The 72089-nt window shown below is 39.3% G+C and overlaps 1 protein-coding gene across 1 annotated transcript; it reads left to right on the forward strand.

Annotated features, from left to right (window-relative positions):
* The first annotated feature begins 4079 nt into the window (after positions 1 to 4079).
* slitrk6 (SLIT and NTRK-like family, member 6) lies at positions 4080 to 35187 on the forward strand. Its single transcript, XM_020519061.2, has 2 exons — positions 4080 to 4319; positions 31438 to 35187. Exon 2 carries the CDS (start codon positions 31454 to 31456, stop codon positions 34019 to 34021), a length of 2568 nt encoding a protein of 855 aa, XP_020374650.2. The 5' UTR covers positions 4080 to 4319; positions 31438 to 31453; the 3' UTR covers positions 34022 to 35187.
* Positions 35188 to 72089: the final 36902 nt, after the last annotated feature.

Raw genomic sequence — 72089 nt, forward strand, 5'->3', positions numbered from 1 at the left:
GGACTGACCTATCCCCTCCCTAACTCCCCACTTACACTCACCTTTACTGGCTCCATCCCCGCCTCTTCGACCTGTTTGTTTCCTCTCCACCTATCCTCTCCTCTATCCATCTTCTATCCGCCTCCCACTCTCTCCCTATTTATTTCAGAACCCCCATCCCCTCCCCCTTTTCTGATGAAGGGTCTAGGCCCGAAACGTCAGCCTTTGTGCTCCTATGATGTTGCTTGGCCTGCTGTGTTCATCCAGCCCTGCACCTTGTTGTCTCAGAAACTGTACTACAATGTTTACAGTTATAATTGATGTTGTACAACTGCAATACATCAGGGTCTGTGGTTTAGAAAGAATTTTTCTAACAGCCAACATATTTCACAAATGTTGGCATCTTTGCAGTTTATTTCCAACTCTGGGTTCAGACATACATTTTTCATGTCAAACTATTTTCCCATTAGCTATGGATATAATTGCTGCCTCACCATCTCTTAATCATTTAAAAAAATACCGTAGGATAAAGTGAGCAAAGCTACATTAGTCGGAGCACCTGGAACATATATTTGCATCAGAATATAACATGATGCATGGGGCTCTTGTGGTGCAGTGGAAGTGTCCCTCCCTCCTGGAACAGGAAATCTAGGTTCAAGTCCCACTTGCTCCAGAGGTATATAATGCCACCTCTTACCAGGTTTATTAGAAAAATAGGGTTTTGTTTTAAAAAGCAGAACTAGATTCTACTGTGTTGCACAGTGATAGTATCCCTACCTCTGGATCGGGAGGCCCAGGTTCAAGTCCCACCTGCTCCAGAGGCATGTAATAAAAACAAGTGTAAAAAATGTGCTTCAGAACCCTCTTGTGCTGCAGTGGTGGTGTTCCTCCCTCTGAGCCCACAGGCCTGGGTTCAAGTTCCACCTGCCCCAGATGTCTATTATAGCATCTCTGAACAAGTTGATAAGAAAAAGAATGTAACGTGTCTAGGACTCTTGTTTGCAGTGGTAGTGTCCCTCCTTCTGAACCAGGAGACCCAGGTTCAAATCTAACCTCCTCCAGTGGTGTATCATAATATCTCCTAAGCAGGATGCTTTAAAAACTATAATGTGTGTTATTCGGGCTTTTGTGGTGCGCTGTTAGTGTCCCAACTCTGAGCTAGGAGGTGCCTGTGCAATAACATATGTGAGTTAGTTGATTAGAAAATATTATGATGTGCATTATTAGGATTTTAGGTAGTCTCCCTATATCTAGGTGAGGCAGCCCAACTTCAAATCACATCTGCTTCAGAGGTGTGTTAAATCATGGCCAAACAGGTTGAAAATGTATTTCATGATCAGACCACAGTCTGAGAGAGAATAACACTCCCTCAAATCAATACACTGAAAGGTTGAATGTCCATGGTATGTTTAGATAATGTGTTAATAAAATGTTTGCCAAAAATAAAACTTTTTAAATAAATGCTAGGATCTGGGCATGACATAGTTTCAGGCTTGAAGAGAAGTGGCTATTTAATTATTAACGAAATGTTCAGCTACAGTAAACCATATGGGCAGCGAAACAGTTTGGGAGCTATGTTATAAGATTTTGTGCTCAAGAAAAATACTGGTGTCCTGCAACACAGAATGGGAAAGTACAAAATAATTAGAAAGGGTTCAGAAATGATTTATGAGGATGTTGCCAGGGCTGGACGGTAAAGCCATAGGGAGAAGCTGAATAGGCTGGGCCTCTTTTCCCCCCGACTGTCTGAGGCTGAGGAGTGACCTTACAGAGGTTTATAAAATCATGAGGGGCATGGATAGGGTGAGTAGCCAAGGTCTTTTCCTCAAGGTGGGTGAGTCCTAAACTAGAGGGCATGGGTTTAAGGTGAGAGGGAAAAGATTTAAAAGGGACCTATCAGGCAACTTTTTCACCTAGAGGGTAGTGCGTGTATGGAATAGGTTTCCAGGGGAAGTGGTGGAGGGTAATACCATTACAACATTTAAGAGGCATCTGGACGAGTAAATGAACAGAAACGGCATGGAGAGATTTGGGCCAAATGCCGGCAAATGTAACAAGATTTATCTGGGATATCTGGTAGGCATGGACGAATTGGACGGAAGGGTCGGTTTCCGCGTTGTACGTCTCCATGACTCTTTAATTGCGAATTCCTCCTGCATGGTTTACCGTCAGGAGAGGGCGGTGTTGAACTGCAGTTCAAAATCTTGTTTCCGGCTTGCTTTCGCGGCAAAGAAGTCATTAGAGTAATCAGGCCACACTGAAGTGGTCAAATCCATAAACTCACGAAAATCCTCCCAAGAAGGATTCCATTCCTGTGTCAAATAATGAGACAGTTAGCTGCCTGCTGTAATACCATTCATTTCACAATGCGGTTGGGTCTGCCGGGGAAAAATAAAGTGTGAGATAGTAGGAACTGCAGATGCTGGAGAATCCGAGACAACAAGGTGCAAGGCTGGATGAACACAGCAGGCCAAGCAGCATCATAGGAGCAGAGCGGCAAATTCATCTGGCAAAGCAAATAAGAGAGATTTGATCCCGGAAAAGTCCGTGTTACATTTATCTGGGAGAGGGGGAAAGGGATATTGTATATGTGTAGTATGTTTATTTGAATTAGGCATTTATCCGACACATTGTGTTTATAGAAGTCTGTGATCAGCATGAATAACTGGATCTGGTTTACCTGGAGAACGGGGAGTTGTCCGTACAACTGGCCTGGAGCGCAACTGCAAAGGAGCCCTTAGCTACTTTCTCTTTTAGTTTTGGCACGTATGTCGGCGAACGGTTAAAATCAAAAATATAGTAAGAAAGAATTACTTTTTACTGCTATTAAGTCTGCTATTTTTCTTTTAAAAGTGCTTTTTTTAATCAGAATAAACTTTTTTTTAAAGTGTATGACTGGATTAGAAGGAAGCATATATGGACCTATGAAACTACATTATGTGGAATGTAAACCGAGTCAGTCTCAGTGTGCCTGTCTTTTTTTAATGGAAGGGTCGTACTTCTAGTTCCCATGCTCAAGATCAGGGTGGGTTTTACTTTAGCTAAGACGAGATCGCCGTTCTCCCTACAGAACCCAGCGAGAATGCAACGTTTGCAGGCGTGCTGGGTGGGCGCTGAAGCAGATCAAATCCCAGTCCAGGACACGTTAGTGGTAAAATGCACATCATTTATCTCATGCTTTTAACATATTCCCATAATGAGCTTGAATAGCTTGGACAGTTCCATTCAGGAACTGTCCCAGAGTGTGTCCTCGATTCCATTCATCTTTCCTCATCACTCCTTTTGCCAGCCGTTTATTGTCACCGGTTCAAAACGAAACAAAATGAATGCTGGAGAAACTCAGCAAAGTCCGTGGAGAGACTTCTCTGCTTCTCCCACACATGCTGCCAGAACGGCTCAGTTTCTCCAGGTGTTTATGTTTTTTTTTATTTATTTCAGATTCCGGCATCCACAGTACCTTGTCTTTTTTTGTTTCAATAAAAGAGATTCGGTCCGCTGGCAAAGCAAAATGTTCCTGAGTAGTTGTTTGCTGCACATGAAACGATGTAGGGCCGCGTTCGAAAAAATAGCACAAATCGTTGCAGCGTTAAAATGAAATGTTGTAGTGACGTGCTCAGTCTTGGCGCCCCGCTGAGAGCAGTTCTCACCTCTGAGAAGTTACGGGGGGTCTAAATGGTACTGAGGACAGGGGTGGGTGGGGGGCGGGGGGGTGGTGAAGCGTAGGTTTTATGCAAATCGCTAGGGTGGAGCTCCTGAGTTTTCCAACGAGAGCAGATTAAAGCGAGTTAGAAGGGGGCAGGGCTTCTGAGCTGATTCAGAAGTCAAAAGACGTTTGCTTTAAAAAAAAACCTCTGGCAATCTGAGATTACTGAGAGAACACCAGGAAAAGAGTAGTTTTGCAGCTCCAGTGTGTATTCCGGTCTGTATTTCTCTCTCTGTCTCTGCTGTCGTCTTTATTTTATAGGAACCATAAAAAGGAGAAAGGAAACGCATTGAATATAAACTGTGACAGCATCTGAGGAAACTGTCGCCGGAGCAGTTTGAGTCTGTTGGATTGTGAACACAGTTTTGAGAAGGAGAGAAAGCCTTGTATCAGCTCTTTCCAAACGTTTTGTTTTTAATTTTAAAGCAAGTACCTGCAATTGTGTGTTTGACTTCCACACACCGCCAGCGTCAGTACAATTCCGGACCTGTTGGGAAACTGATAGCCTGGGTCAAAATGAGACCATTCTGTTGTCTGAGGGGAAATGCCAAGTGAGAGGAAACTTCGTTTGCCTGTTTGCCCATCCACATCGCCGAGAACCTGCGCAGCTCTGCTCATTGGCAGGCTGCACTTGCGGGTAAGTGAATTTTAAACGTTACACCTACATTCTCTCTCAAATAACGTAGTTTGTTTGATTCGCCGCTTGCAGCGTTCAAAACAAAAATGCAGTTGCACCTCGCGTTGGTCCCCAGATAACTGGCTAGCGGATCCAACCCGATTTGAACCTGTTTCTGGGACAGTCCGGCCGCTTTCCAGGTAAGAGTGCCCACAGCCCACAGCTCACAGCTGCTTCTTGCCAGTGTCATTCAACAAGGCATCGCATTAAAATGGAGAGGGAGACAGAGAGAAATCACATTGCCTGCTTTCCTGATTTAAAATGTTCAGTGAATACAAACGCGGAGTAAACAGTTATTGACTCCTGTTTGCTTGATGTTGGGGGAGGTGACTTTTTTTCTGGAGTTGCAGAGTTTTAGCACAATGTGAAAGGGATATATAATAAAGGGCTCAGAGAGCTCGCACGGCACAGATTTTGTTCCTTTGGAAGTATCACCTTAGATATGGTCAGACACAATTGTTACTATAAAGTTCCGTTCCTGTGACTTTAATTAAGTCTATAGTGACCCTTGTAAAGTAATGAACGATGACAGTCAAATGATGTCAAACATTTAATGTGCAATTGTGTTTGCTGGCCGTTTAATTGCCTTTGTGGTACAGTGTTTTTTTGGAGATGTCACTTGTATAAAGCTAAATTCAGTGCAGATATTAGTAAACCACCACCCTCATTCGGGCTTCAGTTAAAGGCTTTTGAGAAATTTTTCTGTGCGGACGTTCTTTTCCGAAACAGTTTGGGATATCTCGGTCCTATCAGAGGCTTGCTTAGAAGTGGCGAAATGTTTCGGTAATTTGCATTTGGACTCAGAAAGTAGAGGTTCAGATTTTAAAAAAAACACACGCGGGCGCGCACGCATACACAGATCCTGGCCGGGGATTTCCGCCAGAAATTCATACTATCGGATCAAAAATGTGCACCAGGAATTTTCTAAAAGTGAATTAGTGGCAAAATTACTTCAGTTGGAATGACAGATCAGCAAATGATTCTGGTGCGTGTCTGTGTTCCCGATTTGTAATCACTTTGACCTACATTTACAGTGGATCTTAATCTGAGCAGCAGGCAATCATGTTGGCAGTTAACCAGACAATTGTACTAACAGCTTGTCATAGCCATCCGGGCTAAAGAGCACAGGTCATTGTTGGTGACAGCTTGTCCTCTTATTGCTGCGCTGCTCAGGGCTTGCAAAGTCTGTCTAGAATCCCGCCAGCGTTTGAGGCGGCCAAGCAAATACTGCCCAAAGCAGTTTGTAATCCCAGTTTTCAAAAATGGACTCGTAGCCCAGCAAGAGAAATAATTCAGACGTAGTTTCGCTCAAGAGAAGAACTCAGATCAAACAAATAATAACCTATGAAAAGAAAATAAAGATCAAGGTAAATGACTGACAGTAGCAACACCATGTGTTCTATAACTGTTGCTGGAAATTTCGATTTAAAGTTTCAACTGCCACACGCAGAATGTTGCCAAAATAAAATGTTCTGGGTGTTCACAGTTACATAAAAGGACCCTCCAGCTGTGCCAAAATGCTTTATAATCTATGAACTAAATGCAATTAAATTGCAGTGACTGGTGCAATATAAGAGAAGCATCAACCATGTGCTATAGTTACAACCAGAATGTTAGGCAATGTGTTCCAGGATTTTGACCCGGCGACACTGAAGGAACTGCAACATACTTATTTCCAAGTCAGGATGGTGAGTGGCTTGGAGGTGTCCCCATGCATCTGGTACCCTTGCCCTTCTAGATTGTGATCGAGGTTGTGGGTTTGGAAAGTTCTGTTCAAAGGGCCTCGGTGAGTTGCTGCAGTACATCTAGGAGATGGTACACACTTCTGTCACTGTGTGTTGGTAGTGAAGGCAGTGTATGTTGAAGGTGGTGAATGCTGTGCCAATCAAGCAGCCTACTTTGTTCTAATTGGTGTTAAATATCTGGGTGTTATTGGACTTACACTCATCCTGGTAAATGGAGAGTATTCCAACACCCTCCTAACATGTGCCTTGTTGATGGTGGACAGGCTTTGAGAAGTCAGGAGCATAATTATTTGATATGGAATTTTCAGACACTGACTTGCCACTGTAGCCATAGTATTTATAATACTGATACAGTTAATTTTCTGGTCAATGGTAAATTCCAGGGTGTTAATAATTGGGAATTTAGTGATGTAATACCATTGAATTTTGAGAGGAGATTATTAGATTCTCTACTGTTGAACTTGGCCATTGTTTGGCACTTGTAAGGCACAATTGTTACCAGCTCAAGCTTGAATTATGCTAAGGTCTTGTTGCATATGAGCAGAATTTGTTTTTGTATCGGAGAAGTCACAAGTGGACACAGATGATTGACCTCCAACAATCACATGTGCTTTCCTGTGTGCTAGTTATCACTCCAACCAGTGGAGAGACTGCCCTCAATAGCCTCCAGTTATGTCACAGCTTTTCGATGCCGTACTCAGTTAACCACAACCTTGATGTGAAGGACAGATGGTCTTGCTTTTCCTGTTGAATTCAGCTCATTTGACCATGTTTGGACCAATGCTCAAATGAGGTCAGGAGATGAGTGGTTCTAAAGGATGTACACTGAATGGGAGTCAGCAGGTTAGGGCTGAGTATGTACTGCTTGATAACATTTTGAACAATACCTTGCATCACTTTACTGATGTTTGAAAGCAGATTGTTGGTGCTGTAAATGGATCAGGTTAGATTTGAGAACAGGATAGACCTGGGCAATGTTCCATATTACAGGGTGGATGATGAAGTTGTAACTAGAGTAGAACAGCTTGCCTAAGGACATGGTTAGTTCTGGGGCATAAGTCTCAAGTGCTAATGTCAGAATGTTGTCAGGACCCATAGCCTATGCTGCATCAAATGCTTTCAGCCATTCTTTGACATTGAGTAGAATGAATCAAATTGGCTGGAGAATGGCATCTGTAATGCTGGGGACTTCAGATGGAGACTGGAAAGGATTGTGCATTTGGCACTTTTGATGATGATGGTCACAAATGCTTCAGCCTTGTCTTATGCACGGATGTTGATTTAACAATAATTATTGACCAGCAAGTGGGGATAATATCCTTAAATGCTGTTTTTTGAAATTATACCATGAGATCTTCTGCATCCATTTAGTTTAGGTGTGAGGAGGAGTTGTATGGGACCACCTCTGGAATCGTCTGTTTCTAAAAGCAATACAGTACCCACTTAATGTCAACCAGAACCCTTGTGCTCAAGATCTAGAGTGGAACTGAACTCACACTCCCCAGCTTTGAGCTGAAAATGTGAGCAACCAAAGTGCAGTGGCATAAGACTTGTGTATCAGTCTCCCATCTGATATTCTGGACACTAATTCAGAAACCATTTCTAAAGGCTATGAATATAGGTTTCAGGTTAACTTAAGGATTGGTTAGGCAGTTTAGAAATTAATTCACTCAATTAGGTTCATTTTTCCATGTGATATTAGCTTCTAAATATGTTAGCAATTTGAATGAGATTCAGTTTTGCTGAAAGGCATTTATTTAAATGAATATTTTTATGATGCCTTAATTATACATATTGAAAACATAAATATGTATCAACCCATCAACACAATTATATGCTAATAGCATATAGTTCAGTTTCGAAAAAAATCACTGAAGTGTTGAAGTGAACACTCCTGTCCACACTTAAAATTTAAAAAAAGCTTCCAGAAACTGAAGTCCTTTAGATATTCAGTTCTCCATTGTTACTTACAGCCGTGTAATACACAATTGGCAGATAACCTTTGCCTACTAACTTTTCATCATGTTCCAGAGATAGTGGTATGAAACATGTCAATCCAAATTAAGTTTAGGCTTATTTTCACATTCCAGAATAGATGCATCCGCATATAAGTCGTACACCAAATTCACAGCCATTATATTTCAAAATTACACAAATGCCCCATTTCTGAACTTTGGCATTCATTTATCATGAGTATGAAAATGCATATTGTTGGAAATGTATATTTTATTTCTCATAGATATTATTGCCAGGTTAAGCGGTTAATTCACCAAGCAAGATTTTCTTGTTGTAGTGAAAATTCCCCTCATATTGAATCTGTGGTCTGCTTTGGGATTTTCAGAATACCTAACGTTCATGAACTGATACATGAGTGTGCCACCTATAATGTTAAGCTGTAATTTTCCCTTGTGTTGTATTGCCCGCCTACACAGTTACATGATTCATCAATAAAATTGTTAAAATAGTCATTTCAGAGGCTGGCATGAAAAAGACACAATGCATGCCTTACTGCACAGGTAGTAGATATAATGGCAGCTACTGGAGTTTAGCATCATTAGAAATTATCTTGTGGTTGTGGCTAACAAGCACCAGAGTGCTACTCCTGTTGTTATTCTCCGATATGGCACATGTAATTTTGTGTAAAGATAGCATGGAATTGTGACATGTACCAGCCTATTTGTCCTACTTCTGCTCTTAGTGAGCTGAATCCTTATCATAATTTCTTTGGCTTGTGCTCCCTATGGATATCAGGCATTGTTCACTGCAAAGCCATATATTTAAAGCAGTCCTACATCAATCATTACTCACTATTGCGACATGCGCCACACCTGACCAAATTCATTTCACAGCATAGTGACTTTGCCCATCTATTGCTGTATATGTCAATTAACCTCAAAATATCCCTAATTATATATCATCCATGCCAACAGTTTCCTTCTGATTGAACCAAAAATAGATCAAATTATCTCATGTCATTCATTATTTTGATGAAATATTCAACATCTACAAGCAGTGCTAAGAATGGAAAGAGGTACAAGCATGAGGGAGGAGAAATAACAGTCAGATTTAAAAAAACCTGCATTATTTTGAATAATCAGAGGAAGAAAACAATCCTAGTGTCAAGGACACAGAAAGACAAAGAGTTAGAAGTGAAGGGTCTAGGCCCGAAACATCAGCCTTTCTGCTCCTATGATGCTGCTTAGCCTGCTGTGTTCATCCAGCTCTGCACCTTGTTGTCAGTGGATGCACTGACAGGCAGAATCACACATTCAATTTATAGAACTAATGTAAAGTAGAGATCAAAGATTAGAAAAATAAATATGGAATTAAATACCAAGCTTTGTTTTAAAAATTTGGCACTGTTAATCAGGAGAGAGAGAGGAATGTCTCACTGATAGGTTGAAGTGTTGAATGATCTCCTATGGTGGTCATGTTCAGACTTGAGCCGCTTCATATTAATAAAACTGACTTAGATATTGATGCCAACTTTAGTATTAAGAGTTTCTGGCTGACAGTAATAGAAACTAGAACAAAAACATACAAAGATTTGGATATTGGCGTTTGAAATGTTATGTCGCTAAATGAAAATATTGCTCATATTCACGGAACAATATATGATGCATGAATTCATTAGAATTAATCCAGGACAATTGAGAAAGATAACTTGAAATTTTAGCGTATCATTAAGATCAATGTTTGAGAAGGCAATTTAAAAAAAAAATCAACAAAGCATTAGGAAGTATATTACCCTAGCTGTGGAATACAAGATTACTTCCTACACAATGCACTGTTCAGAAGATATTTAATGTTTCAGAGTCCTGGTTTCTGGTACAATTATACTAGCTGAATGGATGTGTGAATCTTTTTGAGATGAATAGAAATCAAAATTGGTTTCTTTAAGTAAAGGAACAAAATCTTCAATTTAATGTCCTGCTGCAAGTTGAAAACCTATCTTCAATTTGGATTTAGTCCGCACAACTCACAGTTTCTCATCCATTAAGATGAATGACAAGTACATCCAATTCTCTGACTCATGCTCCTGTCAAGTGAAACTACACAACCAGGTATTACTGTTTTATCTCATTATGTGCTGTACTAACTGCAACTGTGCATGGGTGTGTTCAATTTCTGAAAGAAGTGCAGTCTAGTTTGTGCTCGGTTGCTGTGTGTCATCCAACCTGACAGTTGGATGTCATCCAGGCTCGGGTTGACAAGTGCCAGTTAATGATTATCCCTAACAAAAAAAAACCTGACCACCTATCACTCTCCAGTATTCAATGGAATTACCATTGATCAATATTCACTATTAAGATTCTGGGTGTTACCATTGACCAGAAACTGAATTGGACTAGACATATAAATTTGGTGGCTACAATAGCACTTCAGAGGCTAGGAATTCTGCAGTTAATAACTCAGCTGCTGATTCCCCACAGATTGCCCACCATCTACAGGCACAAGTCAGCAGTATGATGGAATATTCTACAGTAATCTGGATGTGTAATTACAACAAAACTCAAGATGCCAATATCATCTAAGACAAAGCTGTCTGCTTGGTCAGCATACTTTCCATCAACAAACATTCACTCCCTCCTATGGTGGCCCATGGTAGCAGCAGTGCATAATATATTTGCAGGGCATGTTGTAACATCTCATCCATGCTCCGTTGACAGAACCTTCCAAACCTACTACTTCTAGCAGCTTGATGGACTAGAGCAGTAGATGCACAAGAACACCATTACCTCCACGTTCCCCTCTGAGTCACACACCATCCCAAGCTGGAACTATATCACGAATCCTTCATTAATGCTGGATCAAAATCCTGGGAGTCCCTGAACAGTGATGTCAGTTTACTTGCATAAACGGATTCAAGTGATGGCTCACTGTCACCTTTTCAGACAGAGTTGGGGATGGGCAACAAATTTTGGCTTTGCCACTGATGCCTACATCCCATGAAAGAATAGGCTGAATAAAATCCAACTGCATTAATCAAAGAGGTATTCGTCCTTTCAAAAGGAAGGCCCATTTAACCTGGCTGGTGCAAAATTAAATTTTAAAAATTGCTCAAATATTTCAATGAGCTTCATGTGAACTTTCTGAACACTGAATGAATTTTTTTTTAACTTGGACATCCTTTAATTCTGCTAACATCAAACATTATTGTTGCCAGAAAATCTCCTTGGGCTCTGTTCAGAATCAACATGTGGTTAAACAAAGATTATCAAATTTTGCATAACAGCTGGTAGATTCTGCACTCAAGATGCTAGCTACAGAGAGTGGAAACATGTCTGAGGCCAATTCTGCCCTCACTCAGTATCAGTTATGGACATTTTGCAGCAAGGAGCCCTCAGGTAAGGGATCAAGAACAAAAATCAAAGCCTCTTTTATGATCTGTTGAAGAGGGTACATTAAGTCCGTTCCTTTATTAGCTAATGTACAGAATACAAGAGCAGGAAAATGCTGATGGAACTGGATAAATCAGTAATTAGGCCACAACTTGATAACTTTATGCAAATCTGATCACTTCATCACAGAAAGGATGCACTAATTGGGGTACAAAGGAGATTTGTGAGATGCTGCCAGGACTTGAAAACTAGAGCAAAGAAGAAAGTTTGAATAAGAACATCAGAATAGGGGTAGGCGATTCAGCCCCTTGAGCATGTTCTGCCATTTAATACAATTACAGCTGATCTCATACCAGCCTCAACTCCACTTGATCAGCACCTTAAACACATTACTAACTAAAAATTGGTCCATCTCCTCCTCCAATTTATTCAGTGTCCAAGTATCTACTGTTGAATACACTTGAGTCATTTTCCTCAGGAGATAGGAGACAGGTGAAATTTGATTGAAAGGTACCAATTTATGAGAGGCCTGTATTGAGTAGGTGGAAAGGGCCTATTTATCTTAGCAGAGAGGTCAGTGATTAAGGGGCAGAAGGTTAAAGTGATTGGTGGAAAGATTAGGGAGGAAATGAAGGAACATTTTTCACCTGGAAGGCATGAGAGGTCTGGAACTTACTGCCTGAAAGACTAGTAGAGGGAGAAACCTGCAACTCACAAAAAATGTATCTGGTTTCCTTAAGCTGCAGTTTGATGGGTCAATTTCTGTTTATTTATTCACACTCACTTTAACTCAGTGGCTAAATATATTTGGATCATTCATGTGAACATTGCTGGTTAGGCCATCAATTTATTGCCCATCCCTAATTGTCCAGATGACTGTTTAGAGTCAACAAAATTGTGTGGATCTAGAGTCACTTATAGGCCAAACCAGGGAAGGATGGCAGTTATGTTCCCTAAAGGCTGTCAGTGAACAAAATGTTTTTTTCTCGACAATTGATAATGAATTCACGGTCATCATTGGACTCCATTCCAGATTTAATTCAAATTCCCATCATGGGAAGATTCAAACCCAGATCGCCAGGGTATCACCTGGGTCTCTGGATTAATAGTCTAACGATAATACCACTAGGCAAGTACCTCCCTGTGCTGGAATGTAACATTACATTGACCGTTTCGTTTCTTGGCCAATGTAGACATGGTGGAGCAAGAGGCCTTTATCAGTGCTGTAAAAATTCTATGTTTCAATGACCCTAATTAAGATTTGTTAGCAAAACAGCTGATAAGTGTGATCCACAACTTCTTGCTTTATATCTTTATATGTTTCCATATTTCATGGTGCAAGTATACCTCACCACTGAGGTCAATTGAAAGTACTTCTTTAAAACTTGTGTTGTTTGGTGAATAATTATGTGGAGAACTGTGTCTGCCAACATAACAAATTCAAAGCGTAAAATATTTTGGAGTATTTTGATTATTAAGGTGCTATATAATGCAGTGTAAGGGGCAGTGGTCTGCTCTAATCCATGCATAAAAAATGCATAATTTAGCTCTACATAAGACCAGCTGAGGTTTGAAATGCTTTAAAGAGTCTATTTTTCTAATGACTCATTCAAATTAATTATTTCAAATTTTAGCATGCAAGTGCTTCACACATTTGTTTTCAAAACACAAACAGCCCTGTTAAAACAATGAATAAAAGAACGGCATGCCAAAGTATTCATCATATAATAATTTAAGTAAGTAAAAGAATTTCAAAATTGGAACCTATTCCAACATCTAATAGGCATAATTATCACACGAAAATGTGTTCAGTCTGTTAATGACTGGCTTAATAGTGGAGTGATAGCCAATTGCTGCATTGAGATAAATAGCTTAGAATAGATATGTTTCGTTTTAATAAATATAAGTGCACACCCTGAGTACAGTTATAAAGATTATCGCTAAACTAAGGAATTTAAACTGAGCATAAAGTAGCAGAACACAACTTAAATGGTTAACAAGAATAATTTATTATATAGAATTATGTCACATGTTTTTCTCCAATCTGCTTTTTCTTACACTTCATGAATGTGCTTGTATCTATATATATTTTAATTATTCAAAGTAAGATATACTATTGATTGACTGGAGAAAGTATGCTACACTGCTGAATGATAAGGGTATTATCACATTGTTGATGTAAGGGTTACACTATTTTGACAAGTAGAAGTAGAATTACTACTGAGGGATATGTCATCCCACATGATTGAGTGGCAAATTTGTGTTTCTTAAGTGAATAAACAAAATAATTCTTTGTGCCCTCCAAAAGATATTGCTTCCTTTTGAAACCTTGAGGGGTTTTTTTTGTTCCCTTCAGTTTTTTTCTCCAAATAAAGTGACTTGTTTTATAAATCTGACAAATATTCTTGTACTTGAAAAAATTCTGTTGGCAGCCTTTATGTATGCAAATTAAGTTGTCCAAAAATATCACCTTTCTTTGTTGGTGCTGTTTGCGTCATGTAATACCCTACAGAGCAGGTATGTTACATATCAGTTTAAGTTCCAGCTGGTCTTTGATGGATGAGAAAAGCATAAATCTGGAATGATGTAAGTTAACATCTGCATTTTACATATCATTGAAAGAATGTCTGGGATTCCTGCGAAGTGAATGACACAGCTGAATCTGAATGGTATTTTATGTAATGTTACACCGACTGTTAACGGATGTGTGTAATACTCTTCCATTCTTTATCGGTGTAAAAGCCACTGTACAACAAACAATAGACTATGCTGATAGGATTAAACATGTAGCCACGTCATAGAAATTCAAGAGAAGTTTGATTGGAATTATTGAGATCTTTTATACAGTTGTGCAGTTTAATTACAGTATTGTCAATAAAAGGGTAGAAATTCAAGTATTTAACATACTGCTGACAATATCCAATAAGAACTATTTGAAATAATTCAAATTTATCTTATCAACCCATAACAAAAGGATATTTGATATGCAGTAATCAACATTATGTACACCAGTAACAATAAGTGGCAAATCCAAGTGCAAAGTCAATGATCAAATATAAAAAATTTTGCAACAGATAAACATTTTATTCCAATCAGAGTATTTCTTAAAAAGTGAAGCTTTTTAGTAGTAGATGATAGAAGGTCTCAGGAAGGGCTGAACAGGTTTGTACATGAAATGAACAGAGTTTAAAATTCCGAAAATGCAAAGGATTGAGTATCATTCACCTGAATTGAGAAGATAAAAAAATTAAAATTTTATAAGCAAGTTATTTATAGCTTATGGGGGTTGAGTACCATGACATTCTTGTGTCCACAGACAATCTGCAATGATCCCACCCAAATCCAGCCCTACGGTGACAGTTATCATGGATATCAGTAACAAGGCATTAGTGATGTCAAATAATCAGACCAAGACGACGCAGTGAGCAAAAACCAAAGTGCGCAGTAGGGCAGTAGAGTAGAGGTCTTCATATTTAATTTGCTTATCCAAATAACTTAGCCAGTAGAGTATACAATAGAAATTAAAGAGCCTGCAACAGTGGACCTGGGATCATGCCAACCAGGCAAAGCAGATGCTGGCTGTTCGTCACCCTGACTACTACCACAGAACTGGCATCAGGCCACTAACAGTGTTCATGCTAATTTGTAGATGTGCAGTAACAATCACCCTACTTGACATGAGGGAATTCATTTCAACATTGCATGATTCCATGTGTTGTAATATCCCTGTTCTTACTGGGTGTCAGAGACGGTGTTCAAGTTAGGACTTGCAGGAACCTCAGAAGTTCCGTGAATGTCCGTAGTTTCGTCAAGTGTAGCTTCTCTCAGCAAAAACGTTCCCATTTTGGACTCTGTAATTCCTAAGAAAATCCTATTCCTGTTGAGATCATACTTCAGTTGCCAAAAATCTTAAGATTTAGCTAGATGTCACAGTGCAGCCATTGATCAAAATTCTCAGAGATAGTAGGAACTGCAGATGCTGGAGAATCCGAGACAACAAGGTGCAGGGCTGGATGAACACAGCAGGCCAAGCAGCATCATAGGAGCAGAGAGGCTGACGTTTCGGGCCTAGACCCTTCATCAGAAAATCAAAATTCTCCTTCTCCTTGTGCTCTGGTTTTAAAAATGTATCATTCATAAATAACATTAGTAGAAGGCTCAAAGTGGATCTTCACACACTTCAAATTTTATCCAGTGTGGCTTTTCTGCACCTCTGTGAGATCTCAGTTGTAATTGAGCTTGTAATAATGGTTTCCCAGCCCTGATAGCAGGGTTGCAACTCTTAGGTGTTTACATTTTCTGTTTAGGTCTGTGGCTCTTTTATAATTTAGCTATTAAAAATGGAAAAAAACCCAACTCTGTCTCAAATCATGTTTCATCTTCATAGGAGCAGAGATTGAAAAGTTCACAGCGATGCAGAATCACCCAGTAATATCAAGTTGGTGATAAGAGTTCTAGCTATTACTTTCTTCTACTTACAGTAGTTGGTTTTCTTATAGCTATCAAAATTTACAACATTTCAGTGACACACTTCTGACACCATGCTCCATGCTTTAGTGGCATGTGCCTCATATTTTGATGCAGGTAATAACTACATCAAAGATCACTTAAAGATTATCATTGAACAGAGGAATTTAAACTGAGCCTAAAATAACAGAACACAACTTAAGTGGTTAACAAAAATAATTTATTATATAAAATTATGTCATAGGTTTTTCTCCAATCTGCTTTTTCTTACTCTTCGTGAATGTGCTTGTATCTATGTATATTTTAATTATTCAAAGTATGATATACTATTGATTGACTGGAGAAGGTATGCTACACTGCTGAATGATAAGGGTATTATCACATCGTTGATGTAAGGGTTACACTATTTTGACAAGTAGCAGTAGAATTACTACTGAGGAATATATCATCCCACATGATTGAGTGGCAAATTTATATTTCTTAAGTGAATAAACAAAATAATAAATGTTTGTACCCTCCGAAAGATATTGCTTCCTTTTGAAACTGAGGGTTTTTTTGTTCCCTTCAGTTTTCTTTTCTAAATAAAGTTATTTGTTTTATAAATCTGACAAATATTCTTGTACTTGCCACAAAATTCAGTTAGCAGCCTTTATATGTACAAATTAAGTTGTCCAAAAATATCACCTTTCTTTGTTAGTGCTGTTTGTGTCATCTAATACGCTACAGAGCAGGTATATTACATATTAGTTTAAATTTCTTTGGTCTTTGATGGATGAGAAAAGCATAAATCTGGAATGATGTAAGTTACCATCTGTATTTTACATATCATTGAAAGAATGTCTGGGATTCCTGTGATGTGAATGATACAACTGAATGTAACAAGTTATGAGGTGTGTACAAATGAATTTCTTCAAACAGGTTAAGGACCTTATGTGGCCATCCACTTAGGGTCCTTGATCGGCTGAACAGTGACGGGCTATTCAACAACTCCCCCAGCTGCACCTTTGTTAAAATTTCAGACAGGTCAGGAGCGGGCAGGTTCTGACAGGAGAACCGTCATTGGATTTTATGTGCCTCCCTTACCTTTAAAGCCACTGGCAAGGGAGTGAAAAATTCAGCCCAAGATTTTTATCAGACACACAAAAAAAAATCCAACAAGTCCAAGCTGCTTCTTTAAAGAACAACCTGATCACCTTTCCACAAAGATGCTCAACCTTTTCTACCGTAAAAGTCCTGTGCATTTCAAGGGTCCTCTCTGTTACTTTGACTAAGGTCAGTTAAATCTTTGAACTTGAGGAAAACCATGATTCTTTATTTATCTTTTCCACATATTTGTTCAAAAGCTACTTGGGCATAATTGTAAAAACATTTGCTTTCAAAACTAAAAAGAAAAATGACATTTCTTTCTGTCATTTTAAAAATACTTTTATGGATATTAACCAGCTAAATATGGGGAGGCGATGGCTTAGTGGCATTATCGATGAACTGTTAATCCAGAGACCCAGATACATTCTGGGGACCTGGGTTCAAATCCCACCACAGCAAATGGTGGAATTTGAATTCAATAAATTTCTGGAATTAAAAATCTAATGATGACCATGAATTGATTGTTGGGATTCACTCATATCCTTTAGGGAAGGAAACTGCCATCCTTACCTGGTCTGGCTTACATGATACTCCAGACCCACAGCAATGTGGTTGACTCTTAACTGCCCTCTGGGGCAGTAAATGCCCTTATCCTGTGAATGAATAAAGGAAAAAAAAATGAAAAGGAGATATTGCTGTGACAGGTTATCAGATAGCATTTTCCAGATTCTGTTAAAAGATGCCCGTATCACAGTACTGTTCCATATTACAACAACACATCTCCTCTGATTTATATTCAATTAAAGCAGACACATTGTGGAAACAATGCAAGGAGGAATAAAATCTTGCTGAACAATACCTACGAGGGATCATAGCTATGGGGTGGATCTTCAAATCTTCTAATTTGGTCATTCACGATTTAACTTCTGGTGCAATGTAAAAGTAAAATATAAAGTCACCGTAGTCCTATCAGACTGAGGGCTACTCTTTTATTCGAGAGAGAGATGACTGGATTAACCAAAGGGTCAATTGTCAATTATATAAATGACTTAGATGTGAATATAAGATGTGTGGTTAGTAAGTTTACAGATGACACTAAAATTGGTGGTGCAGTAGACAGCTAAGAAAGTCACGTCAGACTACAACAGGACTTTTATCAGATGGGCCGATGGGCCAAGGAGTGGCAGATGGAGTTTAATCTAGATAAATGTGAGGTGCTACATTTTGGTAGATCAGATCAGGGCAGGACTTATACACTTAATGGTAAAGTCCTGAGAATGTTGCCAAACAAAGAGAACTTGGAGTGCAGGTTCATAGTTCCGTGAAAGTGCAGTCACAGGTAGACAGGGTAGTGAAGAAGGTGTTTGGTGCACTCACCTTCTTGGTCAGTGCATCGAGTATAGGAGTTGGGACGTCATCTTGCGGCTGTAGAGGGCATTGGTTAGGACACTTTTAGAATACTGTGTTCAATTCCAGTCTCCTTGCTTGAAACTTGAAAGGGTTCAGAAAAGATTTACAAGGATGTTGCCAAGATTGGAGAGTTTCAGCTATAAGGAGAGGCTGAATGGACTGGGACTATTTTCCCTGGAGAGTTGGAGGTTATAGGGCGACATTATAGAAGTTTATAAAATCATGAGGGGCAAGGATATGGTGAATATTCAAGGTCTTTTCCCCAGGTTAGGGGAGTCCAAAACTTGAAGGCACAGGTTTAAGGTGAGAGGGGAAAGATTTAAAAAGGACCTAAGGGACAACTTTTTCACGCAGAGGGTGGTGCATGTATGGAATTAATTGCCAGAGGAAGTGATGGAGGTTGATACAATTACAACATTCAAAAGGCATCTTGATGGGTATATGAATAGAAAGGGTTTAGAGGGGTATGGGCTAAATACTTTGCTTTTATGTTAACCTCACTAAAGGATCTGCTTAACCTTTAAGTGGTACACTGTACAATAGCCTGTTAAAAAAAAGAGGATCTCTTGTACCGTTGCTTCAGATATTTTCATCTAACAACAGCAATGCAGTGAGGGTGACAAGGAAAAAGAGCTGTGATCAATTGCTTTCCTCACATATGTCTGCATAATGATGATGTGTAACACCCTAGAGAGCAACCAATACAGTGTATCCTGTATATCATTACTACTGCATAGGACATCTGTTCATATTTTTATCCTATTAAAGCTGACAAACACCTGAAACAGTGCAGGAAAAATAAAAAAGCTGCTGAAGTAGCATCTGTTACAGATCATAAGTATGTGATAAAACTTTGTAGCTTCCAATATGGAATAAAGTAATCATTCATAAATCAAATGTTTAGTTGTGGAACAAAATAACTTCACATTTCTCTTGTGCTCCACACTTATCTCATAACTTTTTCAATGAAGTAACAGAGAAGACTAATGAAGGGAATGCACTGGATATTTTCTCTATGGTCTTTCAGAAAGTGTATGGCAAAGTCAATAAAAGATTTGTTCACAAATTGAAGCCCATGCAACAAGAAGTTCAGTGTCAGTTTGGATAAAGTATTGGTTTAAAAGGAGATAACAGTGAATTGTGGTTGTTGTGCACATCTGTGCTAACTCATGCAGAGGACTGGTGACTCAAACAATGTGCATCCATTTATTTGAAGAAACAAAGATATAGCAAAAAATCTAAGAGTTCACACATTTGATTTCAGCTGGCATCATCTATCATTTACATGAGTATATCCATCTCATCCTGTTAAATCCTAACAGCGGATCCTTTTGATCAGGGATTAGACAGGAATTTATACACCCTGACTCCAGGACAATACATTACCTCCTTGGTGCTTGGGTCAAGGATGTCAAAGAGCAGCTGTAGGACATTCTTTTGGGGGAGGCTCCATGTTGGTACCAATGATCTAGGTAGAAATGAGGATGACGTCCTGAAAGCAGATTTTATGAAGCTCGGAACAAGATTGAAAAGCAAAACATCCAAAGTAGTAATCCCATGTTCCACATGCTAGTGAGAATACGGAAAGGAGAACTGAGCAATTGAACAAATGGCTGGAAACCAATGTGATAAGGCATCAGAGTACTGGGCAAAGGGACCAGTTTTGGGCAGATGGGACCTACTCAAGAAGGATAATTTGCAATTTAGTAAGATCAGAACAAACATTCTCATATGTAGGTTTGCTGTTGCTGTTTCTGTTGGCCAGGGATTAAACTAGACTGTCAGGGAGTGAAATCTAAGCTGCTATTCAATGGAAGTAAAGGGAATAATAGAGTAGTGAGCCAAAGTGGAAGTGAGGCAAAACAATGGCAAACATCAGTGATTATTTGAATGCACAAATTGATATAAATTCATGTTTTAATTAGCATTAAAGAAATGTAGCTAAGGACAATCAAATTTGAGAAATGAATGTCCAGTGATGTTCTATATTTTAGGGGAGGTAGGAATCAAGGATAAAGATGTGGGATAGCACACCTAGTAAGAGATGAGATCAGAACATTTGTAAAATAATATCTTAGATTGAAGGATCAAGATGTAGAATCAGTTTGGGTAGAGCTGAGAAACAGCAAAGTGGAGGAAATATTGGCGGGAGTTGTTTCCAAGCCACAGACAGTAGAGCTAATTTTGGGTTTGGCATAAATCAGTCACATGAGTAATACAATTATAAAGGATGACTTCAATTCACATATAGTCTAGATTAACAAAGTCAGTACTAATGCTGTAGAGGATGAATTCCTCCATTTTGAATAACATGGTTTTTGAAATGATATGTTAAGAAGCCAAGTAGCGATTGGGCTATTTTGGATTGGATGTTGTGTAATGAGGAGGTGATTAAAACACCACTACCATGGAGATTTTGGAAATAGAAGACATAATATGATTGAATTTTGCATGAAGTTTGAATGTAAGATCATAAGATGTTGGAGAAAAGCAGGCCATTCAGCCTACCAAGACTGCTCTGCCATTCAGTTAGACTATGGTTGATCTTATGAGTCTCTTCTTCCACTTTCCTGCCTTAACCCTGTAATCCTTGATTTGTTCACTGATTAAAAATGTGTCTGCCTTAGCCTTAAATGTACTTAATGACCCAACTTCTACAGCCCTCTGTGATAAAGAGTTCCATAGATTCACTACCATCAGAGAGAAGAATGTGACATTCATTCTGAAACTAGGGGGTCCTAAATCTACATAAAGGAAACTGAGGGCATGGGGTAATTTGTTTGGGGTGGATTAGGAAATGCAGTTAAAGATTTGACATTAAATAGGCAGCCACTACTAATTAAGAAAATGCTACCAGGTCAACAACTGATATAAATTCTGATAAGGCACAAACTTCCAAAGGGAAAGGCGAGTCAACTGAGGTTAATGAAAGAAGTTAAAGACTTCAGTAGATCAGAGGAAGTGGTTTAAAAGAAAGCCAGAAGTAGGGTTAAACCTGGGAATTAGTAGAAATTTAGAATCAGCAAAGAATCAAGAAACCGATAAGAAAGGGGAATAGGAATACAAGGTAGTAAGGAATGTAAAGGCAGCCTGCAAGAGTTTCTATTAATGTGCAAAAGGAAAAAGGTTATAAAGATTGCAGGGAGGGACAGGAGAATTTATAATAGAAAACAGGAAAATGACAAGGAAATCAAACGGTTATTTTGCGTGTATATTCACGGTAGAAAATACAAAAGAAAATTCAAATACTAAACAACCAAGGGACTTGTGTAGCTGAAAAACTAAATGAAGTTAGTGTTTGTAAAGAGATAATACATGATAAGTTAACAGTATTGAGGGTTGAGAAATCTTCTGGTCCAGATGGGTTTCATCTCAAAGCGTTTGAAAAAGGTAGCTATAGAAGTAGTGAATACTTTACTAGTAGTCTTTTGTACTTCTTTTGATTATGGAAAGGTTCCTGCTGCCTGGATGGTAGGAAATGGAATGCCACCACTTTAGAAGGGAGGAAGAGAGAGAATGGAGAACTATGGACCCCTGAGCTTCATGTCCATGATAAGGAAAATGTTAGGATCTATACTAAAGGCTCTGAAAACTGAATATTTAGAAACTAATCGTAAAATTGGCCAGTGTCAGCATGGATGTATGAAAGGAAAATCATGTTTAACAAAGTTGTTTAAGATTTTGGAAGATATTACTTGTAACATTAACGCCACCATAGTGGGATGGATATCCAACAACCACAAGTCAAAATACAGAAGGGAGATAGAGGGGTTGATAAAGTGGTGCAATGAAAACAACCTCTCCCTCAACATCGGCAAACTAAAGAACCGATCATTGACTTCAGAAAGAAAGGATAAGAACACGCCCCCATCTACAATCAATGGAACCTGAGGTTGAGAGGGTGGAGAGCATCACGTTCCTCAGAGTGACGATAACCGACAACCTGTCCTGGACATCGAACGTAAATACGACAATCAAGAAGGCACAACAATGCCGCTTCTTCCTCAGGCTGTTCAGGAAATTTGGCATCGCATAAGATCTCTCACCAACTTTTACAGGTGCACCATTGAAAGCATACTGTCTGGGTGCATACCGGCCTGGTATGGCAACTGCTCTGCCCAGGACTGTAAGAAACTACAGAAGTTGGTCTGCACAGCTCAGACCATCACAGAAGCCAACCTTCCATCCATGGACTCCATTTACATGGCACGATGCTGTGGAAAGGCAGCCAAAATCATCAAAGATCCATTGCACCTTGGTAATGATCTCTGACAACCTCTTCCATCAGGCAGAAGTTACAGAAGCCTGAACACATGCACGAGCAGGTTCAGGAACAGCTTCTTCCTGCACATTATCATACTGATGAATGGATTTTCTAGCCTCAAATAATGCTGATCTTGCTAATTTAGATCTCGCCTAGAGCGTGCCCTGTGCATTGTAACCTGTATGCCTCTGTCTAAGTCTTTTTTATTTGCACGTCCTTTCTCACTATGAATCAGCCTGTACTGCTCGTCAACAAAACTTTTCACTGTACTCCGGTACACATGACAATAAAACAATCAATCAATCAACAAAAAGGAAAGTCAGTGGATATAGTATATTTGGATTTTAAGAAAGAGGCTTTTGACAAGGTCCTCCACAAGAGAAAAGTTAGAGCACATGGTATTAAGGGGAATATACTACTGTGAATTGAGAATTTGTTAATAGAAAGACGTGTTTATGATCAAATGGATTATTTTCAGCTTGGAAAGCTATAATTAGTGGAGTACTACAGATGGAATTTAACATAAATAAGTGTGAAGTTTTCTCATTAGGACGAATAAAACAGAAAGACTTAATATTTTTTAAATGTTGAGAGGTTGGGAAGAGCATGTGATGAAAAGGATCTGGATGTTCTTGTCCATGAGTCACTAAAAGCTAGTATGTAGGTGCAAGAAGTAATTAGAAAGGCAAATTTTATGTTGGCATTTGCTTGAAAGGGATTTTATGCAAAAGTTAAGATGTCTTGCTGTATTTATATAGAGCCTTGGTGAAACTGCACCTGGAATATTGTGTATAGTTTTGGTCTCCTTATCTAAAGAAGGATGTACTTGTGATAAGGTAAATGCAATGTCTGTATTCTCTAGAGTTTTATAGAATGATCTCATTTGAACTTGTAAAATTCTTATAGGCCATGACAAGCTGGATGTAGATAGTTTGTTTACCCTGGCTTATGTCTCTATAACCAGGAGATGTAATCTCAGTATAAGGGGTCTGTTATTTAAGATGGAAGTGAGGAATTTCTTCTTTTAGAGAGTGGGGAATCCTTGGAGTTTTTTATCCTGCAGAACTGTGGAACTCCAATCATTGAGTATGTTCAAGACAGAAATCAACAAGTTTCTTGAGACCAGTAGCTTTCAGGAATATGATGATAGGAATTTGGGTTGATATAGAAAACCAAACATCTCACTGAATGTTGGGCTGAACAGTTGACTTCTGTTCCTTATAGTCCTTTGCTCGTAGATATAAATTGTGGCAGCCAGTAAGGATGATATTGATCAACTGCAACAGAGCATAGAAAGGCTGGCAGAATGAATAGACAAAAGACAGATGAAATTTATATCGAGAAGAGTGAGATGATTTTGGCAGAAAGGATAAGGAAGCAATGGTAAAATTCAGCATGTTCAGGAAGAGAGGGACCGTGGGGGTTTATGTGCATTGATTTTTGAAGGTGACAGCACATGCCAAAAGAGTAGTTAGCAAAGCAGATGGGACCCTAGAATTCCTAAGTAAAGATATTGAGCACAAAAATCGTGAACATATGCTGAGCATTTATAAACCTCCAGTTTGTCCCCAGTAAGAGTGTTGCAACCAGTTCTGGAATAATGTGAATAAGCTTGACAGGGTGTGGAGGAGATTTACCAGAGATGAGGGACTCTGGTGACGTTGTTAGGTTGGAGAAGCTGGGTTGTTCTTCTCAAAGCAAAGTTATGGGGAGATTTGATTGAGATGTACAAGATTAGCAGAGTTTTGCAGAAGTTACTCGAGAAAAGTTGATCCCATTAATTATATAAGGAGTAGGGGACAAAAGTTTATGGTTTTGAGAAAACAATATAGGGTCATGTGAGGAAATTATTTTGCACAAAACATGGTGATGACCTGCTACCTGCTGCCTATGAGGCTGGTCGAAGTCGAGATGATTAATAATTCAAAAGGAAATAGGATAGGCCTGGAACAAAATCATCTTCCAGCTCTCTGGGGGAATAGAGTGGATGATTGGAATATTAATATTCTCGACACAAATAATCTGAGCATATGAATTAGAAGCAAGGAGAGGGCACTAAGCCCATTGAGTCTTCGCCACCATACAAGAAGATCATAGTTTACTTGATTACATTTCCACCTAACTTTGATAATCTTTCATCGCTTTTCTTATCAAGAATCTATTTACATCTGTCTTAAAAGTATTTAAAGACTCTATTTCCACTGCATTTTGAGGAACAGAGCTCCAAAGATTCACAAACCTCAGTGAGAACAAATCTCCTCAACTCTGTCTTCAATGGGCCACACTTTTTTTAAACAGCAACTTCTCATTTCTAGATTATTCCTTGAGAGGAAAATTTCATTCTACATCCGTCCTATCAAGACACCTCAGGAGCTTAAATGCTTCAATCAAACCACCTCTTCATGTTCCAAGTTCAAGTGGGTACAAGCTTAGCTTGTCCAGCCATTCTGCTTAAGACAACCTGCACATTTCAGGTATTAGTCTGGTAAACCTTCTTTGAACTGCTACCAACACATTTATATTCTTCTTCAAGTAATGAGACTAATACAGTGCCCAGCACTCCAAATGTGGCCTCATAAATGTCCTATCTAACTGAAGCATACTCTCCCCACTTTTATATTCAGTTGTCCTCACAGTGAACAGTGACATTCTGTTACTAAGATTTTTTCTAAACATTTTCTGTACATCATACTAATCTTTTATGATTCACGCACAAGGACACATCTCTGCATCTCGGAACTTTGCAGTCCTCCAACATTTAGGTAAGATGCTCCTTTTATTTTATTGCTTCCAATATGGATAAATTCACATTTTCACAAAACATACTGTATTTGCTTGATCTTTGTCCAGCCACATTATAGCCTCCTTACATCTTCTTTACAATTTACTTTTCTAACGACTATTGTGTCATCAGAGACTTTGGCAGCAACAAATTCAGTGCCTTCCTCCAAGTCATTTTATAAACTGCACGAAGTTGTTTCTCAGCATTGACCCCTGTGACATTACCACTCATTACATTTTACAAACTTGAAAAATATCTATTTAATGCCGAATCTTTGTTTCCTATGAGCTAGCAAACATCTAGCCATGCCAGTATTATACCATTCAAATGATGAGCTTTTACTTTTCACAGTAATATTTGTTGTGGCATCATATTAAATACCTTCTGGAACTGTAAAAACAATATTTCCTGATTTTAATATAACATGATTTTACTTTGACAAAGCTATGTTGATTTTGCCCAAGTATGAGCATCTATAAGAGTCCTGCTATAGTATTTGTAATAATAGTTTTGAACATCTTCCCTGTGACAGAAATTAAGCTAACCAGTTTAGAGATTCCTGATTTTCTCTCATTGCCTTTTTGCATAAGGTGTAATGTTCACTATTTTCTAATCTAATGTTAGTATCCCAGTAGATAATGTTGGAAAAATAAACCTGACACAACAACCATCTCACTTCTTTTAAGGCCCTAGAATGAAGGAACTTGTCAGCCTGCAATTTCCACGATTTACTCCGTACTATTTTGTGGTGATTGTAGTTGTATTGAAATGTTCTCTCCGCTACATTTCCTGATTTACAGCTATCTCTGCAATGTTACGACTGTCTTCTACTGTGAAAACTGAAACAAAATTCCCCATGTCCTTAATCCAAGCAGAACTTGCCGTGACAACCCAGTCATGTTTTTATGAGAATTAACTTTAAAAAACCTGGAACTGACATGCTCATAAACTATGTCAATTATCAATGCTACCCATGATCATTTTGTCAAAAAATATAATGAGTCTCTCCTCACAACCACTCCCCAGCGCACATAGACGAATACAAATGGTTTACAAATATCACACACACACACACACACACCAATCAAAAACAGATGAATGTTTGACATTTTCTTTTTGCAACTTACTTTTTGAATCAAATTGTGTATAACATTGGAATATAAATGTAAGTTATTTGTGCTCAACAAGTGAGGTGTAAATTTCACATAGAGCATGGTGACCTCATTCTCCCCTCCCCCAATTAAAGCGCTCATTGATGCATTCCAGCATTGCTGCTAAGACTTTCTGGCAATGCAAAACCTGGCATAAACACAAACTGGACTTGAAAAGGCATTGAGAAATCACAGTGTTCAAAAAGAAAAGCTCTGTTGCCAAAGATAAAATCTACCATTCTTCATTTCTTTCATTAAGTAAAATCTCTTTATTTTATTTTTATTTTCAACTTGCATAGAGAATGTTGAAAAGACTCCTATTACTACATCTCCACAGAAAATTTGGAACTCAGGATCACAATTCAGATTTTATAAGCCAAATATTAATATGAAGCCAGAGAGAGTGAGGACGAAAGAGATCGACAAATCTGAGATGATTGAGGCTGTACCAATCTGAAGAGCACAGCCTCATTAAGCTCTTGTTGAGCTGCCTCCCAACAGGCAGCTGGCCAAAACAGCAGCCCAATCAGAGATGTGGAGGAAACATCAGTCACAGGAGGTTATAGACAGCATCCTTGGGGATGGTTCCAAGTCAGCATTTGTCCTAAGCTGTGTTGAGGAAGCTGAGGAAACAGCAGTGATCAGCATGGCTGCTGAGAGGTTTGAGGTTGGTAGGACTGAAAGAGTGAGGAAGCTAAAGATTGAGAGCTGTGGAAACCAAAGACTTCCTTGATGGGGTTGTGATGAGCTCGAACACCATTCGTGGCCTTCAAGGAGCACTTAAAAGAAATGTTTTCTTGGGAAGCGTGCAATTCCTATCTTAAAGCAGTTGCCAAGGATCTCAGAAATCAGGTTGTTTCCTAAATTGGTTAATCTTAGTCATGTAACAAAAAAAAACAAACAGTCCAATGAATTAACATCCAGTCAGTCCACTCTCAAACAGTGGCAGTTTTGGAAGGTGCCACCAACAGTGCTTTAAAGCAGCTCTTGCTCAGTTGAGTTTTGCAAGGGCCAGTAACCTCCTAATCTTATGATTGCCCTTGACGTCAAGGTAACATTTGACTGAGTACAGCATTAATCAGCCTGAGTAAAATTGGAGTCAGTGGGGATTTGGGGAAAACACCTTGCTTTTAGGAGTAATACCTACCACACAGAATTATATATTGGCTTTTGGAGGTTACTCATCTCATTCTCAGAATGCGACAACATGAGTTCCTCAGGTAATGTCCAAGGCTCAACCGCCTTCAGCTACTTGTTTAAAGACCTTCTTTTCAACATGAGATCAGAAGTGGGGAAGTTCATTGATGATTGCATAATGTTTAGCATTATACATAATGCCTTAGATACTGAAGCAATCCATGTCCATATGCAGCAAGACCTGATATTCTTCAGAATATCCATACTTGGACCAATAAAGTGGAAAGTAGCATTTGTGTCACGCAAGTGCCAGACACCGACTATTCTCGAGAAGAGGAAATCTCACCATCTTCCTTTCTAATTCAGTGATATTACCTTCATTAATACCCCACTATCAACATCCTGGGGGTTGTTATTGACTAGAAACTGAACTAGCTCAGCTATATAAATGCTACAGCTACGAGAGCAGGTCAGAGGCTGGGAATTCTGCAGTCAGTAACTTACCCCGGCACTCTAAGCCAGGAGTATGATGCAATATTCTCCACTTACAGCTCCAACAACACTCAAGAAGTTCAACACCAACCAGAGCAAAGTAGCCCGCTTAATTAGGATCTACCACCTTCAATATTGACTCCTTTCACCACTGATGTATAATGGGAGCAGTGTACCATGTACAAAATGTACTTTACCATCTTACCAAGGGTACTTCAATATCAACTTCTAAAGCTACAACTCCTACCGCCCGTAAGGACGAGGACAGCAGGTGCTTGGGAATGCAACCACATAGAAGCACTTCTTGAAATGATGTACTCTCCTGATTTGGAGATATATCAACATTCGTTTATTGTCACTGGGTCAAAATCCTGGAATTTACTTCCTCACAGCTCTACAAACTGCAGTGTTTCAAGCAGGGAGCTCATTGTTGCTTCCTCAAGGCCATTTAGTGTCGAGCAATAAATGTTGGTCTAGCCAGTAATGGCCAAATCCTTTGAATGAATTGTTATAATCTAGTAGACCCAGTTGTCATCACAGTTGATGTTCACACCAGACTAGTCAGTTCCCTGACAGGAACCTGACTGGATAGATCATAAATTTTCTGTTTATTCTTTTCTCACTGAAGAGATCTTTTACTAAAACATACGAGCACAATGTCTTTGTTTTAAGAGTGAAATAAAAAAGAAAGTTTGACAACTAAAATAAGGACAGACAAGAAAAAAGAACCCTTATTGCCTTATAACTCAAGATTCAAGGAATTTTAAACACACAGTGGAAATCACCCAAGCACTGTTTGTAGATTGAACAGAAACAACAGCTCTGTATCTGAATCAATACACCATGGTACGGTTCACAAACATTATTAGAATGCTAATAACATCTAGTGATATATTTCTAGCAAGACATAGTTCTGCTCATTTCCAAGATTCTTCTCTCTTTGTTTTAATACTTTGATGGGCTTAAAGTAATTAAGATTTCAACTCATCTGCTCAAACTGTAGATAACTCATAATAAGTATTCTTTTTCTTATTGTATTAATTGGTTCGCTTCCTTCCAGTGTTTTCTTCTAACAAAAAAAATTCAGAAAAACTTATCTTCACTCCTTTTAGACTGACTGTCTCCTAATCCTGCAGTCTGGGGTTCATAATGATTTATTAATCTAAAATTGTTTCATTGCTTTACATTTTTTCTTAGGAGTGCTGCTTGGCACATGTTACTCCATCAAAAGATTTCTCAGTACTTTGGAGGTCGATATTTGCTTCTCTCTCAAATGATTTCCCAACACAGACTAAAAAATAAAATTCAAAATCTGGAACAGAATTCACCAGAGAAACTCAGCAGGTCCTGCAGCATCTGTAAAGAGAAAGAACAGTTAACGTTTCGGGTCCGGTCACCCTTATTCAGAACTGATTGTACCAAAAAAAAACAGTTGGTATATATGCTGAAGGCAAGGATGGGGGTGAGGGGTGTTGGGGGGAGTTGAGGGAGGAACAAATGATAGGTAGGGATGGAGCTCAGAGAGAAAACAGCAGTTGGCTATTACCCATTCCTTTGTCTGCTCAACCGTTGTTCTGTCTGTGGGCTCCATCTCCACCTAGTTTTATTCTCTCCCACACCATCTTCAGCGTATAAACCAATCTGTTCGTCGTTACAATCAGTTCTGAAGAAGGGTCACTGGACTCAGAAAGTTGACTCTGCTTTCTCTCCATAGCTGCTGCTGGTATGTTGAGTTTTTACAGCAATTTTTGTTTTTGTTTTTGATTTCCAACATCCACAGTTCTTTGGGGTTTGTTTTGTTCAGAATCTGAAATGTTCTCCCACTAAGCCTTCTGGAAGCTTCCCAAGGAACTCTAGGTAAATTCCTCTAACTTGGAGTTATGGGTATTATAGGTTTTTAAAGCTAATTGTTAACTGCAAACATACCCTTATGTTTAAGTTAGAACTCCAAGAACCCAAACCTATAATAAATACTATTAAAATGCCCCACCCACACCTGCAAACTGAGACTTTGTGTGAAATTATTTCTTACCTTTACCCTGGCTCTAGTTGTTAGGTTATGGCCCTCGTCTTAGAGTTCGGTTGGTAAAATAACTTTTTCTCTGTATACCCTAACAGTACCCCGTTATAATATGAAAGCTTTGCTCAAATGATCTCATAATGTTTTAAAATCCAAATGATACGCATCTTAATCTCTGCTTTAGAGTACAAATACCACCCTGTTGCTAAGTACATGTTGCACTCCATCTAAGGTGAGTGGTACCTAGGACTGAAAATAATGTCCCAGTTGTGATCTATAGTTTCATAGAACTATATAACTTTGCATTACAACTCTCCAGATATAAAACTCAGTATTCCATTAGCTCATTTGATTAATTATGGCCAATGACAATTTAACGATTACATGGACCCTGAAATATTTTTAGAAGATCACTACTTCTAGCTTTTCTGTTTTTAGGAAGACAAAACAATGTGTAGTGATGGCATGACTAGACTAGTAATCTAGAGACTCAGACTAATAATCTAAGGATGTGAGTTCAAATCCTGCTATGATAGAGGGTGGAATTTGAATTAAATTAATAAACCTTGAATTGAAAATGTGTCTCAGTAATGCTGTCCATGAAAGTAGCATTGATTGTGATAAAAGTCCATTTGGTTCATTAATGTTCTTTTAAGGAAGGAAATCTACTGTCTATATGTGACTTGAGACTCATGGTAATGTGGTTGACTCTTATCTGAACTGCTGTCTGAAGTGGCCAAGCAAGTCACTCAGTTCAAGGGCAATTAGGGATGGGTAACAAATGCTAATCTTCCCAGTGACATTCATACCAAGTGAAAGAAAGCACTTGTCTTTTTCTATTCTTGAGGACCTATACCGCATACTTTTAAGAAGTCCACATAGGTAGCAATGATTTACAGTTACTCTCCATATGGTAACTTGTACAAGACAGCATTGCTTGTTGAGTCAAGTGACTGGTAACTCCCAGATTGCATTTCATGTGACCATCTACGTGGAGCAGAAACTGCTTAATAAAAACAGTACATTTGCAATACAAATATGCCTGAAAACATGATCCTGTTCATTGTAATTTAACTTCCCGTTAAAGATTTTATGATTACATTAAATCAAAAGACATTTTATACTTTAAACACTGTAAATTTAAGTGAATTTAAAAATTGTTTTTTTTTCCTCTCTCTTACAGATACTGCTACTGTGAAATGTTGATGAACTTCAATTCCACAAAAATGTTGACCTGGATTCTTGTTCTAAGTGCAGTTTTAGTTTCAATCGATTCCCAGAAGGCAGATCCTTCTGATAAAGAAGTGTGTGAGAATCTTTGCTCCTGTGAAGAGAGAGATGGTTTGCTGCACATAAACTGTCAAAACAGAGACATTACTGAAATATCCCAAATAAAGCCACCCCAGACATGTACCTATAATCTTAACCTACAGGAAAACTTTGTGACCACATTATATCGTGATGGCTTTCTCAACTTTAAGAATGCTTTGTCATTACATCTGGGCAAAAATAATTTGCAAGACCTGGAAGCTGGGATTTTCACTGGCCTTAGTTCTTTGAAACGCTTACATATAAATGGCAATTACTTGGAAGTGCTACGAGAGGGCACATTTCGAGGATTGGAATATTTGGAATTCCTTCAGGCAGACAATAATTTAATCCACATTATTGAGCCTGGCGCATTCAGCAAACTGCACCGGTTAAAAGTGCTAATCCTGAACGACAATGCAATCTCTTTTCTGCCCACCAACATCTTCCGCTTTGTGCCTTTGACCCATCTGGACCTTCGTGGAAATCAGTTAGATTCACTTCCTTATGTTGGTCTGCTGGAGCACATTGGCAGAATAATGGAACTTCAGCTGGAAGATAATCCATGGAAATGCGACTGTGATTTATTGCCACTCAGATCGTGGCTGGAAAACATGCCTCCTCAATCTAATATTGGCAATGTTGTTTGTATGCACCCATTTCGACTGAAAGGCAAGGTTTTAACTAAAACATCCATCATTGAGATTTGCCCAATGGGGTCTGGTACTGACTTTGAAGAGCCCATAAATTCAATCCATTTGGTGGTAACTCCAGCTGCTGATAACACTCACATCAATATTCACAATGCAAATAAGTCAGTTATTAAAGAACCTAAAAAGGATCCATTTATTCCACTGCCTGATGGACAGGATGATGGTAAAATTCTTATATCAGAGCCTGGATCACATCCAAAATCACCCTGCACAACAACTTGTCATTGCAGCACACAACCAAATGTTGGACAGATAATGAAATGTCAAGGAAGAAACATTAAGAGTTTAACGGACCTTGTGCCTAGTCCCCCAAATCCAGTAAAGCTTTATCTGACTGATAACATCATCCAGTCTGTGGCAAAGTATGATCTTCTAGAATATGGCAGCTTGGATTTACTACATTTAGGCAACAACCGAATAACACTAATCGAGGATGGTGCTTTTGCCAACCTCACCAATCTCCACAAGATATATTTGAATGGGAATGGTATTGTAAGATTAACAAAAGAAATGTTCATTGGGCTCCAGTGCCTCCAGTACTTGTATCTGGAACACAATACAATTAAAGAGATATTACCAGGGACATTCAGTGTCCTACCACAGCTCAAGGTCTTATATTTGAATAATAACCTCCTTCATAGCTTTCCTCCACATATATTTTCTGGCGTTCCACTTTTACGGCTAAATCTTAAACATAACCATTTTATGCATCTTCCTGTGAGCAATGTGATTGATCAACTCGAGTTTCTAGTTCAAATTGATCTAGAAGATAATCCATGGGATTGTACTTGTGACTTGGTAAGCTTGAAGCAATGGATGGAAAAACTTAGTAAAAATGTAACTGTGAGTGAGATCATGTGTGAATCTCCTGAGAAGTTCGCCAAGAAAGATTTGAAAATGTTAAATAATGAATTGATATGTCCTGGATTAATAAATGTCCTGGTTGCGCCAACACAGTCAAATGATATCAACCTAGTCACAGTAGCCACAAGTACAGCCTCCAGCCTTTTGAATTCTATCATGGACACAGTGCCACTTTCTGTTTTGATCCTTAGCATGTTGGCGGTATTCATTTTGATTGTATTTAGTGCAGCCGGAATAGTGGTCCTTGTGCTCCATCGTCGGAGGAGATCAAAAAAGAAACAAAAAACTACTCCAGTGCAGGACTGCAGTCCATTGCATGTTCAGTACAGTGTATATGGACACAAGAGGACCCACCATACAGAAGAAAGACCAGATGGAAATGTATACGAGCAGCATACAATTAATGCAATTGGTCCAGTGTGCAGAAGCCGTCCTTACAACATTAGAGATATAGAGCTAGAAAATGAAAACAAAGATGGAATTGAACCGAAAATGATATACAGGAGTCACATGATGAGAGAAAATAATTCTATGCTCACAGGTTCCAAATTCAGTGTAATGGAGCAGACCCCAGAGTTTATACCCCTCTGTGATCCTGGTTCAATGTATAGAAATATGCTTGAGAAAGAAAGGGAGCTTCAACAAATTGGAATCACTGAATATTTGAAGAAAAATATCCCACCTCTACAATCAGAACTCGATGTTCGTTATCCATCAAGACATGAAGAGCTGAAACTGATGGAAGCGATCATGTATTCGAGACCTAAAAAGGTTGTGGTGGAAGAGACAAAAAATGAGTATTTTGAGCTGAAAGCAAAACTACAGGCTGAGCCTGACTACCTAGAGGTACTGGAACAACAGACTGCATTAAACCAACCATGACTTCTGGAAGGACATTAACATTTTTATCATGGTTATTACATTGTGATAAATGAGCTCATTTGCTATTCCAAGACATTAGTGCCTTTACAGATGGTTCTCTTTTTTTCTACACAAAATACAGCAGTAATCCTTATTAATCTCAGGGATCGATAGACAAACCATTGGGAACAGCCATTGAGAATGCAGATACCTGTGCAGTAACTGTCAGCAGTGTTTGTTTCACAGTATGCAGAGACTGTGTGCAGTAGTCAAGCACAAAGCTTTATAAAGCGACAGGACGATCATTTTGTAGTTGTAAAGACAATCCTATTAATATAGACTAAAAATGTTATGATGTGAGCCAATGGTGGTTAAAAGAGGTAACCTGAAGGTGTGATTACTGCTTGTATGCACATTTAATGGGAGCCTTATTTTCAAGGCTACTGATTTGCAGTTTTCGTGAAAAAAGTGGACATGAAATCATGGAACTGGATCCCCAAAACAACAGTAATAATTGCATGTAACAAAACAAAATTTGACTTATTCAGTCAATGTAAACAAGCAACTTTGCTTAATTTCGTTTTAGTTAATGTATATTCTGACAGTCTTCTGTTACAATTTCATTGTCTGATATTGGGGTGTGTTACATGAGTTCTGACAATCCAATCTTCTGATGCTGCTGGACTTTAATTTACATTCTAGAGAATAGTTTGTACTTGAAAATCTGCAAGTCTGTAATATCTACTGTATGAAGCAGACACAGAGCTGGCTGCACACTGTATTTAGACTGTATCATGTTCCTCTTTGTGAAGTTTCTCTTCCATCATTTATATCATTGGGCATTCACAGGTCCTCCAAGCCTGGGACTCCATTCACTGCTTTTTATTTTGAGAGAAATTTAAAGAAAATAAGTTGTTCTTTTCATTTGCAAATCTTCAAACCACTCAAAGGTTAAAAGCTGATACATGTAGGGTAAAAACAAGAAGCACACAAAGACCAAAATGCTGAAGGATGCAATTTGTTTCATATACTATATTGAACTCTGCAAGATATTTTTTAAGTTACAAAAATGTAAGATTCTGTAAGCTATTTATTCTGTACAGTTTTGCAAATAAATCAGGGGTGCCTTTCTTGTAAATAAAAATGCGCACTGAACTTCTAGTTGAAATAAAGTCAGGATGAAATAAGCCGTTCCTTTATCATGTCTTTCCATTCTGCCTCACTGCTGCAATGAAGCTAACTTATTCCTGCTCTCCATGTCAGCTTGGTCTATACTAGGAATTCCCCCAGCACTGCAACTGCTCACATCTCACCAACCATCTTTACTAGTTCCAGTAGTGTTTCCAGTGCAATTCTGGTACAGTTACAATGACTGTAATGGGAGGAGCTCAATGGTAACATTCAACGTTTTTATCCTATAGTCCCGACCATTTTCACCGTCCACAGTTTATCGTAGTGGGCAGCCCACATCAAGCCTTTAACTTTGCGCACATCATTACTTGTTTGGCTTACTTAAGTCATTCACGCAGCTTTAATCGGCTGTTTGCATTGTAATTAATTGTGGGAAGGTGTGGAATTGTTGTAGATGCACCATAGAAAGCATCCTATCTGGATGCTTCACAGCTTGGTGTGGTAACTGTTCTGCCCAAGACTGCAAGAATTACAGGGAATTGTGAATGCAGCAATGTCCATCACAAAAACCAGCCTTCCTTCCATTGACTCCGTTGACGCCTCCTGCTACCTCAGGAAAGCAGCCAACATAATCAAAGATCCCTCCCACTCTGGTTATATGCTCTTACACTCTCTTCCATGAGATATAAAAGTTTGAAAACATGTATCAACAGTTTCGAGAAGAGCTTCTTCCCCTCTGTTATCAGACTTATAAATGGACCTCTCATATATTAAATTTGATCTTTTTCTGCACCTTCTCTGTAGCTGTAGCACTATATTCTTTATTCTATTCAATTACCCTGATGAACATCTCCAAGAAGCTCTCCATGCCCTGACCATCCTAATGTGTATATCAATTCCTTCATTGCTGGAGGTCAAAATCCTGAATTTCCTTCCTAATTTATTATGATAGTACCTTCACCACGTGAGCTACTGTGCTTCAAGAAGAATTTAGTCACCAATTTCTTTAGGAGCAATAAGAATCAATTAATGTTACCTTGTCAACACCGTCCATATGTGGAAAATGAAAACATTGAATGTACATATTGAAAATAAATATAGAATAAATACAGAGAATGCAAATATAGCTTAACAAACAAAATTTAACTTAGGGGCGGCATGGTGGCTCAGTGGCTCAGTGGTTAGCACTGCAGCCTCATAGCACCAGGGACCTGGGTTCAATTCCACCCTTGGGTGACTGTGTGGAGTTTATACATTCTCCCTGTGCCTGTGTGAGTTTCCTCTGGGTGCTCCAGTTTCCTCCCACAGTCCAAAGATGTGCAGGTGGATTGGCCATGCTAAATTGCCCATAGTGTTCAGGGATGTGTAGATTAGGTGGGTTATAGAGGATGGGTCTGGGGGGGATGCTATGAGGGTCAGTGTGGACTTGTTGGGCCAAAGGGCCTGTTTCCACACTGTAGGGATTCTGTGATTTGCGATTAACAATCGAGAGGGAGGAAAATGGGATCAAGAATTATGGGATCTTACAGTTCAGGTTAGGGGAGGCAATGGTATTATTGATGGGCTTTTAACCCAGAGACTCAGATAATGTTCTGGGGACCTGAGCTCAAATCCTGCCACAGCAGATCTTTGAATTCAAGAAATATCAGGAATTAAAGAGTCTAATAATGACTATGAATCCACTGTTGATTATTGGGAAAAACCCATCTGGCTCACTAACGTCCTTTAGGGAAGGAAACTGCCATCCTTACTCAGTCTGGCCTACATGTGAGTCCAAACCCATAGCAATGTGGTTGACTCTTAACTGCCCTCTGAGCAATTAGGGATGGGCAATTAATGCTGCTCTCATCCTGTGAAGGAGTTTTTACAAAATCTGGCATAAAAAAAAACATGAAGTTGTCACATTATCATAAATTTTAAGAAATCCTTCAGGTTCAGGCATGTCCTTTAGGGAAGGATCCTTTTTTATTCTGGCCTGTATTCTGGTACCAAACCGAAGTGATTGATTTTTTGACTGCTCTCTGAAATGGTCTAGCAATGCACTCAATGAAATCAAAGAACACAAAACCCACCAACACATTAACAGAAGAGTTTGGAATGGGTAATAAATGCTGGCTGTATCAATGATGCCTATATCCTCCAAGTGAATTTTAAAACTACACTTTTTCAAAAATAGAACTTTAAATGGAGGGAACTTTAAAATATAAATGGTACTCTAGGTTTTAAACTTAGGAAGACCAGATATGAAAGTAAGTAGTTCATATTTAAATCATGGTACTCAAAGTGTGCAGTATTGATTTACTATAATAACCAGCCATGAGAGGGCATATTTAGAATAAAATAATTAATAAGTGAGAATAATAATATCCAGTAGAGTAGGGATGGCTATGGTTAAGAAAAGCTAAAATACAAATGTTCAGACTTTGGGATACACTAAAACATTGTTTGCATTTTCTGGGACCTGGAATTGAGGAACCAACCAATATAAGTTAGCATAAGCACATAAGACATATTAGAACATAAGAGCTTGTTTTGCACGTGGCTACTAAACCAAAGTCAACTTTGATATTGGAGAGTGAGAATTCAATAAGCACTTGAAGGGTAAAATATATGTCCAAATAGCAATAAGTGGATTAGACCAGATGCCTCTGATATGGAACTAGCATTAGCATCAGCACAATGAGACAGATGTTGACATTCTTATAATATTTGCAAAAGCATGAAAGTTTCAATGTTCTTCATTCCTCCATATACTCCAAACTTTTTTTTTAAATATCAAAAATATTTTCTTATCTAATTGAGTTGTGATATGACTTTTGTGTGATATCTATATTGTGTTGTGACCTCACTCACCAACCTCATGGTTACCAAGCCAACAGACCTGTTTGGCAGGTTCAGTGAGATTTTCAGACAAAATGACAGGACTGCTAATAAAAACAGAAAGTGTTGGAGAAACTCAGCAGGTCTGGCAACATCTGTGGAGGGAAAAACAGGATGAGCATATCAAGTCAAAATGACGATTCTTCGGAATGTTTTTATTCAATGAAAATGTCAGTAACCACAATCAAAATGTTTGAAAACTCGTTGGACTGGTTCTTTTTTTTTGGCTGTCAGTCGCATCAAGTTTCATGGATGGTTTCTTTCTGAGAAGCCCAGTGAGACCTTGTGCTGTATTTTACCAAACACGCCTCATTAATTACTTACCCTATGATCCCTATCGTAGAATCACAGTGCCACCTTCTCCTTAGAATCATAGAGTCTTACAGCACAGAAACTGGCCCTTTGGCCCATCATGTCAATGCTGACCAATAAACACCAAACTACACTAATCCTTTTTACCTGCAGTTGGCCAATAGCCTACTATGACCTGACGTTTTAAGCACTCATCAAGATTCTTCTTAAATGTTGTGAGAGTACATACCTCCACCAACCCCTTAGGCAATATGTTCCATATATCTGATACACTCTGGAGGAAAAAATGTTTTCTCAGATCTCTTCTAAACCACTTACGCCTCACCTTAAACATATGGCCTCAGGTCTTAGACATATCTGCCGCAGGAGGGAATGAATTATCATGATCTACTCTGTCTATGTCCCTCATAAATTTGTATGCCTCAAGGAAAACAAACCCAGGCTATCCAATCTCTGGAGACTTTTCACCCCAAACAACATGTTGATGAATCTCCTCTGCTTCCTCTCCAGTGTGATCACATCCTTCTGATAGTGTGGCATCGGAACTGCACACAGTATTCCATCTGTGGCCTAACCAATGTTCTATAAAGTTTCGACAAGGCTTCTTTCCTCCTATATTCTACACCCTATCTAATGAAGGCAAGTATCCTATATACCTTTTTCACCACCCGTCTCAGGAATCTATGGACTAAAGTCCCTTTGTTCCACAGTTCTCCCCAGAGACCTTCCATTCATTGGGCCTATCCTTCACTATTAGACCTCTCAAAATGCGTCACCTCACACTTATTGGGATTAAATTCCATCTGCCATTGCTCTGCCCAATTTACGAAATGATCAGTATCAGATTATAGCCTCAGACCATCCTCCTCACAATCAACAACATCCCCAAAGTCCATGTGATCTACAAATTTACTCATTAAATCTTCTATATTCACATCTAAGTCATTTAATGTACATAACAAATAACAAGCACTCCAGCACCATTCCCTGAGTAACACCACAGGTCAGAGCCTTCCAAATACAAAAACAACCCTCCATCATCAACCTATGCCCTCTATTTAAAGCCAATTTTGGTTCTAGTTTGCCAACTTGCCCTGGACCCCATGGGCTCTTAACTTCTCAACCAGCCTTCCAATGGGACTTTGTCAAAGGCCTTATTGAAGTCTATGTAATTCATGTAACTGCACTCACTACCTTTTCAAAAATCTCAATTCAATTAGACAGGATCTCCCTGTAACAAATTTGTGCTGACTATACCTGATCAATCCCTGCCTTTCCAAATATTGATTAATCGTGTCATTCAGAACTTTTTTCCAACAATTTCCCTACCACTGACATTAGGTGAACTGGTCTGTAATTAACTGGCCTATCCCTGCTGCCCTTCTTGAACAAAGAAACTACATTAGCTATCCTCCAATCATGTGGCATTTCATCTGTGGCTAGTGAAGTATTCAATGTGTCTGCCACGGCCCCAGCAAACTGCTCCATCCCTTCCCATAGGAGCCTTAGATCCATCTCATCAGATCCTGTGGAATAATGCATCTGCAACTCTATGCCTGATAAAACATCTAATACTTCCTCTTTATTAATCTTAACGTTCTCAAATCTCACCATCTGACTTATGTCCTGTCTACAATGTTCTTCTCCTCTGTGAGTACATTTATTTAATACCTCACCTTTGGCCATTGGCTCCAGGCATGATTGTCCCTTTGGTCTCTAATAAATCCTACTCTTTCCCTCAATATACTTATGAAAAACCTTGAGTTTTCTTTGACTTCATCTGCCAAAGATATTTCACGGCCCCTCTTTGCCCTCCCAATTTGCTTTATAAGCAACCTCCCAATTTCCTTTTTAAGCAACCTCCTACATTCCCTACACTTTTGAAGTTTTTAACCCACTTTATGTGACATATGTTTCCTTTTTTAATCAACATCTTGATATCCCTTGACATGCAGGGTTCCCTGGATATTCAGCCCTTGCCCTTCACTCTTATAGGGGTGACATGTTCAGGATTTGTTCTTGACTGAGCCAGCTTCAGAATGCCACTGCTTATCCAAATACACAACAGTATTTAAAGTTGACGCAGGTACGACAGATAACAACTGTCACTCAAAGTTGTTCTGGGAATAATGTGTCATATGTTGGGGTTGGAATTTGATGGAATGGTGCCATGGGGCAGAGTAAATAATAATGTGATGAATTTGTTCAGATACTCTGAGAACACTAGCTAGGCCTCTGAAAAGCTCAACACAACTTGGATCTCACCAAAAAAAAGGTAAGATTCATCCCTATATCACAAATTCTTCACTGAAGTTAGTTCAAGTTTATGGGACTCCCTTCCTAACTGCACTGTGAGTGTATACCTGCATTTCATGGACCACAGCAGTCCACAAAGGCAGCCCAACATCACTTTCTCCCATGCAATTAGGGATGGGCAAACAATGCTAACCCAGTCACTGATGATCACATACACAAATGCATGAGCTGTGTTCTCTTATTCATCACCTGACTCTGAGCAGTGGTGACTGAGTCATAGAATCTCTATAGTGTGGCAGCAGGCCATCTGGCCCATCAAGTCCACATGGACCCTCTGAAGACCATTTTCCCAAGGCTAATCCAACTAGCCTGCACATCCCTGGACACCGGGCAATTTAGCGTGGCCAATCCAACTGGCCTACACATCTGTAGGAGGAAGCGCATGCAAACTCACAGAGAATATGAAAACTCCACACAGACAGTCACCTGAGAGTGGAATCATACCGAGATCCCTGGCACTGTGAGGCAGCAGTGCTAACCACTGAGCCACTGTGCCTCCTATGATCTGATAACCTGGATATACAGGTATACAAAGTCCTTGCAATTTAATTACTAAGCTATATTTGGAATAAGATATTGACATAAAACAATATTTTTAAAACACCTTGTAGTAAAATATATCCAAAAACATTTTAAGATATGAAGCAATCTGAAAGTCCAGTTGATAACACACAAGGAACCCATGCAGAACACTAGTTATCAGCATCAATACCGACATAGTCTTACAAAACATTCAAAATCTATTAATGGAGATTTTACAGAAAAGCAACTGAAGAAAGGTAGTTGGATTCAAGATTAATTTTTATTTGCTCATATTTTGTATGCTATACATGAACCATTTATCAAAGAATTTCCCCAACAATAAAAGAAAGCATTACTAGGTAACTGAAAATGTAAGAAAATTTTGAAAGCACTTCACTGGATACATGATATTTCAGAAAGTATTTAATAACAAATTAGTTTGTAGTAGTGCATCAATACTGAATGTGGCTTGTGCTGCCACTAAAATTAACATGTCTGTGACATACCTGCAGTATCTATTTCACACTCTGGTATTTATATGCGGCTTCATGCAAATTTGCTTTCGTACATATCAAGGGGCTAATACTTATAAACACAAGAGATTTGGTTTCTAAATTATGAAATGCATCTTTTTCCCCCAATTCTAAACAAATACAGAGTGAAAAAAAACAGATTGGTCAAAAAGGAAAATACATCTCCCTTTAATCTCTTGCCAAATGGTAAAGGAAATAATTACATCATTTGTCCTCAAGCAAGAAATACCAGAGTTATATGCAAACCAAGGCAATGTTTAACTCATCATAAGGCTCTACCAAAAAGTATTGATAGATTCCTGGGTTCAATGGATGCATGGAAATTATGTTGAATTTGAAAAACAGGAAGTAAATGAGTTAAGAAGCTTACTGCATAACCAAATGCACAAATGGCTCCTGCTGCAAGGATTGGTTCTCAAGCTGAGAAAATAAAGAACCAGGTGTTTGAAAGGATGGAGGATTCCTGAGCCAATGTGAGTAGGCTTTGACAATTAAAAGTTGTCTCAGATGATCATATCTCAGTGATAGTATCAAACTTTGCCCAGACTGTTGCAGTGGAGGAAATGGAGGAAATAGTCACAACCAATTAACGGCTCCTTTAAGGAGCTTCTTAAAGCGACTGTGTGTTCCCAGATGCAATTTTCACATTTTATTCTTGGCAAGCCTCAACAGTGTTGTGCATGGCAGTGCACAGCTCTAGGGTTCACCACAAGGGCCATCAATTTTCACTGCAGTTGCTTTTGAAATAAACTTGTGGGGCTAACTAGTACCACTACGTTCACTGATCCTTGTCTTGCTGTGAGAAGCTGCTGTTTATCTTGTTCCACTTCCATGGTCTGCAGCACCGGCCATTCAACTATTCAACACTTAAAAATACAAAAGTGCTGCCTATAAAAAATATCTTGGTAATAATTTTTTTTTAAAGGAACAAGAGTTTACTTTGCAAGTAAGTTGACAACTATTTGACAAATATAGTCAAGGTTGGAGATCTTGTGACCAGTGGATGGGATCCCTGCCTCTGAGCTCAAACCCCACTCCAACAGTCAACTGTACATTCAGAATGCAACTAAGCAGTTTGAGTGCCGACTTTGAAATCCTTTTAACATATATCTATGGTGGGTGGTAAGAATGGGAGAGACTCCTGCTCAACCATTTGCAGAAAGCAATTACAAACCATGTCAGTACCTTGTCCAGTGTAAACATGAGCCAGCACAATTAAATCCATGTTCTCAATAACCTTTCAGACCATTGAAGCTGAAAGTGGAGAATCAGTGTTGGTGCAGTGCATGAACCTCAAAGGCAGAGTATAGATGTGACTCAATCCACAACATTCTAATATATGGCAACAAAAGTTTTTCTCACACAATTAAAGATTGCCTGTTAATTGAACAGCTTATCAATCAATTCACCAGTTACAACAACATCCAGATCTTATTGAGCAGAGGTTGACCACCCCCCCCAACCCAAGAACTAAACCTGAAACACCAAACAGGAGCACCTCGCCCTATAATCCGTAAAAAGAATTTGGAAAGTGGTGTAACCTGCCTTTCTGCAACTTCTAGTAGGTAAATAAAATAAATCCCTGTCATTCACATTAAAATCAACAAGTAACAATTTATTTATTTAACTCTAACAGTGAACAAATTAACTAAACTATTAAAAAATACATCCCTTCTAACTACTAGCTATTCCCGAAAAGAATAAGATTCTCATTGTATGCTGTTCCAATAAATATAAGTCCCACTTATATATATAAAAAATGAATTTAGTTTCTTGAAATTATAGACAGGGTTACATGTCTTCCAGAATGTTATGTGCCTTCTCTGTCAATTCTTCTGTGAGGAATATTAGCTAGTTGTGCCATCAGTACTGTTGTTATTTACATGGTGCTGTTTCTAAGACATAGAGGAGACAGTGAGAGCCAACAATTCTCTCTTGAGAGCTGAGGGTTGAGGTAATGTGATATGTCTGTCAAATGAAGTTGCATGAAAACACTATTTAAACGAGTGACAACACCCTGCAGCAACCTGGAACTATGCCAAAATGAAGAAGAATACCTCTACCAAGTATTTAAGAACAACAGATACTCGAACAGCTGGCTCCAACAATGCCTATCACACAAACAACAACAAGAAGATACAGCACGTCCTGACAGACTCATCACATTACTGTACATCAAGAACATATCTAAACTGACCACAAGACTCCTACAACCATTGGGCATCAGAATGGCACACAAACCTACACCAACCCTACGCCAAATGCTAACTCAAACCAAGGTCCCCTTACCCACTATGGACTGAACCAACTTGATTTACAAGATTCCATGCAAGGACTCCAACAAACATTACATTGGACAGACAGGAAGAAAATTGGCCACAAGAATTAGCAACGAAAAGACAAGACCAATACTCACTCATCTCCATTCACACAGATAAGGAGAATCACCAGTTTGATTGGGACAACATCAGGATCCTAGGACAAGCCAAACAGAGACAAGCATGGGAATTTCTAGAGGCCTGGTTCTCACCAAGAAGGCCATCAATAAACATGTAGAATTAGACCCTATATGTACACCATTGCGAAGAAAAACCAGAAATGAGGTAATCATCTCCAACAGACCCCAGAGTTTAAATACCAGGTGGGAAAACACAACAATGCTTCATTGGAGGCTGCACTGATGATGTTACCCAGCAGGGTAGTGAAATGTCTGCAAACTAACGAACCAGCTCGGTGAGCGAAACAACCACAACATTTTGTCTTCTTTTTTAATAAATCCATCAACGGTGCTACTACTCTACTAAAGTTTGGTACAAATTTCCTGTAGAATCCGCTCAATCCTAAAAATCATAGCACTTCCTTCCTCAAGGATGGTCTTGGAAATTCCTCAATGGCCGTCGTCTTCATGTTCCTCGGTGTCATTCATCTGTATCCGATGTTGTGCTCTAAGAATGTCACTTCTACCTTCGCTAATTCTGTTTTTCCCAAGTTTGTAACCAAATTTGCCTTCCATGGTCTCTCAAAGATCTCTGCCAAATGCTCCATGTGATCTTTCCACGAATGGCTAAAGATCACTAAGTCATCAATGTAGGCAGCACAATTACTCAACCCTTCAACAATTCTGTTCATAAGTCTTTGAAAAGTGGCAGGTGCTTTCTTCATTCCAAAGGACATTACTTTAAATTGATACAGCCCATTTGGGGTTACAAAAGAAAAAACTTCTTTTGCTCTCTCCCACAAAGTTACTTACCAGTAACCACTAAGTCAGTCCAACTTTGTGATGTAAGTGGCTTGTCCTACATTTTCCAAACAATCCTCCAGCCTTGGAATTGGATGTGAGTCAGATTTGGTCACAGCGTTGACCTTCTGATAATGTGTGCGGAATCATTGAGTACCATCAAGTTTGGGAACCAACACGATCAACATACTGAACTTGCTTTGACTCATCTCAATGATGTCTTCTTGGATCGACACTTCCACTTCCTTCTGGACCTGTGCTGCTTTGAGAGGATTATATGTGTAGGGGCGTTATTTTATTGAAACAGCATTCCCTATGTCAACCTCATGAATTATGGCATTAGTCCTCCTCATTCTTTATCTACATAGGTTCTCATAGCACTGTAACAATTTTTTTCAAATCAGTTCCCTGCTCCTGGGATAATAGTTTAGTACCCTATCCCATTCCTTGAGAACTTCCTTATTATTCAATTTATTCTGAGGCACCTCAAAATACAAATAATCTGGATTTGATTCCTCACTCTAAGTGATAGTAACTAATCCCTGTTTCTCTGGTTCCCTTCCCCTGTCGTGTAATGTTTCAGCATGTTGACATGACATACACAATTTTGTTTTTCCCTATCTGGCATCTTTACCAGATAATTCATCTGACTCAACTTCTTCTCAATCTGATGAAGACCACTAAGCCTTGCTTTGAAGGGCACTCCTACCACTGGTAACAGCACCAATACTGTATCCCCATGGACAAACGTACGAATCTTAGATTCCTCATCTGCTTCTTACTTCATTAGATGCTGTGCAACCTTCAAATGTTGTCTAGCTAATTCACCTGCTTTGTTTAATCTTTCACCTCATACATAATCCAACTGTGAGATCCCTGACTTCGGACCTATCAACTTTTCCTTAAATAATTTTAAAGGCCATCTTACTTCGTATCCAAATATCAATTCAAATGGAGTAAACTAAGTTGATTCATTTGGAGAATCTCTAACAGCAAATAATAAAAATGGGGTACCTTTATCCTAATCATTTGGGTAATCCTGGCAGTAAGCCTTCAACATTGCCTGCAGGGTCTGATGTCACCTATCCAATGTTCCCTGGGATTCAGGATGGTATGCACCTGATTTAAAGTGTTTAATGCCTAAACTATCCATGACCTCCTTAAATAATTGGCAGTAAAATTGGGTCCTTGGTCTGACTGAACCTCCCTGGGTAGTCTATAATGGGTAAAGAAAAGCGAGCAACATCACCACAACCATTTTTGCCTTGACATTCCGTATTGTGATTGCCTCCAGAAATCTGGTAGAAATCTGGTATATTATGGTTAGCAAAAATTGATTCCCACTTTTGGTTTTAGGGAGGGGACCTACACAATCAATTATAACCCATGTAAAAAGTTCTTCAAATGCAGGAATTGGCATCAAAGGTGCTAGTTTTATCGCTGTCTGTGGCTTTCCTACCATCTGACATGTATGACAGGTATGGCAAAATTCAACACATCTTTATGTAATCCAAGCCAATAAAAATGCTTCTGTATCTTAGCCTGAGTCTTCCTCACTCCTAGCTGACCTCCTACAGGTAATTTGTGTGCTACCTACAATACATCCTTTTCTGTATGTTACCGGCAACACAATCTGGTGAACTTCTGCCCATTTCTCATCTGCACTAACCTGCCAAGGTCTCCATTTCCACCTTAAGATTTTATCCTTAAGGTAAGAGCATTCTGGAATGTACCTTGATTCCTTTTCCAAGTATGCTTTATGATATACTTCCCTTATCATCTCATCTTTTTGTTGTAATTCAATTAATCTTTCAGAACTAAACACCTCTGCCTGATCCTCTACCTGTTCAGGTTTTTCCTTTACCAACTCACCAAACAAGGTGTCAGCTAAGTGGACCTCAACTCCTTCATCTTTCTCTTTTGTTTTCCCTTCTTGTTTTAACTTATGGCTGTGGGATCTTGTCATCACACTGTCCAGAAAAATTCCACAGAATTCTAACTCTTCAGTTCCTTGGTTTTCTTTTGGCTTTTCTACTACGAAGGGCATCACTCTCACCTGTGACCCAGCTATATCATTTCCAAGAACAAACTGTATTCCTGGAATAATCAATTTTTCTATCACTCCCACTATCATTCCATAGTCTTGAATGGACTTTCTAGCCTTATCTTACACAAGGGAACATTACTCCTCTCTCCATTTATTCTACATATTACCACTGTCTCAGCCAATATGTCAGAAGGAGTGCAAATATTTTCATCTCTTACTATTAGAAACTGACTACCTCCCGTATTTTTCAATATTTTAACTTATTTACCTCCTTCCCTGGTCTACCTGAGTAAATCTTAACCACAGAGGTGAAGTCTTTGAAAAGATTGGGCACTATCTTACTTTCTAGCCCATGACTAGGCTGTGTAGTCTCCAGCAGCTCCTTGACTTCTCTTGGGGTTTCCTTCACTACCTTAACTAATCCCACTGGTTTAGTTCTTTTACCACTTCCTTTTTCTCGGTGCCTTTCTTAAACCACTAGTACTGTGATTTTGTGTGTCCCACCTTATTGCTTTGAAAACACCTGAAGTCTTTCAGCTCTTTTCCACCCTCTTGGATTTCTTTTTTCAAATGACCTAATTTTTGTTTTTCGTTGAAGGATCTCCATCTTTCCCAATTTCTATCCATCATGGAATGAAATTGCTGTCGGAAGCTAGACTTCGATTCATACACTGATGCACATTCGTTCACCATCTCTGTAGCTTCTCTCGTTGTTTTAACATTCTGTTCCTCAACATGAGTTTTTATCACTTCTGGAGTGAGTTTTTAAGTTCTTCCAATGGAATAATATCTCTGAGATCCTCATATGTCTTTTCTATCTTTAATGCTCTCATTCATTTATCGAAGTTGCTCTGTTTAATTCTTTCAAACTCAATATAAGTCTGACCTGGTTCCTTTCTTACATTTCTGAATTGTTGTCTATACATTTCTGGTACCAATTCTTTAAGCACTCAAAATAGCTTTTTTTACTTCTTCATATTCTCCTGAGACCTCCTCTGACAGTGCGGCAAACCCCCCACTAGCGCTGCCTACCAACTTGGCCCAAATTAACATTACCCACACAGTGTCTAGCAGTTCATCTGATCACCAATTGCTCAAAGTAAATGACAAAGACTGCTACATCCTTTTCATTTAATTTTGGTAATGTTTGGGAATATTTGTATACATCCCTGCCAGACTTTTGGCTACTATGAGTTTGCTCATCATCACTTCTACCTTGTACTTTTACTTCCGTCATTTGAAGTCTTCTTGCTTCAAGTTCCAACTTCATCTTTTCCAACTCAAACATTCTTTCCCTTTCTTTATCTTCTGCCATGGCTATCTTTTCTTTTTCTTCAGCTCGGACTCTTCTTTCCCTTTCTTTTTCTTCAGGTAGGAATTTTCTTTCCCTTTCTATATCATCTAACTCTAGTCTTTTTGAGTTCACTTTCTAACGTCAATTGTCTCATTTGCAATTTAATATTTTCCAACTCCACTGTACTTGACTGTTTCTCTGATATACCTAAATTCTTGGTTACTTCATTACAATTTCAGCTTTCTTGTTATCGCTAGTTAAATCTAATTTTAGCCTGTTTGCTAATTCCACAGGAGACGCCATTTTCTGTTTTTCTCAACTTTCTTGCCAAATTTGGGTCGGATCTTCAACCCGCAAAACCTCTTTAGCAATGTTAAAATCACTTTTGGTTTAACCAACAACAGATTTTCCACTTCTCAATTAAGTTTTATTCATGGATTTTATTTAAACATTTTATTTAAAGACACTAGTCTCCAAGTCTGTTTAAATCTCCTGGGACAATTCTACCCTAAATCTGTTCAAATCTGTCCAAGTCCCTGATAAGACCCCAATCTGTTATGAAGTGGAAGTTGACTGTGCCCCCCACCCCACCCCGCTCTGAGAACTAAAATTCAAACACCCAAAGAGGAGCACCTCTCCCTATAATTTGTAAAAGGAGTGTGGAAAGTGATGGAACTTCCTTTTCAACAACTTCTAATGGTTAAATAAAATAAATCCCTGACACTCACTTTAAAATCAACAAGTAACAATTCATTTATTTAACTCTAACAGTGAACAATTCAGCAAAACTATTAACAAACCAAATAAATCTCTTTTAACTACTAACTATTCCCTAATAAAGCAAGATTCTAATGATACGCTGTTCCAATTAGTACAAGATCCATTTATATTTTAAAAAAAATAGAATTTAGTCTCTCGAAACTACAGCCAGTTTATCTGTTTTCTGGAATGTTCTGTGCCTTCGCCATTGTTTGTTCCACCAGGAATACCTTCTCTATTGATTCTTTTATCGGGAATATTAACTAGTTATGCCATTGGTCCCATTGTTATTTACACGTAGAGGAGGCTGTGAGAGCCAGCAATTCTCTCTTGAGAGTCGAGGGCTGTTAGCTCTGGCAGAAGACAGCGAGCTCTGGGGTCTGTGTCCAACTGCCCTCTTCTTTTTATACCCTTGATGACATATCAATATTTTTTGCAAAAGGGTTGGTCCTATGTTGTCAAAACTATCAGACTTAAATTGAGTAGGTTTTTGGTATCTAAGTACCTGGTTCAAATTGTTTGACTAAATTCAAAAACCTGCTGTCTGGGTAAAAAAGCTGTTGTTTGGCCTGCTAACTATATGGCCTTTCCATAGACATGTTTCAACTCGCGTGCTCTCTGAGTACTTGCAAACTTTCAAGCTGCTGCTCAAGGAAATCCATTTCAAATCTCTAAGTGCAGGAGAAGCACATGATCTTTTAAAGGAAACATGCAATGCTTTCCCTCCGAGTACTTTACAAACACCAAATTCTAACTTCCTGCTTCCCAATCCACAATCCAAGTTTGAAACACAGAACAAACATGCAATTAGCCAAATGAGTGTTAACAGCAGTTTGGATCCCATTTAGATGTTTACTACTCTCAAAGAGATTTATAATTCTTGATTTTAAATAAATAATGCTAATGAAAGATTAAAATAAAAATTAAAAAAACTAAGGATGTTAGAAATCTGAAACAGAAACTGAAAGTGCTGGAAATGCTGAGCTAGGCAGGCAGTATCTGCAGAGATGGGATAATGGGATGGAGTCTGCAAGAGAGATAAATTAGATGAGATATGAAATTTCAATTTTTGTACAACGGGTTGAGATATGGAAATAAAGTCAGTGTTTATTGTCAGCTTGCCAAGTATTAGTCCAGTGTGTGTTGGGTTCAAATATGCAACGTACCTGCATTCAGCGAATACTCCATAGTGTAAAAAAAGTGATTTCAGGAAAGTCTTATTCTTGTTCAAAGCTGGCATGCATCTGTCAGCTTCTTATTGTTGTGTGTAAGTAAGTGAGCTTCCTTGTTTAACATTATAACACAAGGGAAGGGTGCAAAAGAATGGCAGCTTGCATGGAAACTCAGGGCAGGCAAGGGAGGACCAGTGATGAAGGAGGTTGCAAAGTGTGGTGATGGATATTAATGTAATTGAGTAAGATTCCAAGGGATGACAGTGTATGGTTGGCTGCTTCAAAGAGTAGAATGGGAAGTTTCAGACTTCATGTGAAGGTAAGAAAATAAGCGGCCTTACGTGTGATGTCAGTATTGTTCCCTCGTGTGTTCATCTCAGGATGTGGCTGACAGTGTCTTGGTAGGTCTTTGATTTCACCCTCAACATTTCAATTATCCTTGCTGACAGTGATCTCAGACATTGTCCTTCACCGTGTATAAAATGAGAACCAGCTGAGCCTCCGAGTTCAGCCCTGTCTCACAAAGTGGTAAGTACAGCACTCGACATTAAGGTGAACATTCCAGAAAGCGTAAACAAAATGCTTCTTAACCATTATTGATGCTTCTAACTCCCCTGTAGCCATCAATGCATACCAATTGTGAGGCATGCCAGTATATTGAGCTCTCTGATTAAGATTGTATTAAACAAATGACAAAGATTAGCGCGCGAATAAAGGTGAAACTGATGTTATTTGAAATATTTACAAGTGAAATTCAAATTTGAAAAGACCCAAGCCACATTTGTGCTTTCAAGTCTCTTGTTGATAGCAATGGAGTTGGACAGGAGAGTGGTGGTCAGCATGCAGAGAACCTTTCTCTGTCTAAGGAGCTGTTTTACTGCATGGCCATACCTACTGCATTGTCTGCTGATAGTGGGTTTCACCACTGGAAAGTAGCTGCCACTGCTGAATCGCACGTGTTTTTCATGCACGATGCTGGCGCTTAGAATGTGAATTGTAATCACTTGGAAGAAAGAGAAAAGAGAGAGAACGTAAGTGATTCAAGTTCAAACAGCAGAAATAACATACTGTTGAAAAAATTCACAGCCAGAATTAAAGATTCAAGGTACCATTTTCTTCATAAGTGTTTTTCTGATATTCTGGCCATTCTGAAGAAGCTTCAGACTCTTTACTTCTATATCCGCAGCTTGCTGCATATTTCCAACACTGTCTGTTTTCATCCACATAAATATTACTGAAGAAGGGTCTAGGCCCAAAACGTGAGCCTTCCTGCTCCTGTGATGCTGCTTGGCCTGCTGTGTTCATCCAGCTCTACACCTTGTTATCTTAAATATTACTGTGAATGGGATTGAGCACAACAAATTGCCTGCATAACTTTAGGTGAACATTATTAAATTAACTTTATTCACTGTGTTATCTGCTCAGATAATCACTCATGGTAGCTTGCAGTATTTGTCACTATGGTATGTAGTATTGGGCAAAAATTGTTTGAGATAGCTTGTTGCCAATCTGTCCTTCTTTGTCTTTGCTTTGTCTTAGGCCTACTTAGTTGTTATTGGTGGAGAATGCAACACTACAGAAGAAGCATTAATTATACACAAGAAGAAGATTTGCTTGCGTGATAACAATACGCAAAAGTACAATTGGTCAGGCATAATTACTCAGACTTTAGGGGACTGAAAACTGGAGTAGACCTCCCTTTGTCCAACTGCAGATTGTTAATTAAGTAGAATTGGTGAAGCCAATGTAGCATGAAAATAACCCTTTCAGAGCCATTAGCTTATGTAAGATTTGCACTTTAGTAACAGAGATGGGAGCAGGCAGAGCAATATAACAGCATGCTCATGTCTTGCAATATTCTACAAACATATAAGCTTCTTGCCCACCCATCGAATAATACTTACTTGAGCATGATATCCTGAGAATTATTTTAGAGGCACATGCAAAGTCAAACTGGCTCCTTAGCATTATTTAATTATTCACAGAAATTATATTATTGGAACATAAATGTGAGGAAGTACAAGATTTAAGCAAATCAATCTGACAGTTTCTCTAAAATTTCAAGAATCAAAAGAACAAAAGGTTGATCTAAGTAGAAAATGCCACGCATAGCCATCATGGAGCTTTATAACTGTCCCTGTTCAATGCATTAATCCAAATTGAATGCATCTATTTTCATTACAACATCTAGCCTATGATCTCCACTCTGCTACCAATTAAATTAATTACGAGATACATTGTTGAAAATCACAACGGCCAAAGCAGCCACCACCACAAAGACGGTTGATTATTTGGTAGTTTCAGGGCTCAACAACTTTTCAACTATTTATGTAGACTAATACTCATAGATATTAATTTCTAAAAAGCAGGTGGCTGTATTAATATAAGTTTTATACTCTCGTGAGTCTGGAGCAACAGGCTTTACTGACCACAACTATATAACAAGGATGATAATGGACAATATTTTATCTGGAATAATACAATCTCAGGATCTGTTTTATGAGATTTGATATCATTTGACATAGTTTCTTTCACGCAGTCTCAGTAGCTATACTTAGAATAAATAATCTCCATCCCAAATTCTTTAGCCACTATCATTTAACCATGAACATTGAAATCTTTAATCCAGCTTTCTTTTTTTTTTGAGGCATTATTTTCCAACAGTGCGCTGGGCTGTGTTATTGGACATACAGGACTTATGTGCTCTCTTATTGTTTCTTTGGAAGATGAATACATTGCTGGAGTGCAATGACAGCTGAATTTTGACTTCGACACTCACAATAATTTGAATGTACAAATGGCGAAGTGCAATCCAGGAAAACTGGATTCAAAGGAGAAGATTCTAGGACTCACATTTTCACAGGCTATTGAAAGTGAAGACAAGAAGCTGAAATTCCTGTTCTCCTTTCCTTCTGTTCTGTTTTCTTATCTGTGTATGGCTCTCATCGATAATAAGAAGAAAGAACTTTCTGAAGACAAAGAAATTAAGACTACTGCATTATGCCTAGGGTAGGAATTTTTCTTTCTGTATTTAGTGGAATCATTTAGACACCTTCTCTAGTCTGATATTGCTGTGGCGAAGACAATGACATCTTTGGCGCGCTATGAGAGAGTAGATCCATAGAATCCCTACAGAGTGGAAACAGGCCCTTCAGCCCAACAAGTCCACACCAACCCTCAGAGCATCCCACCCAGACTTTTCCCCCTATAACCCACCTAATCTACATATCCCTGAACACTATGGGCAATTTTAGCATGGCCAACCCACCTATCCTGCACATCTTGGACTGTGGGAGGAAACCGTAGCACCCAGGGGAATCCCATGCAGACACAGGCAGAAAGTGCAAACTCCACACAGACAGTTGCCCAAAGGTGGAATTGAACCCGGGCCTCTGGCGCTGTAAGGGAGCAGTGCTAACCACTGAGCCACCGTGCTGCTCACAACACCATCAATGACAACAGAATCCACTGCTAGAGTAGGGCCTGTAAAAAGTTATTAGGTAGTATTCTGGGCTGCAGACTTATTTGAAGGGTCAACGTCATTCTGTAGGTGACCTCTGTTATGAAAAAAAAACAAACATGTTTGTCCTTTCTTTAGGTTCTCATCTTGAAAGACTGGGTCATTACTTGTCAACTCTAGCAGGAAGTATTCTTCAGCTAATAGTTTAATATGATCTCCGGTTCTGAACATTTCTGCGAACAGAGTTCTTTTCCTCCCCCAATAGCTCTCCCCAGTTCAATGGCAATTATGAGGGGTAACAGATGCTGCCCTTGCCAGTGTTCATGCTACAGCCTTTAAAAAAATACCATCTTATAAAAATTAGGATTTTGCAAATCAAAGGAAGAAAGATAATTTCAGCTAAGCCCGGTGTGAATGCAGTGTAGTCAATTCATTTGTAATTGAAGTGTTATGTTCCAGGAGGTTATAGATAAGTAGAAAGCTTTTGCGCAAGAAAGTAATGCAATCTTGGCTGTAACTATCTTACTGAGAGCAGGACTCAAATTAGCCACTGACATCATCGTGTATTTTTGTTCCCATCAGATACAAATAACCATACCTTAGACTCAAAATGGTCAGGTTTATTGAATGCATTTCTTTCAGCTCAACATATGGCTGATGAACTGATAGATTGTTACTGTGGAACAGTAAATATGTCACCCCAGGTATTATTTCTGGAAAGCAATTAAGCAAATGAAATTGTTAATTTGATGAATTGATTGAAAACCCCTTAAAGGGACACTGTAACAAAATAAAAGCTTTCAAAGGAAACTTTTTGAACTAAAGTAAAATGATATTTTAGGTGGAGATAACTCCAGCCCCTTAAGTGCCCAGCAGATTCATGAGGACTCAAGTCTACTGCTGAACACTGCATGTTCTCTCTCTTCAGGGACAAGTGAGTGCAGACTCAACAGTCGAAAAGAGCCAACACAGTTACATCTAACAACAGCTAGCTTCCCAGACCCATTGATGATGACCTCCATAGATCATAGAATCCCTACAGTGTGGAAACAGGTTCTTCGGCCCAACAAGTCCACACCGACAAAAAGAGCATCTCATCCAGACCTATCCTCCTAATCTACATATCCCTGAACACGACGGGCAATTTAGCACGGGCAATCCACCTAGCCTGCACATCTTTGGACTGTGGGGGGAAACCAGAGCACCTGGAGGAAACCTGCACAGACACAAGGAGAACATACAAACTCCACACAGACAATTGCCTGAGGGTGAAATTGAGCCCGGGCCCCTAGCACTGTGAGGTAGCAGTGCTAACCACTGAGCCACCAGGTTGCCCTTAGAAATTTGGGCTCGTCTGCAAGTTGAACCCGGGACCTCTTGCATGGTACAGTAAGCGAGAATCACACCCCTAGACTAAGGTCAGACGAAGGAGCAGGCCAGTGGGCTGGTCCCCATGCAGTGGGTGACTAAAGATCAGGAGTATGGGGCTGATTTGCAAACAGAAGTTGAGCAATGGCCTGCATAATAATGAAAGAGGGTCTGAAGCCTCACACATCCTATATATACGTGGACCATTGACTCCTTAATGCCACAAACAACTTGCAAGCCAGTAAATAATCTTTTGTTGCACAGGGCTGCTGTGTGCAATGCCTGCACCCCAGGATATTTATTCCCATTACAATTAGTTTCATCTCTTTATCAATAATTAAACAACATCACAATGTTCTTTCCATAAAAAATATATGTAATGCCCAAAGTCAATATAAATATTCCGATCATTAACCTTTTTTTTTCCCAAAAGAAGAGTAGCAATCAATTATTCTAATTAAACTTGGCACCTTAAGAATCTTTTATGGCTCTTTCTATTTTCTAAGAAAAACATTATTCATGATATCGCTGATGTAGTACAATGTTGTGCCTCCACCTTGAGAATTCGGCATTCAACGTTCTCATCAGTCTATATTTGGCACACTATACAAGTGACGTCTACATATATCTCCTGGTCTTGCAGATGTGCTTGAGTTTGTTCATGTGTTACTTGCTGTTGATGATGCTGCTGTTGAACTGCTCACGAATGGTGATGTCTCAGTGGGAACTGATTTTTCTTGTGTTGTTGATGATATTTCCTGTTTTTCCAGCTCAGGTGTGGGTTGAGTATGGAATCCATTCTCTCTCGTTTGTTCGTGTGCTTTAGTCCCAATGATATATATCCTTGGCGTCACAGGTTCAGCAACTACTTTTGATGGATGCCAGTTTTCATGATTAGACCCTGTCATGCACTGTTTGTCATTTCAACAGCTCAGGCTGGGATTTAGTATGTTTGTGGAGGTGATGACCTCGTTTTCCCTGTACATCAGTGAACTGTTCTCTTAAATCCATCTGATCCATTAGAGAAATTATCCTGCTTAACTAAGTTGTCTTTTGTGATTTTTCAACAAATTGCTCTGCAGGTGACTTCATGTGCCTTCAGAAGGGTAGGTCTGATTGGGTCTTTCTTTGACTCTTGGGATTTCGTGAGAGTTCTCTTGACTGCCAAGATGTGACTTTGTACAAAAATCTATGTCTCCCCCATTAATGTGGTAATGAGATGATGTTGAACCCATTCCTAAAATTCTCCAGAGATAAATTGGGCTCCATTGTCTCATATTATTCTTTTACGAATCCTTTGCTCAGCAAGCAAAACTCATACTGGTGAAATTAATTGGTATAGCTCTCAAATCATTTATCCTTTGGTTGAAAAGGAAACTTTGAATCTTTGACAGCGATAATAAGCTACTATTCTTGATTATGATTATTCTTCCACCTTCTGAAGTCAAGGAATTAATGTGATCATGCATCAGAAAGCAGTCTAGGATCATTTATTGAATCCGTGCATATCACCGCAAGTAGTAGATACTAGTCAGTTAAAGACAATGATTCTAGGAAATGTAAGGTCTGTTTACCAGGATAAAGAGAGATGCTGGACTCAAGGTAATTCAAATGGTCAAGATCGCAATCATGGAAGGCTTTTCTGTAAGTACAGCTGGCAGAATCAAATCATTCCTAGAGTCCGCAGATGTGATCTTATGTTAGGTCAAACAAATTGTTGCAATTGTCTTACTGCTTCACACTGTGGACTTTAAGAGCTGACAGATTCAGAATCATACAGTTTATTAGATTCCAGAAATAGAGAGATGGATTATCCACTGTAACAATGCACCATTTTACCTTGATATTCCTTTAAACGCATTATTCCTCAAGTGGAGGATTTTTTTTCTGAATGACTCTTGCTGCAGCAGGGCCCTTGCGGATGTGTTTTGTAATAATTTAGTATGATCAGTTTAATCCATCTGTGCATCAAACAACAATGAAGGCTGATCAGAGATGTTTTACTGCTGAATAGCTGTAGTCAATCAAAGAAAGCATTGTGATTGCATGCATTTTACTATTAAATGTTTGAGACCAGAACCCATACTTATCCAACCACTTTGGTATGTACTGCTTCAATCTGCAGACTTTGAAATGAACTCAAAATATCTCAACATATTTACAGTATTTTGAAATAAATCAGACGGCAAGTTAGTTCATGGCATTATTTAGAGTTTTCTCGCTTTCTGACTAAATGGTACCGTATATTTGGCAAAGAAAATAAGCCAATGAACCAAACCATTTTTGAGATTTATTAATGTAAATGAAGACATGTTAAAATATAGCTTTAACTACAAACAGTTTGAAACTTAAAATTCCATGTAATTGGTTTGTGATTCAATTTCTTACCACATATATCCAGATTTGTAGCACAGCTTGGGCTTATGAAGGGTTTAAAAGGCCATACAATGTGATTCTCTTAGCAGTCTGTAAGACTGAATGTCAAACATAGACTGTTCATCCAAACACCACTGAGTCTGAGTGAGTACAGTGTTTGTATAATGAATTATAACTGTCAGTTTGCAGATACATTTATAAATAAGAAATTAGGAATTTAGGAAGCAGAATTAGGAATGACAATGACCAATCCTTTATCTCAAAGACATTATTTCAAATAATTCACATATCTCTCAATATCTTTAATATCTTCAAATCTATCTGGAATATACTCATTGCCTGAGGCTCCACAGCTGTCTAGGACTCAGAATTCTAAGGATTCACCACTATCTGAAAGAAAAAATTTGTTCTCATCTCATTTTTAAATAGCTTACCCCTTATTCTGAGACTGTTCACTTGTTCTTGATACTCAGATCAGGCCAAACATCCTTTCTGTTTCTACTTTGTTGAGCACTGTGAGAATTTTGTATTCTTCAATCAGTTTGTCTCTCAACTTTCTAAACTCGAGAATACAGGTCCAGTAGCCTCAATGTTTCCTACAGGACAATTTCATCCTCCCAAGAATCAGCCTGATGAACCTTAGTTGCACTCCTTCATTGGAAATTATGCTCTCCCTTAGTTAAGGAGATTAAATCTTCACATAATAGTTGTGGCCTTACCAAAGTTATACATATATAAATATGAAGCAAGATTTCTTTACTTATGCACTCAAATTCCCTTGAAATTACTTTGAAAAGATTGAGAGAATAAAATAGTACAAATCACAAGACCATTTGCTGAGCATATTTTCTGTTGCACAGCTTGCAGTTATTATCTTTCTTTTGTCTATGAACAAAAATATCTCTAAACCACATGAAGACATTTGTTCCCAATATTCCAACTATATAAAAAGTTTGTTTTTGGCAGGAGCAGTAGCTTTTAAAATAGGTCAGGTGGTGATACAAACGTTGCCATCAGCTTTTTGAGTCAACCCCATAATTGGAAGGTACCAAACATCTTCAAGGGATGCAGTTTGTACATCAGGGGGCACCATACTTTTCCCCAATCTCCCCACCTCAAAAACAGTACCACACCCATATCTGCCTGACTTTTTAGTCAGTACACAAATGACACCCTGTAAAATCCAACCCAATCTTTGCCCTTTGTGGACTGTAAGGACTGCAGATGCTGGAAGCTGAAGTAAATAACTGTGGAGCTGGAAAAGCACAGCAGGTCAGACAGCATCTGAGGAGCGGGAAAGTCAATGTTTTGGGCCAAAACTCTTCATCAGGACTCTTTACCCTTTGTAGCTTCATGGAACTTTGCTGCCCATGCTTGTTTGGCTGATTTCCATTATCCTTGTGGTATAATATAAAGAAGAACACTGCTGATACTATAAAGCATTTCAGTGTGATGTCTGGATACCTATCATTAGTGGTTTGTGGTTGTGGTTGTGTGCTGCCAGCAATCCTCCCTCCTGAACTGGTCTAGTTAGTGACAGAGAATGGACCACAACTAATTCTCAGCAGAAGTGGCTCTTGTCCTTCATAACAAGATGTGATTTATACATAATAGTAAGCATATACAGGTTAACTTTTGGCTTATTGACTGTTAATAAAGATGAAACATTTGTCTCTATTAGGAGGCTGTGCCAGACTCAAATTGGTTCTCTACCCAGAGCCTGTGTGACATTACCGGACTGGATGTAGGTCAATGTGGCTCAAACATTAACTATTTCAGATCTATGGTGTCATAGAACAGCTCTATGTTGAATAATTAATGCATTTTAATTGTTTTATAGACAGGCAACCATGCCTGTGGCTCGGTGATAGGACTCTTACCACTGAGTCAGAAAGTTGTAGGTTCAAATGGCATTTCAGAGACCTGAGTATATGATCAAGCCTGATATTCAACTGTACTTTAATGGAAGTGCTACACTGTCTGAGCTACAGTGTTTTGGATGAAACTATAAGCTGATGTGCTTTCAGTTTTCTCAGGTGGATGTCCCAGCTTTTAAGGCACTGTTTTGAAAAAGAAGAGGAGAGTTGTCACCAGACGCCCAGCGAATCTTTATTGCTCAATCATTGTCACTTAAAAATTATCTGGTCATTATCTTATTGTGGTTTGTGGTATTTGTTGTGTGTAAATGGCTGCAGTATTTCCTTACATCCAACAGTGAGGACACTTCATATAATTTGGCTCCACAACACTTTGAGACATTCTGCTGTTATGAAAAGCACTATATGATTGTAAGCTCTTTATTTTCCAACTACAACTGCAATATTATCTTTGTGCCAAGTCTGAATGCAGCTTCATTAACAACCTCAAAGACATGTGGTGTATTATAGGTGCAGAGACCTGTCAGTCAGCCTTGTGCTAGTTGGAGGGTGCCCATTATGCAGCTATCATATTGACCCTGTACGGTGAACATGAGTAATGCTTACTTTGGCCTGTGCTTTCCATATAAATTAAGCTTGAGTCCATAATGATGTAGGAGCTATTCAGCAGCAATCCGCATATCTAGTACTGGTTTGATATGAACAGATTTCATGGTACTGTTTGGTAAGACTTGCTCCCCAGTGGCTAGGTGGACCAGCATTGCCTGTGTTCATCAATGTACCCTATTCCACCTCGACCTCTAGCACCAGTACCACCATAACCACCTTTCCTCCCTGCATCCCTTTCTGTGTTTCTGTCTCAGCACGGGTCTGCGTGTTCTCTTCCTCAGGTAGAGAAAGCAGAGAGTTGTGATCACTGATAAAGGCTTGCATGATTAGTAAGGAAAGTCAACATCTCAGAGGGCGACTGAAGAATGGCTGTGGGAGGACCAAAGGATGAGGGTAAGTGGGAGTATTCTCTGCTCAAATGGGGATGTAAGTGAGAAAGAAATCTATGCAGTTGCAAGATATTTTGTTGTGAGCTATATAGCTGTCATCCCTCTGAAGAGCATGGCTAAGACAGAATTGGCTTTGCATTGAGTTTTCGCTGGTAAAGTTAGCGCACTCTGGGGATTCTGAGTTGATTACCTTGTCCTGCCAAGATGTGTTGGGATTATTTCTGAAACAGCAAACGTGGAAACTATTCAAACTTTTTTTTCCTGTTTGTTGTCCAGGTCTTGCTGCTGTAGTGGAGTCCACTGAGGATGCAATTGATTGCTGGTGTGTCATGGAGCTTGGATGTATGATGGATGTATGTATGACCCTGTCAGCACACTTTAATGTCACAAAGTCAATAATGATAGATGGTGGCATGGTAACATCCAGGACAGAGACATTTGTCTTCCAGGTACCGCTGGACAAACTGAACTTTTCCCAGGGCAAGTGAGTGATTCCATTTTTCACTGCAGGTCTCCATCAGTGTGGATTGTTGCTACAGCATCATCAGATTAAAACAACTCTGTCCTGATAAATTTGCACACCTTTCTTTTGGACCTCTTTTCAGTTCTAGCATATAGTAAATATGCTCTGTAAGGGACCTGTAAATGATGGTAACAAGGAGAAGAGTATGCCAAAGAGCATTGCTGTCAGAAAACAGACTTGTTTGACTCAATTGCACCTCTATCAAAGTGTGCTGACATTTTCCCATTAGAGCTGACCTTACCCACATGTTGTCATAGCAACAGGAGATCACACTGAGCAGCTTCAGCAAATACCAATTTCCTCCAGCTGCTGAAATAGACCATCATTGCTCACATGGTTTTGGTGAAATTGATAAATACAATAGGGGGAGAGGTCCTTTGTTCACAGCATTTTTCTTATAACTTTCAGACTGAAAAAAACCATGTCAATTGTAAATCTTCCAGTTCTAAAACCAAACTCGAATTTGGGACCAATTTGCTCAGGGGGACCTGTGGTCTAATAAATGCAGCACTGGCAAATATTTTTTCCTATGCCTTGACAGCTTTGCAACCAATACGGGCAGCTTTCTTGTTATGCGGAGTCACAACATTGCATTCTGAATTTCCTGGAGCACTGCTACTCCTATCGTCAGAGGAGAAAACAACTTTCACACCGGTACAATAACAGAGCCAGTTTCCAGTGTTGGGTGAGTTCAGGTGATGTAAGGACAGCACCTGGAGCTTTACTCATGGCAAGTGAGTAAATAATTTTGTTAAACTCCTCCACTGTGAGTTCAATATACAGTTCTTCATGAATGATGAGCTGTCAATGGTGCAGAGGGTTTTAGTGCTAGTGTTCTCCCTACAGTATAATTTTTGTAATGTTCAATACATCTTCCAAATCTTTATTGTAGTCAGTCAATTATCCCTTTACACATTCATCCCCCACCGTGATGGTCTCAGGCTCTCTGCTTTCTCCTGCAGCAAATGCCTGAACCATCCCCACCCACCACCATCTTCCTCCACTTGGCTGAGCTCGTCCTCACCCTCAACAAATTTTCTTTTAACTTCTCTCGTTTTCTTCAGGTCAGAGGGCTGATCATGGGTACCCATATGAGCCCCTGTTATGTCTGTCTCTTCACGGGCTACTTGGAACATTCCTTGTTCCAGTCCTATCCTGGCCCCCACCCACAATTCTTTCTCTGTTATATCAATGATTTCATAAGTGCTGTTGCCCTTTCTCATCCTGAATTGGAAAAGTTCATCAATCTCTCTTCCAATTTTCACCCTCCCCTCACTTTCACCTGGTCTATCTCTGACTTCTCCCTTCCTTGACATTTCTGTTTCCATTTCTGGGGATAGACTGGCCACCAATATCCATTATAAACCCATCGACTCCCACAGCTACCTGGTCTAAGGGTCTAGGCCCGAAACGTCAGCCTTTCTGCTCCTATGATGCTGCTTGGCCTGCTGTGTTCATCCAGCTCTGCACCTTGTTGTCCCTATCTCCCACACTTCTGCCCTCACCCCTTCTCTTCCTTCCCACCAACAGCGATACGGTTTCCCCCTGTATCTACTACCATCTGACCAGCATCCACATTCAGAAGATCATCAGCTGCCATTTCTGCCACCTCCAGCAAGATGCCGTTACTAGGCACATATTCCCCTCCCCTCCCTTGTAGGCTTCTACAGGGACTGTTCCCTCTGGGACACCCTGATGCACTCTTTCTCACCCCTCCTCACCCTCCAGCACTCCACAGCACCATGGCACCTTCCCCTGCAACCGTTGAACGTGTAACACCTGCCCATTTAACTCCTCCTTCCCAGTATCCAAGGGCCCAACCAAATCTTCCAGGTGAAGCAGCACTTTACCTGCACTTCCTACAATCTAGTCTACTGCATTTGCTGCTCACAATGTGGTCTCCTCTACATTGCGGAAACAAAGCATAGACTAGGTGACCACTTCACAGAACATCTACGTTCTGCCCACAAAAAAGACCCTAAGCTTCCAGTCGCCTGCCACGTTAACAGATCACCCTGTTTCCCGGCCAACATTTCTGTCTCTGCCTTGCTGCAATGTTCCAGTGAAGCTCAGCACAAGCTGGAAGAACAACACCTCATTTCCCACTTGGGGACCCTGCAGCTCTCTGGGCTTAATATCAAGTTCAATAATTTAGGACCTGAACTCAACCACGTCCTAGCCCCCTCCCCCACACACCAGGCCTTGTTACCAGATAGCCTGCCATTCAACACTGCCTATTGTTAGCCACGAATAGTCTCCGTTAACAGCTTTTCACACTCCTATTCAGATTGTTATCAACTCCTTTGTCTGTCCAACTATTCTTCTCTCTTTGGTCTCTATCCCCACCTATAGTTTATTCCTTACCCCCACACGCCACACTATCTTCTGCATATAAACCTACATTTTCTTAGTTACCATCAGTTCTGAGGAAGGATCACCAGACTCGAACTATGATTTTTATTCACAGATGCTGCCAGACCTGCTGAACTTTTCCAGTAACTACTGTTTTGTTCCTGATGTACAGCAGCTGTAGTTCTTTCAGTTTTTACAAACCTTTTTTGTTTTTCGTTCTTCTATGTTGAGACTGTAAAATTGTCAATGTGTGCCTTGATATTTCACTTCCACAATCTGCGTGGAAATGTTGCAGAAGGTCTATTCAATCCAGTCAAAGAACTGTTGGATTTTATGACTCACACTGACAAAAGGATTGCATTTCTCCAATTAATGAAGAGGCTTCAAAAGTTCCATCCTGATCCTAGTGCAAATCAGGGAGTGCTTTGTATCACGGTCAGGGCTGTGGCAGCTGTGTATGTGAGTGTACTGTTCACAGGGTCATACCCGGTGATGATCAGATCCACTGGATAACAATGTCCTGAACCTGGACGTCTCAAGGACATCTTGTGACATAGCTTGTTCTGAAAGCTGTGTGTTACACGCAATTCATAATGGCAGAAAAGCTTTTGCCTAATCTCATTCATCTCATCCATTCTTCCCAAACCATTATGCCTGAGACATGGAAGGCCATTGACTGATGATCCCTGCTCACTCTGACACTGAACATGCCCAATAGATAAAGATGGAGTGAACATGCCTTTTGTGTCTAGAACAGTGTTTGTCTCTGGGTGTGGTCTGACTGTTGACAGAAACAAATTAAATTGTTCTCTTAAAAGCTTATTGTGTAAAATAGCACTGATCCATTTTCTGTTTACATGTTTAGACAGAGAGGGATTAGAAAAGTGGAGATTACTTTCTCTGATTTGAAACTATTGAGTGACCTTAAAATCAATCCCTAAGCAGACAGCATTCTTGTAAAACTCTAATAAGTAATTGGAACCAAAGGGCAATATGAAGGTTTGTAATAGAGTGCTTTATTTAAAACTGCTGTGATGGAATAGAAGGGAGGTAGGAGATGCGGAGCAGAAGAACAAGTGATTTAACTTTTACTTGGACGAATACTTTTTTTGAAATAGGAATAAGACTGTACAGTATCAACATGCAAGTTCCAATCTCAAGACAGCAGTAATAATATGTCAAACATGATTTAACGATTTCCAACTGATGCCTTGGGGGGCAGGGGCAGGGACAGGGTGTGGGGATGTTGTATGCCAGCCGGGCAGGAAGTATGCTTTGTAGCATAGACTGGAAAGAAGGAAATGGTGTGCCATCTGCTCATGGTGTGCAGATAATGGGCAAAACCAATAACCGCATCCTTCCCCCTTCCTTTCTACTATTTGAAACAGTTATGTTTACAAAGCAGATTACACAAGCTGCCTGACTGCCCATACCAATCATTTTATTTAAGTTCCTTTAAATTCCTAATCAACCTATCCAGATGTGTTATGATACACCTCTGGAGCAGATGGGACTTGAACCCAGGTTGTCTGAACCAAAAGTTAGGATAATACCACTACGGCACAAGAGCCGTAATGTTAACCAGTGTATAGAATGGGCAGGGTAATATTGGGATCAATTGAGATTTAAACAAGGTGACTTAACCTTTAACAATTTATTTTACACATAGTTGATGAGCTGCTGATTCCAGCATTCACACACCTTCTGCCTTATGGGCGTACACTTGAAGCTGAGGAGGAAGGAGGTGAGCTAGCTATCTAGGCTGCATCACATGCCTTTCTCTCACTGAAAACTGTACGGTGGGGCAAAAATCCCCATCAGTTTGTGAACATACCCTGGACTTAAAAACCCTCTGAAGGCAGAATTTGCGGAAATTATATTATATCGGATGAAGTTCATTGGGACTTCAGAAACCATGGGCTGCAACTGAGCTAGGAAGAGGCTGGCTGGAACAGACCAGGAAATATACAAGCCCAGAGGCAGATGTTTGGGACAGGGGTTAGCTTACAGAAACGAAAGGAAGACGCCCATTCATGCCTCAGCTAAAAACAATGCAAGCCAGTCTGCAGGAAACAAACAACTTCAAGAGCTTCAGACCCTTTGGAGCCTACACAGGTATAAAACCCATTTAGTTCCAATCAATGATAGTAGGAACTGCAGATGCTGGAAAATATGAGACAACAAGGTGCAGAGCTGGATGAACACAGCAGGCCAAGCAGCATCATAGGAGCAGTAAGACTGACGTTTCGGGCCTAGACCCTTCATCAGAAAATCAATCAATCAATCAAGTTCCAATCAATGCTCAGGCACAAAGTTACTGAACATGCCACATCATTGTGCTACATGCAAAGCTGTTTCACCTTGGATGTTAAAAAAATCCTTCACACCGCAATGTGAACTGAACTGATACCCATCCAAGGGAAACGCTGGACATTTCAAACCCATCAAAACCATTCACCTCAATCGAAAAACCATTCACACCTACTCCAGTGCTCAGAAAGCCTATTCAGCCCCGAGAGGAGGAACAATAGCTCAACAGATTTGGTGGGAGATAAGGGGAGCCTACAGTTGGGTATAACTGGAGACCCCAAGCCCAGCACAGGAGTGAAGGAAAGAGAAGCAAGTGAAGGAGATAGAAGTGAGTGAAGCAGGAAGAGAGGGAAGATAGGGAGAGAGACACCCATCCCCGCAACTACTAACAGACGAGGGATTCCCAGACAGCTACTCTCCCCGAGAATTATCTGCACAGCTATCTCCCTGAAACCTACCAACACAAGGCTGTCCCGTACCAGGGGAACCAACAGCAACCGACAACAGCCAGCAAATCTGATGACCGACCACCTCTGAAAACCACTGACATGACTGACAAGGCCTCAGACACGTTCATCCTGAGGTGAAAACTGGCTCATAAAAACCACCACAAAGTAAGAAAACTCAAGTTCTCAAACCAGACTGAACACTGTCCAAAGTCTTCAGTGAAGCACTGGCACGGCAAGTGGGAAAGGCCAGCTGTATTTCAAAATTGTGTTTATCCCCAGTGGTGAGCCTATTTCCTCGAGACCCAAAGCATCCAACCTAGCTAGCAGGGAGGGGAAGGTGGGTTGGTGATGGTGCAGGGAACCCCAAGGTCTGGAAGTCTGATTAAAGTGTCTATATTTGAAACTACTGTTTAGTTTCCAATAGCAATTAGCCTGTGTTATGTTAATAACTGATAGTGTCAGTTTCACAGTTTGGAATTTGCCTTTTTCACTCTTGTATTTTATTCACCTTTGTTTTATTTCCCTGTTTATTACTATTGCCTTTTTTTCATTTCTTGTGATATACTCACCTTTACATTTAATAAACACAGAGATTCTTTGCCCTGAAACACTTGTCTACTGCCTTCCTCATTTCACATTCCTAAATTAAGTCCAGTGTCAGAACCAGTGATCTGGAGGTGATTCGAACCACCTAAAAATCAGCAGATTACTGATCGCAAACCAGAATTCCTACAAAACATATCCTGTGGGAGTATCCAGCCTGAATCTCTTGTAATGAAATAATATCTGCTTCATATACCTACACATTATTGTTGGGATATTTTTACCCTTAGTTAAAACTTAAATGGAAATACGTAGCAAGTGAAAAATGGGTGGTGTTCCAATAACATCTCTCTACATATTTAGCTGATCCATTATGCATCTTATGTGCCCAAAATTGCTGTTGTTGTGTTATAAAAAGTCAGTTTTTAACTATTTAATTAGACAGTGTTTCAGCAGCTTTTGCACAGAAACCTTGTGTGTCACCTTAGCTAGATGATCCTTTATTTTTCTAGGCATTGGACAAAGCTGTATACTTCTTTATAGAATGTATTGTCCATGGTTAATTTGAAACCAGTTCAGTCATCTCTACAACAGTCTTTAGAGTTGTTTGATGGGAACCTCCACTGATGAATTCTGCTGCAGCGTGTGAGCGCATTGTTCAGCGATTAATGCCAGGTGTTATGCAATAGTGTCCAAATGAAATTATACTGAAAATAAATTGTATCGAATATTTACTTGAGATCAAAAATTTGGACGTTTATAATACTGATAGCAGGGGCAGTAAATAATCTTGATACTCGCTCTCATAATTTCTGTTAGATTTTTGTAACATATTGAAAGTGGCCTCTTTTGTTTTGTCCTAAGGGTTTAGTTAGTTTGCAAAATAAAACAATAATTGTTCTGCTTACCAACTTATTTTAAGATAATGAAATTTGCCAACAATTTCAAAATACATATTCCCATTGGTCAATTTATACAGAAATGTTGCCAACTCTCTAAACACAGACAAAAAAAAATCAGCCTGCCTTTGCAGTATGAATTTTTTAAACAACTGCAAACGTAAACCATTTAATTTGCGAAGTGTTACAACTATAGCAAGAAAATTCTCCCTTGGGAATCTTTGCCTTATTAAGAGCATAAACATTTCTGGGTTCACAGTGGATTCAGGTTTCCTCATGTCACTGCTCATTATCCATCTGGATTTTCCATTGCAGAGGCCATTTTCATTTTAGAAGCTTTGTATGTGATAAGGAATTCATAGAGATAATTACTCTCGTTGGCCAACAAGGGAAAAGAATGCATAATTTCTGATTAAGTCTGTGGTAGTGCATTGCTAGTGCAACAACACTTCATTGTATGCCTGATGGCGCATCATTTAATCAGAATACACAATGCTATTGAAACTATTCAGCAACTTTCTGACCAGACAGCCAAGCTTGTTTCAGTGTTATATCAAAATGTCGATTTCTTTTCCTGCGTCCCAACCACAGCCAGCAAAAGTTATTCACAAGCTGCCTGATCACGGACTCATTCAAAATAATTAAAGTCCAAGAACTCTTTGCACCATTCCTTTGAAACAAATGCGTTTTCAGCTACAGGTGTTCCTTGGCAATAGCCTTCAATCAACTACATCTATCTGGTTGCAGGCATCCCAGCCACTTAGACTGCCATATTTCTGCCTTGAAGCTGAATAGAGACTAGAAATCCTTTTAAGACAAATCTCAATTACAGATCCTTCAATTAAAACCAACAGCGAGCAATGAGGTACAGCCAAAATATTTTCCTTTAAGGAATAGGAATCAATTTGAGCAAAACAGACAACCACCATTTTTGGGAAGCAGCCAGAGCTACAGGTGAAACCTCAACTTGGACAACGGATAAAGAGAATGCGAGGTTTAGAGCCTTTACTCACCTTCCAGGAGTGGAGACAGCTGAACTTGCAGGAGACATCTCTACTCAGGGCTATCTGGCAGTTTGACAGAGTGTGAACAAAAATCCTTGCGTGATGTCACAGGAAAACTGTATAACTGCACTGCTTGATCAAATTATGGATTGATTTCAAATAGCTTCAAGCTGCAAAATAGTACCATTCATAAAGAAGAGGCAGCTACTTGAATTGCAGTAAGGATCACTACCAAGCAAAAAGTAAAGGTAAATCAAAGAAAAAAAAATAAAATAAAGGAAAATAAAATAAAGGAAAATAAAGTTAATGCAAGTGAAGTTACTAGAAAGTGTTTATACCAAGTCAACAAGTAATCTAAGGGAAACAAATATTTTTTACTTTTATGGCATGGCAGGTCAGACAGGCCAAGTAGGATGTACATCATGTAGTATATGTGAATTCATGGACATACCACATGACCTGGACAAACACATCTGCTGGAGTTGTCATCAGTGGTACAAGCTAATGCTTCAGGTTTTAGAGCTTAAGCAGCAGGTGGAGTCTTTGTTGTGCATCTGTAATGTAGAAGATTACATGGATAACACATATAGAGAAGGTGGTCACATTGCATCTTAGAAGCAGGCAGGAAGAGAGGGGAGTGACAGCAAGCATTCTGACAGAACTAGGCAGGCATTGCAAGAGTCCCTGATTTCATCCTGTTTGTTAATCAGTATTTTATCTTGGAAACTGACAAGGATAGAGCAGAGTGCAGGTTCAGCTGTACAGTGGTGAGGAGAAAGAACAGTGATGGGAATTCCGTAGTAAGGAAATGAGACAGGCAATTATGTGGTATCAAAAATGTCTCCAGGATAGTGTGTTGCGCCTTGGTGTAAGGGTCAAGGATGTTATGGGATGGTTACGGAGGGAGGGAATCAGCTCAATGCAGTGACCTACATTGGTACCATTTACATTGGGAGGGAGAGGGATGCGGTGCTGTATCAGGGAGTTTGAAAAAAAAACTAAAAAGCAGGATCCCAAGAGCAGTAATCTCCAGATTATTCCCCATGCCATCCATTAGTGAGCAAAAGAGCAGGAATATTGATCAATTAAATATGTGGCTAGAAAACCTTTGTAAGAAGGAGGCATTGTAACTGGTTTTGGGGCAGATAGCACCTGTACAAGTTGGAAGGGTTGCATCTTAATAGGTTTGGAATTATATCCTCATGGGGAGTTTTACTGGTGCAGTTGGGTGGGTTTATACTTATTTGTCAGAGATTTGGGAACCTGAGCGTTAACCCAAATTGGAAGAAAGTTATGCTGGTAGCAGACAGTTGAAAATATGCCAGGGAGTTTAAAAGACAGGAGAAACAAAGCTGTGCATCAAGTATTCTTTGAAAGTGGGATGCTATCAAAAAGACAAAGGTAAAGCCACTCGACCTAAATGTTTGCAGTGCTTGAAACTAGACAGATGATCTGAAGGCGTATTTAGAGGTGAATGATTATAAGCTAATTGCCATTACAGAAACATAGCTTCATAGTGATCAGAACTGGAAACTAAACAATCAAAGATATTCAATATTTCGAAAGGATAGAGAAGAAGCAAGAAGAGGTAGAGTTGTGCTGATAATAGGGGATGAGATTATGGCTTACAGCAATTGTACATTCCTTCAAAGTGCAAAAAGTCAAAAAATGTTCAATCAATCATGGCTGAGACAGAAAGCTAAGGATTACACAAGAAAAGAAGTTGTATAGCTGCCAAAAACAGTAATAAGTCTGAGGATTGGGATGTTTTTCAAATGCTGTAAAGAAGAACCAAAAATCTGATAAGGAAAGAAAAACTAGAATGTCACTGAAATCTATCCAAAAATATGAAAAAAAGGTCTGTAAAAGATTCTTTAGGCATTTGAAAGGAAACATTTGGAGGAGACAAATGTTGGTCCATTACAAGTAGAGTCAGTAGAATTTATAATGAGGAATAGAAATAATCAATGCATTGGTAATCAACTTCCAATATTATATAGATTATGAAATGGTTCCTTCAAATTTGAAGCTAAAAAATGGCGTGGTGCTATTTAATAAAGAAGCAAGACAGAACTTTTACCTTTATATCAGTAGAAGGGGAAATGCTCGAATCTATTGTAAAGAAAATGATAAATGAACAATCAATTAATCAATAAGTAAATAAACACACATTGAATAATATTATTCAGGATGAGTTTGCAAATGGGAAATTGTGTTTGATGAATATTGTGGAAATTTTTGCAGATGTCACTTGCAAAATTGTGAAGAGAAAGCCAATGGACATTGCTAACTTTGATTTTCAGAAGGCTTTTGATGAAGCTTCATAGAAGGTTGGTTAGCAAAATTAAAGCATATGGAATTGGAGATAATGTGCTGGCATGAATTAATGACTGTCTATCAGCAGAAAACACTTGATAGAAATAAATGGGTCATTATTGCATTGGCAGGTTGTGACAAATGGGATACCTTAAGGATCATTACTTGAGCCTGAAATGTTTTAGAAGATATATATATCAATGATTTGGCTGTGGGACCAAATGTAATATTTCTAAATTTGCAGATGGTACAAAGTTAAGTGGAAGTGTATGTTTTGAGAAAGATGTAAGATAGATAGAGGACAATTTGAACAGGCTTAGTAAGTGGGCAAATACATGGCAGACAGAACATGGAAAAACATGATGTTATCCACTTTAATGGGAGGAAAAGATTTGGAAAGTATTTCTTCAATGGTAGAATGTTGAATAGAAGCACAAAGGAATCTAGGTGTCCTTGTCAATAAGTCACTGAAGGCTAACCACTGTAAGTGATTAAGAACACTAATGGAATGTTAGTCTTTATTAAAGATGATTCAAGAACAGGAGTAGTGAATTCTAGCTTCACTTATGCAGAAGCTTGGATGGACCACTCTTGGAGTACTCTGAGCAGTTTTGGTTTCCTTACCATAAGAAGGATTGTATTGACATAGCGGCAACGCGACAAAGGCTCACCAGGCTTGTTCCTGAGATAGTAGGACTGTCCTATGAATAGAGATTGGGGAAACTGAGGCTGTATTCTGCAGAAGTTCAAAGAATGAGAGGTGATCTCATTGGAACTACAGAATACTCGAAGGGATAGACAGGGTAGATACAGGTAAAGTTGGGGGTCTAAAATCAGTGGACACAATTTTAAAAAATGGAGATAGGATTTATGACTAAGATGAGAAGAAAGGTTTTTAGTTCATAGAATCCCCATCGTGTGGAAACAGGCCATTTGGCCCGACAAGTCTATATAGATCTTCTGAAGACCATCCAAGCCAGAAGCATCCCCTAACCCTATCCTTGTATTTCCCCTAGCTAATGCACCCAACCTACACATCTCTGAACACTATGGACAATTTAGCATGGCCAATTCACTCAACTTGCACATCTTTGGACTGTGGGAGGAAACCAGAGCATGTGACGGAAACCCACGCAGACACGGGGAGAACATGCAAACTCCACACAGACTGTTACCTGAGACTGGAATCAAACCCAGGTCCGTGATGCTGCAAGGCAGCAGTGCTAACCACTGAGCAAATGTGCCACCCCATGGAGGATTGAGCACCTATAGAATTTGCTGTGGCAGAGGGGTCTAGAAGCTCAATCTCTGGATATGTTTTAAGTAGAGATTGATAGATTTTTGATTACCGACGAAGTAAAGTGTTATGGAGGTAGTGTAGTTTAAAGGCACTCACCTATTCTATCAGCC

This window comes from Rhincodon typus, chromosome 6, assembly GCF_021869965.1.
Source record: "Rhincodon typus isolate 14 chromosome 6, sRhiTyp1.1, whole genome shotgun sequence".
NCBI lineage: Eukaryota > Metazoa > Chordata > Chondrichthyes > Orectolobiformes > Rhincodontidae > Rhincodon > Rhincodon typus.

Excerpts from the sequence above, each read along its gene's own strand:
- slitrk6 (XM_020519061.2), top strand. The coding sequence starts at position 31,454 with ATGTTGATGAACTTCAATTCCACAAAAATGTTGACCTGGATTCTTGTT.